Below are 60,914 nucleotides of genomic sequence, written 5' to 3'. Positions count from 1 at the left end.
CCTCGGACAGCGCCGCGGCCCCCCCGGGCGGGCGGGCGCCGGGGGGCTGCTGAGCCCGGCCCGGCCCCGCGGCCCCTCCCGGCCCCTGCGCGGCACTCCGCGGGCTGCGGCCGTCATGGGCGAGCCGGCGTCGCCACCATGACCGCGGACCCGTCGGCGCAGCTCCCCGACAGCCTCCCCACGGACCATGTTCCATGGTAAGGAGCGCGCCCCGCACCGCCCCGCAGAGCGCCCCGCTTCACCTGCCCCGGGCCGGCCGGGCTGGGCTGGGCTCCGCACCCCCGGCCGCGCCGGCTCCTCACCTGCTCCGCTGGCTCCGAGCCGTCGGCCCCGCCGTCTCGCCTGCTCTGCCGGCGCGGTGCTTCCCGGTGCCTTTTAAACCCTTGGTGACGGCGGGGGGAAATTCCCAGTTTTGCTTTTTTTTTCTCCTTTCCCGTAGAATGAAAGTAAAAGAGTCCGGTTCCCATCACGCCTGCTGCCGGGAAGGGCAGCTCGGGGATGGCAGAGGCAGCGGGACAGCGCGGGGCGGGGGAGCTGTGGGGGGCATTGCTGTGCGAGGCATTGCTGTGCCTCGCTGCTCCCACCGCCCGTGGTGCTGCCGTCCCGTGGGCATCTCCCTCCCGTCCCGTGGGCATCTCGCTCCGCTGGGCTCCGGTGCCCCGCGGGTGCGGCCGGAGCAGGTGCGGCGCAGCGCCGGGGGTGCCTCGCCCCCGGGCGGGAGCGCTCGCCCGCCCGCCCCTCCGCACAGGTCCAGCAGGGACGGAGGGAAAAAGAGCCGGCAGTGACCCATTGCCCGCGGGGATTGCGGGCTGCCGAGCGGGGAAGGGGACAGAGGGAGCGTTCCGCCGAGATTGGGGTGGGTTGTGGGGCACCGGGGCTGCTGCAAGGATCTCGCTGGGTGCCGCCGAGGACGTGCTGTCTGCACAGGAGGGGGTTTTAGCGTTAAAAAGCCTAAAGGTTTTGGTTTGGTTTGGTGTTAATATGTGGAAATACTGGAATACTAGCTCTTCCTGACTTTTCTAGCAGAATTTTGGGGCTTTCCAGATACCACGTAGGAGTTTCTGGGAGTTTAATGGAAAGATGGATTATTACCAGTAATACATACTCTCTCTTTTGAATTGCTGGCCATATGGAGTGCCATAAACTCCCATTCTTTCGAGATTGCTTAACTTTAAGAAAATCCCTTTTAATTTTCAGTCAACATCTCCAAGAATTTTTTATGACACTTGTCTAATATCTTTTCCAGAGGACTCATTTAGGAATGTCTGAAAAGATTTGATCACCATCCTGCAGTGGCTCAAGGGACTTCATGAGTGTGCCAACACATGACCTGCTTTTATTCTGTAATTTCCTCATTTAAAAAAGATTGGCAATCTGTACAATACAGAGAAAGTAAAAATGACAAATAAAAGTGACTTTGCGTGTTTCACCTCTTATCTCCACTTGTTGTCAGACAGACCAAGTTTAAAGTGATGGAGTCAGATTGTTTTAATTTAGAGGATTGCTATTTGCATCCCTTGAAGAATGTTTGTGAAGCAGCATATCCAAGTTGCTTGTATTACCCTATTTACAAACAAGCTTTGCTGTTAATTTTTTGCTCTGGAATCAAGAGATGCAATGGGAGGTTGGAAAAATGTTGCCCGATAATTGGGTTGTTGAACGTTTTTTGTCAGTGTTTTTTAAAATACTAAACCTTAGTCCTTCAAACTAATAGATCATTCAACAGAGATATAGTTAGCATAGAGATTTACAAATATAAAGCTCTGTGGAAGTCAGGTGTGTCCACTTGGAGCTTGAAGATCATAGTGGAGTGATTTTATGGACTTTTAAAATTTACTACATGTAGGATCCATTTAAGATTCACTTAGCCCATCAGGCTAGATTTTTTGAGACATTAATGACCTTGGTTGATCAGGATATGAAAAGGTCAGAAAATCAGGTCTTCAACCCATCAAATTTCCCATTAAAATTTGTCAGGCAGCTTGCCACACAAATTCTGTGATTTAGCTTGTACATGTAAAATTTTTCCAGTCCTGTTTGTAGGACAGAGGTGTACATCACAATATGTTCACATGCAATCTATCAGAAAGAGAAGGCTTCACTAGTCAGGAAAAGCATGTATTCTTCGAGGATTCAGTCTGCTCTGTGTGGTGGGAGCTGGCTGGAATGGGCTGTAAGGGACTGTGTTTCTTTGAAAGGCAGTGAACATGTGGTGTGACTGTGGCTCTTGCATCGCAGAAGTTAGGTGGTCAATAAAAATTATGGCCAAGTTTTATTGCTGTTTTCTTACTTGTTCACAATTCCTCTCTGAGGCTGTGATTTACTAGAAATGCCCATCTCTTGAGTGCTGGGCTGGCTGTACCCAACAGCCCGTCTTTGCCAGAGAGGAAGGACAGTAGCAGCTGGGGCCAGGGCATCCCCTCTTCCTTTCCCGGCCACTATCCCTCAGCTACTCCATATGCAGTTGTTCTTACTCAGTAGCTGAGATGGGCAGAAACACTGCATACTCCTCCAGGAACTTGCTGTGATCTTTGCTAGTCCTCCAACATAAATTTCTACTTTTGTTTTCTTTTCCAAGCCTTCCATTTATCCTAGTCAGACTAGCAATAGGCCAGAATCCAATTATTCCTCATCACGTATTATCATGTACTCAAGTCTACTTCATTCCCAGTACCAGGTATGTCACCTGCAGCCTCCTGTCAGTCTCTTCAGGCTTTTGGTATTTGGTGTTTTCTCTCTGGCCATCCTCACAGAACTCATACTTTCTTGCATGTTATGCAAGGACTGAAGACCGGGGGTCAGAACAAAGGAAGGCGGTCCATTAAAAGGAGAAACAAAGTGAGGGGCAGTGAAGTTTGCACAAAAGATTATAAAAATCTTGCAGAGAAGGTTGTCTTGCTGCTTTATCTCATGTTATGGCCAGTAGCATGGATTTGTACATATGGTCAGCCTGCAAATCTGTTTAAATACACCTTTGTTACAGAGGGATGTGATGGGGATTTGTAGAAGTTATCAAAGGAAAAATGGACAGTCAAGACAAGTTTCAGCTGCAGGTTAAAACAGTTGAATGTCTAAACATATATGATTAAAATACTCCTCTACATATGTCCTGTATGGTTATGGTCCCATAAAATTCAATGCTTGCAGTGAACCCTGAAGATGAATTCAGCCCAAGCAGTCACCAAGCAGCTGGTCAGCTCAATATTTGTAGGCTCTTATCTACTCTGGCTGAATCATCTTTGGGTATGTGGGAATTTAGACACCCAAGGAGTGTCTTAATCTGATGCTGAATCCTTCCCTCTAGCAAGGCACAAGTCATTTGGTTGTACAAAGATCCTTTTTAAACCATTTTAACAAATGACAGAATGTATTTGTTAATGCAGCACACAAACGGTGACATTAATATGTACCTAACCATTCTTCTTGTAATCCAGGCCTTTTTTAGATCTACCTTACCAGTTCTGCCACTGCTCCTTGTTCTGTCTCCAGTGAATGCATCTAGCTGTGCAATGGGAAATAGAACAACTGAAATCCGTGTGAAGTATGAGAATATACTGAGTCACGACATCAATGAGCTGGTAGGTAGTAGCTCTTGGGCTTCCAAAAGACATTGATTGTTTTTAGATGCTAACAATTAATAATAAAACTCTAATGTTAAAGCATGATAAAAGACCAGTTTAAAGTCAGAGGTTATGCTGGAATGGTGGTTTTTATTTGAGCGGGTGCAACAATTCAAGTCTCTTTAAAATCTCTGAAATCTCTGGATAGTTCCTATTTGCATGTACAAATACCGTGATACAGGTTTTTTTGCCCGTGCATGATGTAGTATATACACATGTACCATTTGGCCATACATCATATAGTTCATTAAAAGGTACTCTTTTCTAATGTAATTTCATTACTATTTCTGTTTGTGTCTTTCTATCAGAGAAGAAAGCAATACACCTGTAATTTGTTCTACTAATTAGAGTTCTTGACTGAAGTTTTATGTTGTCCATTGAATACAAATGCACAAAATTCATACGACAGTAAAAGCTTTGTGTCTTCATAGGTTTCTTTGTACCTATTAATATATCTTGTTTAGCCAACAAAAATTATCATTTCTAGATGGCAGCAGAGAAGAACTTAACACATTCTCATGTGTAATCTCCTCTATTATGACTTTATCAGCCACATTATTACAGTTTTGCAAAATAGTTTCTTAACAGATTACCAATCCATGCCAAAATTTATCTTTCAGTTCTTCTTCATAAATTATTAGCCATTAAATTAATCTGTCAAGAACACTTCCATGAGGGAACACTTAACACAGTTGTATTAGTAGAGGCATTCTCACAAAAAATGCGATTTTTCTGACAGATTGTCACTAATGCCTTATCTAGGTCAGGATTTCCCTTAGGTTGGTTTAGACACAGCCAATAAACTGCCTTCAGATGTGGTTACTGAATATTATATTAAAGGTGAACTGAGAAACTAGAGAGGATGGGAAAATCTCTGAGTGGTTAGCAAATGAAGTGACAGATACATCATTTTAGTGTATTTTATATATTTTTATATATAAATATTATATTATATAGGTTAATATATATACAATTATATATTATATATAATTAAAAATTCTGTGCTGCATCTGGAGCAATATCTGTTGTGGTACAAGAAAAGATGTGCATTAGCTTCCTGATATTGGTGGTTTGGGGTTTTTTAATTTGGTTTTGTTGTTTTTGTGGGTTTTTTTTTCTTTGTTAGTGAATTTTTGACTCCCTAAACTCTTGGTTTGAAAACACTTTCTGGATAAAGCTCTGTTTATCTTGGGTGAGCTTCTGAAATACAGGCAATTTTAACAGAAAAACTTTAAGAATTAATGTCTAATGTGCTCAAACACATGGCTAAGTGAAGAGATCTAAAACAATACAGTGGTGAGCTCCTTTTTTTTAAGCCCTTTGGCTTAATTGGAATGTCTGGATACAGGCTGAAGAAGAAAAAGCTTCTGTTGAGCTGGCTTCCATTGTCATCTTGATGACAAGTGTGAAAGTGGAAGAAAAAACTACAAGAGAGGATAAATTATTGATAAAATATGATCAGGCAAAAGACATGAGATGTTGCTTAGGCCATCTTTTGTTATTACGTATGCAAAGTGAGTGCTACCATCTGTTTAGAGCTGAGATGTATTCATTGAGACAAACATTGATAAGCACTGTATTCAATGTATTCAGTGTTACAATTCATATGTAAGATTTAAACATTGCTCCATGTTTCAAAATTTCCAAAGAGGAAAGCAATTTGGTAGTAGAACTGAACATTTAAATGGGACAGATTTGCGTCCATTTCTGGGTTCCCCAGTATGAGAGAAATACGGAGCTACAGGAGAGAGTCCAGCAAAGGGCCATGAGGCTGCTGAAGGGACTGGAGCATCTCTCTGATGAGGAGAGGCTGAGAGAGCTGGGGCTGTTCAGCCTGGAGAAGAGAAGGCTCAGATGGATTTCATCAAGTGTAGGAATACCTCAAGTGAGAGGGCAAGGAGTACAGAGCCAGGCTCTTATCAACAGTGCCCAGTGATGGGACCAGGGGCAGTGGGCACACACCAGCACACAGGAGGTTCCTTCTGAGCATCAGGAAAGAGCTTTTTACTGTGAGGGTGACTGAGCACTGACACAGTACTTCCATGTCTAAACATATGTGATATTTTACAGGTAAATATGTCTGCAGAGAATCGTGACAGGTGCTGCAGGAATAAAAAAAATCGAACTATCAAAGTGTTTTTCTGCAATGATACTGAGGTAAAATTTAACTTTTTAGACTTTAGAGAATACAAACCCAAATGAGTTCTTAGTACAGTCCAGGATAAAATAGTGTGATAGGGTAGTATTTAGTTTTAAAAGCTGAATCACAATTCATGATGGTTTGTTTTTTAAATCTGAAATTATATGATGTCTTAAGTAAATTGATATTTTAAACATTTAAATATTAAGTAATTACATATCCAAAAAATGTGGATGTTTTTTCCTGCTATGAAGATTCTTCTATGTTTTTAATCCAAAACAGACACAACACTACTTTTTGACAAGGGAAGTAAACATTCAGCTTTTCCAATCTCTGTTTTTATTTTTTTCTACAGAAAATTCTATTAGCTAAGCTTTTCACTTCAGACCTAAAAGCTTTAAAAGAGTACTTTTGGCAAATCTCAAGTGCCAGAAAGCACAATTGTCAGCTTTTGCTGCTGATTTTATCATGACTTGATAAAAGGACTGGCTGCAAAAAGAATTTGTTTTTCTAAGTGCATCAATTGATTTGATTACAGCTGTGATTTCTCTCTAATATCATTATGCTATTATTATTACTACTAAAAAATTTCTGCTTTAAATATCTAAAAAAGATGGCAGGTAAATCAGATTAATTATGTGTTTTGTTGAAAAAGATTTGCACTATGAAAGCAAAAGGAACCAATAGTAATTGATTGAGGGTTTGGGGTTTTTTAAAACATAAACCAACATTGCAAATAAATAATGGTGCACCAACTTTTCAGGACATATCTTCCTTGCTCTCTTGACAGGAAATAGAATCACTACGGAGCATGGCATGCAACATGCTCAGATTCTATGAGAAGCAGAGACTCAGCAAACCTTTTAGAGTGAAAGCAGCATTCGTCTCATGTGAGGACATTACAAGTTCTACAGTGTAAATGTAGAAATAAAAAAGAAAAGGTGAGTTGATATTCATCTTTATTGAAGTAATAGCTTAACCATTTTTATTTTCTAGAGCTCTTCAACCACCTCCAGAAGATACAACTACCTTGCACGTTCTATGCCAGAGGAAGTTTGCTCTTCCATTATAGCATTTGTCTTGTAATAGACATTAGGCTCAGTGCAAAGACTAAGACAATTATCTGGAGTCTATGGTGAAGGTATCTGCTCTTGTTCAGAAGTGAAATAACTGAGTTAATTCTCCAGTGAGAGACAATGACCAGGACATGTGCAAAGAAGGCGTTCAAACTTCTCTAGAGTCAGAGTTGTAACTTCTCACCAACCCTAAGAGTAATGTTTAATTTTTCTTTGTTTCAACAAACAGTTAGGGTGTGATCCTCTTTTTTTCTGTACTCTCTTTGGCCTTTGTTTTAACCACAATGTCTCATATTCAACAAGAACAATTAGATATGATAATATTTATTTTAGTCTTTGGCAGAAATCTTTTTTTTGAGGTGCCACTTAAATGTAGCACAATGAACTACATACTACTGTAGCAAAGGAAGAGTGTTCTTAAAGTGTGGCTCAGTGTTACCTATTGAACACAAAAATATTAACATCAAAAAGTCTCCACATAAGCACCAAAGGGTATAATGCTTAAACAGATGGATTGAAGGCTTCATTTAACTCTTTATTGTTTTCCTGGAAGTGGAAAGACTTACAATCTGGGACAAGATCTTCAAAGTAATGTTGGTGACCATATTTTGCTTTGTCACCCCTGGTGAATCCAACATTTGCCTTACTTTAAAGGTATCCCAGTCAAGTCGTAGAAGTCAGTGTCACCATTGCCACTCCTGCCTAACCATATGGACACCTGTTTTTATTAAAGACCAATTAAATAATTTAGCAAAAAATGATGAGCAGTCATTGAATATGAACATGAACCACATTAGTTTTGCCTGGCTGAGATCCTGAATGCCAGTGCACAGCACCAGGCCATGGAACTGCTCTGTCTTGTTCCATTAGCCTCAACACATATAGCCAAAGTTTGGCTCACAATTTAATTGACTTTATTTTTCTCAGTCCTCCAGACAATGGAGTATAAATTTTAATCTGTAATAGAGGATGTACAAGTTCTCAATTGGACACACTGGTTTCAGGTGTGCTTGTTGCACTGAGTTAAAGCCACATTCTCACTCCCATGGGCAGGGTCTCTCCAGTATTCAGATGCAGTTCACAGATAACAATACAATCTGTTCTGTTTCAGGTTTGCCTAGATGTATTTAATATAGAAGATACAGAGACAGGTGAACAGCCCAAAAAGAAATGTTACCAAGAAGTTTGTGAACTGAAAGAAAATATATCTAGCCTTCGATCCTGCTGGAATAAATTGAAAAAATAATTTCCAGGTGATTCCAGGTGATTCCTGCTCTTTATCTTTTGAAGTGGCATTACTTGGTATTTTTGCATTTTATATGCATTCTTCAAGTAACCTTTGCTCGCTTATATGAACACTTTATGCCAGAATTCTGATGGAAGGCTACTGTACTTTGTTCCTGAATATAACAGAAACAGAAATGGCTGAACCAAGCTGCTGAAGTCCAAGAAGTGGAAATAGAAGACCAGCAGAAGTCTGTGTACAACCTTTGTGCTATGGAAACTAGTTTGAGTTTTCTGATTTTTCAAGTAACTTTATAATACTGTCATATGAAAGCAGCCACTTGCATGTCTGCTGGAATTTATAAAAACATCTTGGAATCTACAGGTAAAGAGTACGAAAATGTAGCTGGTTTCTTTATATCTATGCACAATGCATCAAGGACCAAAAGTAACAATTTACCAAAGCAGCAGCTTATCTTGGATATGTTCTCCTGACACAGAAATGTTTTCAGTATGCATCTGATGGGTGTGCTAACTGATTTGGATTTGGAAAAAACAAGGAAGAAGTTAGCTTTTTGAAAAACTTAGGAAGGGTACTGATTTGAGAGATGCAGCATGCTTCTGCTGGCACAGAAGACTGAATCCTGTGGAAGAAGAAAAAGGAGATGCCTGAATGTAAATTGTTTAGTTGACTGGAAGCAGCACTACACTCGTGCATTTGATCAACCCAGAGTTAGCTGCAGGAGGAGCTAGAATTCCTTAGCTTCAGATTGTGATTTCTCATATGCAATTATTTTATATAACATGTTTTAAGATGTTAGGCAAACATGACTTAAAATATGTGAATATTGTCAGAGAATAATATATTGGCATTTAACTAATAAAGTGTTCATATTTAATTTTGAATAAATATAAGTATTTTTATAGTTGTTTATTACTCTTTTGCAGTTTACTTTGATATAACGCCTTTGGTAATAAAATATTTGTCTTCTATGAAGTTGGGCTGTTGAATTTTGACTGCCATGACTCCTTTTTTAGGTTTTTTCCAGAGATAGTCAGTTATTCTAAGCACTTCCTGTTTTAAAATATCCATTTCTTAGTTGCTTGTAACCTGCTCAGTTTAGGTAAACATTTCCATACCAGCCATCTATCTTGGACTAAATACTTCAGGAAAGCTTTAGTTAAGCCAGCCTGTTGTTTCCTGGTTTGAAGTAAACTAATAAACTGTTTTATCTGTGCTAAAAGAATTTTTCCATAAAACTATTCTGAAAAAATTTTGGTCCTCAGAACAAACACCTGAAAAAAGCATAGGATGTGCTTCAAAGAACTGTTGGCTCAGTTGACTGTAAACATCACCAGCTTTATGTATTGGACTGGAATAAGATCACTGTATTGAATCTGAGAGGGAAGAGATTAAGAGCAAAGCAAGCATGCCATGCTTTCTCCAATCCCCCATGTATTTATGGTGATGATGAGGCAGGAGTGGTAACTTTGTAAACTGTGGCTGAGATTTTCATACATTCTCTTTAGCTCTTCATGTAAGAGATTGCAACTTTAACTCCAAACACTTTAAAAAACTGAAACCAACCCCAACCCATAAATCTTTTATGGAACAGGGAAAGGAAACATCTCCCCGTATCATACTGCGGATAAAGAGAAAATAACTACAATTGTAAGGACAGGAAATCCCTTCTTCTGAAAGATGACCTAGAAGACTGTGGATTCAGTTGGTCTCTGAGACTGAAAAACAGTTGTTCAGATATATTTTGGAAATTCAGGAACAGTTGAAAAGCCAGCACTTATTTCCTAATAACCACTTGGCAAGGAAAGGGCAGTGTGAATTACAGTAAAAATACACAGATGCAGCATTAGCTACTACAAAACTGAAAGGTCAGTCCATTTAAGCTGCTAAGGCAGCAGTCCACAACTTAAGTCTTGAGAGAAATAAAGCAATTCCAGAACGACCCTGGGGAAAGACCAAGGGTAGATCCAGAGCAGAAATTTAAATAGTGTGATTATGAAATTGTGGATTTCTTCTGATTATTTCTCTTAATAAATATTCTGCCTGAATCTTGTTGTCAAATTTCCTGAATCACCACTTACATGCAGACACTAATGGCTAAATGCAGTGACTTGTGCTCTTTGGTTTGTTCCTCTGGTCTCCTGAATTTACAAATATGGCACTAAAGTGCTTTTCAGGAATTGACAAAGGGATGAAAATCGTGCAGGATATTAGGACCACCATGCCTACCTCCCTGCCACTTTCACTTACACATTTATTTATTTATTCATTTATTTATTTGGCCATAGAAAAGAAATAATATGAGTAGGTCAAAACCATGATCTAGAAGTACATGGAATTTATGGGAAGGTGTCAAGGATAAAAAATTAGGTATTTAAATCAAAAGGATTTCCACAATGTTGTTGCAAGAGCGTTTGGGTTTGAGACCATTTAAGGAACCTGCAGGTGGACAAGTCCATGGGACCAGATGTGATACATCTGTGGGTTCTGAGAGAACCAGCAGAGATAGTGTCTAAGTCACTATCCGTGATATTTGAGAAGTTATGGCAGTCCAGTCTCTTTGGATGGCATCCTATCCTTCTGGTGTGTAAGCTGCACTGCTCAGCTTTGTGTCATCTGCAAACTTGCTCAGGGTGCACTCAATCTCACTGTGTCATTGACAAAGATACTAAAAGACCACCAAAACAAATGTCCCAAAACAAGAGTCCCGAGGGAAAGCACTTGTTACCAGCCTCCAAATGGACACAGAGACACTGACCACAACTTTCCAGCTGAATCCATCCAGTCAATTCCTTTCCCATAGGAAATAGTCCTATATAGTCTAGCCTTCAAATCTGTATCTCTCCAAGTACACTAAAGAGCTCAATAGAAGGAAGTTTCCCCTAAAAAAAAAAAGGAATGAAAAGAGGAATTGACGTCATTTCATCCATATTTAGTAAAAAAAAAAATAAATCAGCACTTCAAATCCTCATTGTAATTTCTGCTCACATAAATGAACTTCTGAAGAAAAATATAAACATCTGCTTCTTTTTTCTTAATAATTTCATCAACAAAACAGTGCTCTAATGTCATGAAGGAGAACAAACCCAGATCAAGCTTAAGTTTAATATCCCTTTCAGTTTTATAATTAAGAGAAAAAAAATGAAATATTACAGATGTCACAGTGATGGGCTCGACATAAACTAAATTCTCAGTGTAGTTGGGGAAATAGAGGAGATACAAAGTTAACTTTATACAAACAGATCACACTGATTTAAACATCTGTATATTTTTCAAGGTGACCTAGGAATCCAAATCACTCCATTAAAAAACCCTATTCTTTGTGTACCTGAGATCAGTTATCACAATATTCATAAGGATGTATGCTATGTTATATAAGATAATTTTACATTTGACTACAAAAACTTGCACATCACAAGAAGTTTTATTGGCATATTTGCTTTATTGTTAACATATGGCAAGTTAGCATTAGGTGGTGATTTACATTTATCAATTAAAACAGAACTGACACTTAAAACATAATATATTAAATAAGAGGCAAACAAACTGAGGAATTCTGTCCAAAAAAAAAACCTCACTGGATGGTCACAAACAAGTATTTCATGAATACTGAGGGGCAAGGCAAACATAAAATGCAATGCTGAAAAATTATTTACCTCCAACACATGAATGAACACGCCATTTAGAAACACAGAACATTAATAAATAAAAAAGAGAAACATAATAAATGTCATATGAAGGATGAACACCAAGAACTAGAGCAATCATATAAAGTAGGTTTTGTAACAGTTGAAGTGTACTCAGCACTTTACTGATCCCACCCAAATTCATTCATGGTTCTGCCAGAAAACCAAATTGAAATATAGAACTATGGTAAGCCATGCACTTCTGTTTAGAATGTGGGTTCAATATTCAGCTATATTAAACTGAGTATTTGATTTGCTGACTCAAATGTTCAAACTGGGGAAATATGATTTCCCTACTAATCATTTTTGTAAAGAATGAACACTTATTAAGAGACAATATGAAAAAGTTGTTTCCTGGCAAGATGAAGTGGAATGGGAGCAAATAAGATTGTCCAGAAACATGTATATTTCTGGACTGACATAACACCAAAAAAACCAAACCCAAAACAAAACAAGAAATGAACTAGTATGCAAGAGTAATCTCTTATAGTGTGAATACTGGAACAAAAATATTAACCAAGTAACTACTGAATTCAGCTAATGGAGTCTTTTACCTAACACTTCTTCCAACAACACAATTAGGTCACTCAAACCTTACTTTAGCAAGTTGGAAAAAAACCAACCAAACCAACCAGCAACAAAACAATCACAAGTTGGAATAAGCTGTACTTGAAAGGCAATAAAACTATTTTCACCAGAGTCACTAAAACAAATTTTACGAAGATGAAAATTCTACCTTCTCATACAACCAATGTAACTATTCATAGCTTAGTGAAACCGGACAGAACTGAAATTGAAAAAAGTGCTCTTACTAAACACATTTTTTTCAGCCAAGGTTAAAAACACTTATAACAGGTTTGTTCTTTGCAGATATACAAAGTCTATGTGATGGAAACTAGCACTCCTTGTGACCTTTGTAATACATAGACAATACCATCTAATTTTATATGCAGACTATTTACATAGCCTGCATCAGTGTGCACATATCTTGTTTATTTAAAGTACTGCAGTCATACCTCCTTCCACTGTCTCGGTAAGCAGGCAACACGGAAATGCTCTCCCTGCATTTCAGGCACCAGCTCTCAGCTGTGATGGTGAATTAGGAGCTAGTCCCTTGCAGATGACAGAGAACCATGCATGATGCATAAAGACTGGGTCAGGTGTTACAACAGAATCCAGAGTTCCCATCCTGAGAAAGCACAGGATGTGTGGCTGCACTGGAGCAGCACTGCTCCGGCATTGCAGGAGAGGCTCAGCGGTGGAGCACCATGGAGAGCTCCCCCTGCCTGACGCCTTCCCAGCCACAGAACCCTCAGGTGGAGCTTTCCCACTCCCTCCAGGGAGTTCAAGCACTCTTCAAGTCTCTTTGGCAAATCTGAAAAATTCTGCCTATATGTTCCTTCCATAGTTACAACCTGAAATGGGGGTGAAGCACCTCCCTGCGCCCACCTCCTTGCAGTGGTGTGTAAGACTAATTCTCGATACAAACACATATTTTAATTGCTGTATATTTAGAGATTCCAGTTCGGAAACTACCTAGGGTGGGCATCATGCATAAATATAAACCTGTGTAAGGTACATAATATAGAGATTAAGCTTTATGCTATGCTTTTTTTACTACTGAAGCTACCATTTTTCATAACTCCATTGCACTTCTATCAGCATAGTTCTGATGATCCTGCACTACTTTCCTGGCACAGAGAGGTCCTTGTATAAGAGATCATAAAAATAGAACGTGAATGCAAACATCAAAACCAGTCTCTTCCTTGTTTCTTTAAAAGGAATATTACCTTTGACCTTCCCCCTCTCCCCCCTTCTTGAATGAATGGAAGAACCTTAGTAAGGACATTAGGAAGATAAAACGTCAGACAGTAAATCTGTCATAGGGTTATACATTGGTATAGGAATCACAACAATTGCATCATTAAATGACACTATAAACAGACAGTGCATAGTTCATGTTTTTTCCTCCCATGAAAACTAAGGAATAAGTGTGTGGAGAAGACTAGGGCAAGAGGTTTTGGATGTAGGCCCCCAGTACATTAAATTTGGGAATTTCTTGACACATATAATATATTGAAGATTGAAAATTCAGTCCAACTCTCTGAAATTTTTTTTCTTTAAAATAACACACTTGTTTCCCACATTCAGTTCTTCAGGGACATTATGAAAATCAATCTACTGTTTTGTACAAACATCCACTGAGATGGATAGTTGTAATTCCATTGAGATGATCTGTGCTTGTAATAGCTTGAGTAATACAGGCTAGGATTTGTAACATCAGACTCCAGAAACCTGTGTCATTCAGTAACAAAATCAGTTGATAAGCACAAAACATATTGGGCCTCTCAGAAGTCTTACCATACAGCACTGAACTACAGAGTCAAAAAGAATTTCACTGTCTGCTTATATTTACTGTTATTACAACACACACGTATTATTGAGTGTTACTATCAATAGCCAATTGTGTTTCATATATCTTCTTTGTAGGGCCAAATAAAAAGATGAGTTTTAAAAACTTCTCTTTCCTTTCAGGTTAATTCCCTATCTAATCCTCATGATAAATCATATAAGCGTAAATGAGGCAAGTGATGTGGTACTCAAGTAATTTACTAAATGCTGCATTGAAAGCAAAGAATCTCACTAACAGCTCACAAAGCAGAAAATACAGTAACTGTATGAGTATTGATTTGAAATTAGGAAATCTGCCACCTACAATTCAAAGGACAGTCAGTATGTTTTTTCCTACAGTTGTAATAATCCTGGAAAATCTGAAAGGTATAGTGCCGTAGTAAACACTCCCTTTGTAGAAAGCTTTTTTAATAAATGGAAAAATGCATTTTCCAGCAGAAACAACTGCAAATTCATCAGGTAATAGTAGATTCACAATCTGAGCAAACCTATTCGGGACCGGAATCTTTGCTGATGGACTGTCAGCTCACAACACTTCAGTCTGCAGACCTCCATGGCCCAAGACCAGGGCAAGTTTTCCAAAACAGGCTTATGTATGGAAAGAATTCGGAACTCCAGTTTTTCCAAATACCGACATGAATGTGCCATAATATGGATCCTAGAATCCAAACAGCAAGAAAATAAACTGGCTAGGATTTATCAGCTCTAACTATCATTACCAGTCATCCATCATATCATGCTCAGTAGCCAGTTTACACCAATTATGAAAAGACTACACTGAAGGATAATTTCTAAAAAAAAATTTGTATAAAAAGTGCAAGACATTCCCTGAACTAATTCTAAAGCATCAATAGCTTGTGGCCTGCAACATAACCACATCAAGTCTCTTAAATCACTCATTCTCTTAGACTGGTGTCTGCTTTGAAAATGCTTTTCTTCAATCATGCTTTCTCCCAGATAGGTCACATTGAAAATCACAATTTTTAAGAATGCAAGCAACGACTATAATGCCATCATGGAACATTACATTATATTTTGTGTAAGTTGTAACAAAATTAAATAAATTGAAACTAATGGTGTTTGTGAGCTGAAAGTACCAGTTTCTGACAAAAAAAAAAATTACTGTGTGAAAGGCACAGTTAAGTTTTTCCAGATTGTTCTGCAACGCATCATGAAAATGGTGCAAGTACTTCAAAGCAAAACTTCACAAAATAATCCAAATTCAGTGATTTGGCTTGCGAATGGTTTTATTAGTAAATCTGTGATTTACTAATTTGCTGAGTAATTGGTAAAAAACCCAACAACTTTAAGTCCCTTCCTTCCCAATGGATGAATGTGAAGTCTATTACTAACTTGAAAAGACTGCTGAGATCGGGAATACACAAAATTGGAAAAAAGTCAAGTATTAACACATATGCCAATGAAGCACAGTTACTCCCTTACGCTTTAATATGTGTAAGCTGTGCTATTTTCATAGGAATAAGAATTAAAAAAACCTGACTACTTACATCAAGATCTACTGCTCTAACAGCGTTCATTTTTACAGAATTGGTTTTTTTTGGTATTGAACACATCAAGAAGGCTGTTTTCAAAATAAGAGTTCAACATTTAGGTAGGATAAGCATAGACTTCGACTTTCCTTGGAAAAGTCCGAGGAAATAAGGGAAAAGAAAAAAATGAGCAGGACCTTTGGAAAGAGGACAAAGACAAAGCACAACACCTTTAGATATGCTAGTCATGGTGGAGCACAGGAGGAGGAAGACAAGTATTTCCAAACAAAAGGAACTTAATAAAATGAATATTAATAAAACTAATACCATATTTGTCCTTATAAATACATAAAAATATTAACAGGTTTTTACTGAAAAACAGAACATGGAAAGCCACAAAAAGAAAATCTTGCCTTTCTTCTTAGATACAAAGAGAATTCTCAGGTAGTCTTTCCACTTGAATTATTTAAAAAAATCCTAGGAAGCAACTGGAAAGTCCAATTAGCATATTACTGTTGAAAAGTTTAAACACCCAAACCTTTTACACTTTTATCTGGGAATTTATAAGGAGTACATAAGGAGTTCATGTTGTTCTCACTTAGAACACAGTATCTAAGTTACCATCACAGATGAAGGAAATGCCATCACAGAGAAACTTTTGAGGCCCATGTTGTTCATAGCTAGTTCCCCAGAGGTAAGTATTACCCTACATAAGAGATTTTAAAAATTCTTTGCCTGGTAGGATTTGCAAAAAAAATAACATTGAACCTCTTCTGCTACCTAGGTTACTTAACGCATTTTTACCTTAATTTTAAATATTTTCAACAAAGAGTAAAGAGTATTTCCTCGAATGGCACAGTTTAGGTAGCTGCTATTTTTATATACAGTATATATCATTGTTTATAAATAATTGTGTAACCAGAAGATTGCACTCAGAAAATTACAAAATGATGTTTCAACGTTTGCAGCATAAAGTCTAACTGGATGGAGTGCTCAAGCTTTCCATGCAACAGTACAAGCAGATGCTCCAATTTCTTGTTTTCTTTCTGCTTTAAGGAATGTGTTCACACAATCATTCTTCGAATTCCACACTCGCAGCAGAACTTTGCCCATTCCACTGGATACTTTGTTCCACATTCATGGCAGAACTTGGATAACTGCACAGGTGAAATTCCTTCGGTGCTTTTTGCACTTCCTCCATTGACTGGGGATGGATAATCTACACTGTCACACCCAGTTTTCCCGTCAGACCTGAAAATTCCCAGATAAAGAATATTCTCTGTAAGTCAGTTCAGTATAACAAAGTGAAATTAGTCTAATCCTGACAATTAATGTAGTTGTTGTTACTGTCATTTTTATGCCTGCACTTCCTATTTACAGTGGTATATCTTACATACAATGCTACCCAGGCTCCCATATATATCTCCAGATACCCACCTTCCCTACAAGAAAAAACACCAGAGTTCGAGGAGCAGGATCAAATATTTCATTGACTACTTAGTTTAACTAGAGTGCTCGAAAACTTAAAACTTAACTTGTCAAAAAAAGGAAGGTAAACAAGTAATACAATTTTCATCCTACCCTTTAAAAGGGCAAGACAATTTGTGTGCTTAGCATGCAGATTTCATTCAGTTTCTACTGAAATATTTGGTTATTTTTTTCAACAGCTCCCAAACAGTATTTGACATTTCCAACAGAGTTTTCTGTGCACATCTCAGACAGCTGATGATAAAGCTGTGCTGTCAGATGATAAATATGTAAAAAAATAAAAAAGAGCATAAATAATATTGATCATTTGTAAACTTTCTTTTTGGTCCCTGGTAGTAGTTTTACCAGGACCTGAGAGTGCCAATATGGATCAGCCATCTCTCAGAAGCTCTCATTTAGCCAGCAGAGAAAGACCGGAGGCCTTACTTGATGAGTTCCACAAGAATCTTTATTTCATGTGAAGGGTGGTCAAGCAGGATTCTCTCAGAACAAAGGGCAGACAGCCATATTTATAAGTTCAGGGGGGATTCAAACTACAGCCAATAAAAGTTTATACAAAGAAGAGCATCCAATATAAGTGAGAAGTTCTAAAGGTAAACTGACCAATTACACAAACTAATTTCTAACCAATTATCTTCCAAAGTGTTAGAGTGTGACCAAATTCTTAAGGAATTTGGCTCAACCTTCGTATCTAGGATACTTTATCTATTATAGCAAGTTCCAGGGGTCAGGGGAAGATGGCTTTGGAGGAATTGTACAATCCACAATCATCTATTAACTGCAGAGAATAATACATTCCCCAACTTCTTCTGCAGTAAGCAATTCCCTTTAATGAAGGCTCTATTAATGACAAAATCCACGAAGTTAAAAGCTACCTTAAGTTAATGTCTGAATTGCTAGTTTTTCTTCTGTTTGTCAAAGCACCCGTGCTCATGGCTCTTGCCACACTAGGAGGGGTTGATGTTCGGGTTTTTGCTGCACCTCTGAAATAGAAGAAATATCTGATGATTTACACCCATATATACAAGAATATGCATTTTCAAATTACATATATATATATATACACACACACACACACATATATAAAAGTGCATCAATCTACACATTAGTTAACTGTACGAAAAATAACTAATTTCCTACCGGCAGCAGACAGAGGAGCTTTGGCATAACTTGCATGGTTTGAACTGTTATGACTTGAACCTTACAATGACAAGTTAAATGAAACAGCAAGTCCCTTCCTGTACTTGTGTCTCACTTCCTAACAGGTAGATCCTGCATTTTTGGTTGCTCAGTACATTCTAATGTCTACCTTGACAATTAATAACTCACTTTTTAGGACTGGTAGGTCTTTTAGGATAAAAGATAACTGCAGATAACTGCAGGTTTCAATAATTTAAGATCTGTAGATATTTTCAATACTTTGTGACCGATATGAAGTGAGTGAACAAGACTTTTTTTCTTCTTAGATAATGCTGTAAATCCTTTTTCTTCAAAGCACAATTATACTCATAAATATAAATAGAAGGAAAAAAAAGAAAGTGCATCCAGGTGGTTTTTAGGGCCTCAATTTTTTCTAAACTGTCAGTGTTACTAAAGTTGGGGTCAACAGTATGACCACACAGATATGGAAACTGTTCCTTCAGGACTCATGAGTATTATAAGAAGCCAGTATGCAATGATCAGCACATCCCAAACATTGAGAACATCTTGCTGCTGGCTTTGATGAGTAGAGAAACATCAGAATCTCCTGAAAAATCTGAGTAACACTAAACAAAAAAAATTGGAAGGGACATCGCTCTATCATTATTTATCAAGGACAGAAGTTTTCATCATTGCTCAAAAGAATTACCATTCACTGGGATTTCTTCTTCTTTGGCAAACCTTCACACTATGACATCATGTGCATAACCAAGTTTTTCTGCTCTCATTCTTGAGCACCAACGGATAAATGAAATTTAAGTTCAGACTCTCTCAAGAACATTAAAAAAATTAAAACAAGACTCCATTAAAAAAATTAGTCACCAAGAGACCATTAATTCCCTTCAAATAAACCTAAATGCTCCTTTAAGAATTATAAACTATCTCGTCTTGGTTTGATTTTCAAACCACATATAAGGAAATGCATTCAACTCCAGTAACTTCAAACGCAACACCGACACAACTGAGGAACAGGTAGCAACTCCCAAATTACAGACATGCTGCATAAAACTTTTCACCCTTCATGTCATACACATGGAATAAAGATGGCTTTTCAGCTCCTTCTCTCACTTCAACCAGTGGAAATGTGATCAAGTAATTAAGCACAATGGTAGAATTCAGCAACTAAATTTAAGATTAAATAAATTGAAATTATATCTAACTAAAGTATTTAAATTTAACAAGAATGGTTTCTACTTGCAACAGGTAGAGGGAATGATCAAAGATTATGGTTCACTGGGCAGAACACTAACCTTCTCCATTAGTTTTCCTGTCTGTCCCCTCATTTTGCAAGGAGATTCTAAAGATGGACTTAATTTTAAAAAATACTGTGCAGACTGAAAAGCACTGCATCGGTTGTACCAGAATTAAAACTTACTGGAAGTTATGTCAGTATTTCAGAAGTTACAGAGTTCTAGAATAAAAGTTCTAAATGTAACCTAAATTACACTGTTATGATGTACAGATGCTAAATACTCATCTTGTGCTATTTTCCCCATCTCATTATACAATGAAGAGTGACCTTTGCTTATAATTGAGTAAACTCACTATAGCACCATGTAGAAAGAACATATGGACTGTTACTTCACCTGTTATGGAAGACAGAAAAGCATATAAAGAAAAATTAATCTGCACACACAGATCATCATGGATCAGGGATGATCAGGCAATAAAGCTAAGAATAGAATTATGAAGCTGTTTAGACAGCTTCAAGTAATTTTAAAAAAATTCAAAATTATTACTAACTCATTTTTCTCTGGTTTTTCACCTTGGGACCAACATACCACTTTTCAAAACTAACAGCAATAGTTTCTTAAATTCATGTCTCTTCAGAGTGTACTTTGAATCAATTTTGAACATCACATTAGGAGTCCTCGATATTTGAAATAAATTTACGTGAAAACCAGTTGACTATTCTTCCCTGTATTTCAACAATATCATACACTCTCATCTCACTAAGTACTCCAAAAATTCATGTGAAGCTTTTTCAGAAAAAAAAATTTAAGAAATTTCAGAGAAATCAGTATTTTAATACAGCATTCAGCCCACTGACTGAGCTGGGGAGGGGAGGAAATCAAAATACTGAAAAGTCACATTCAAAGTGCACAGTCCACCCTGTATATCACAGGAGGCAAAGTCTCATGAACAGATAAAATACTGCACATTAAAGATTTAACAAGACACTTTAATTCCAAGATGTGTAAACATACTTTTCTGCAACACTTCTGCATTCTCTTTCCACATCTAGTTTTTTTAAAAATATATAAGAAATGTCAAATATATTTTCAGACCAGAAACTTCCAGCCTTACCCATTCTGTGATTTTTGACATTTTTGATGAGTAAATCAACACAAGGAGTATGCTGCCACTGTCTCTACAACTTTATTCAGCCCAAATCTAGACACACAATTAGCACCAGGTTTGGTGACAAATCTTGAAATTGCACCCTGAAGCAGCAATCTGATCTCTAGAGACAGATGCCTTCAGACAAAGTCAGATATTTTTGGATATTACAACTTGTGTAACCACAGCTTGGTTTCTTCTGATCTGCCCCAACTCTGCCTTCTCTATATACTTGTCCACTTCTTGTTTTTTTCCTGTTTGGTTGGATTTTGTGTTTTGTTTTTGAAAAGCTGCATAAACCCCTGCTCTACATTGTAACACATGAAGTATGAATAGAGCTTGACAGCAGATGAGTCTGTGCACCAATAACAGCTGGAACACTTAAAATCTAGACATACTCTAAAGAAATTTTTATCCACTTTCTATTAAAAAAAAAAAGATTGAAAGTGACTTCCCTTCCTAAAGTAGTTCATGTTGTACATCTAGTTGAATTACCACTGCTTGCAAAATAAAAAGCTGAAAGTAATGTATAAAAGCTTATTTTTTTCTATGCATGCATTCATAATTTGGTTAAATTCTGTCTTGAAATACTGATACATATATCTTGCTTCTTAGACAGAGTGTTTACAGATGTTCTTGACAGTTGTCACTGTTACCCACAACAGCTCATAGTTCTGTGCAAAGTCATAAATAACTTTGTGCTGACTAATGGTATACATCCCAAAGTCCAGAAATCTTTGCCATAAGCCACCCACATTGCTATGCTGAATTTAAGAAAGGTTAGGAACTATTCACACTTGCTCAACGCTGTTGGCATACAACATACTGAACAACCCACTGCAAGTAAGGCAGATTTAATTCTTTAACTGAGTAGATACTACAGTAAGAACAGATGTGCCTATACTCTAAAAGAATTTTTCTAGAAAACAAAAATCAAATCACTGCTGTATGCATAGGGCCTATTTTAAGCAATTGTAGTAAGTAAGCTAAATTTTCAACATCTTAATAATCTATTACAATATGAAAAACTGAGCTAATTTTTGACAGTTCACAGGATTTATAACTCTAACCAAATATGCAGAGGAGCAAATAAAAACAAAGAAATTCTGTTTGTCTAAAAAGAGCTCCCATTCCTTTCATTGCTTTTGCTTCTTCTAAGCCAAAGTCAAATATTCTGCCCCTGTCTTAAAGATATTACAGCTTTGGTTACAGCACTAAGAGATTCAGACACATTTCTACTATGTAAAGCAATACATTCCATGTATGTGCCACATAATTCATTACTTATTTATTTTTATAATATGAAAAAGAAGTGTATTTTAATTTAGTATCTTCCAAAATATAACAAAGGCTTAACTACAATTTGGTATTTATTTCCTTTTTAAAAGATTAGAATAATTGGAATAAGCTTCCTTCCAAACTTAGATCTTGTAAAGACTTCTGAATATCCAGAAATCTTTATATGAGGTAAGTTGGACTTAACCAAAGACTCTACCTATCATTACAAAGTCTGCCTTCCTCATGTTTTTGGACCATAAACAGCTACCTTATATATGTAGGAGTCAGAGAAATATTTGACCTTAAGAGAATAAAATTACTTTATCAAAATCCAGAACAGTTATCAGGCTTAAATGCTTACTTCAGATTTGCATCATGCAAATCAGTTTCATCTTGCATATAGAAAGGCACAAGTTCATTACTTTTAATCTGTAATCAGGATGTAAATTCATTATTTTTTATCTGCAATCAAGCAGCGACACAAGAAATCAAATCTGAGGGAAAGTTCATCTTCCCTGTCCTGTGAAGCTGTTTACCTCACTCTGATACTAATTACATCATCCACTCTTCTCCCACAGCACTTGTATGGAAGATAATACTGGGCAGCTGACGTTCATCAAGGGCACACTTTAATGCTTAGGAGAAATGCTGTTGCAAAATAGATAAGCCACACTGATTTGTAATACTTACTTCTTTACAGGCTCATTGGGCCTTTTGATGGTACTGGCTGTTTTTGTATGAGTGTCATAAAACCTTTGCAGTGGTGGCCCTAACTCGTCCATCTTACTATTAAAATATATAAAGGGGTGCTCATAAGGACAGTGCTAAATTGCTATTCAAGTTATGCAAAAAAAAATGAAATATACTCACAATTCAGTACTTATATTACCAAAAAATTACCAAAAAGGACAAACCAGACTTTAATTATCCAGCAAACAAAAGGGTGTCTTCTTGCTTTGATGAGGAATGGATTTCATAGACATTGGATCAGGTTTCCAATACATTTTTTAAAATTCTTTTTCAAACAAAACACTAATGTCAGTTATCTTCTCAACTGCACAATGTATTCACATTTGGTCTCTTTCAAGAGCAGTTTTCATGATGTCATACACCATGTCTAGAAAAGGGGGCTCATAATTACAAGTTATAGCAAGTTTAAACAGTAGAAAATAATAGATATATAGGTACAAGTCTAGAATTGTGAAGAAAAATTTTCCTTTTTCTTTTTTTATTTATTTGTAAAGGCAAAATAGAGGACAGCCTGAAAGAAATCCAGCTTTGTTTTAACAACACAAACCCCATTTACAATAGACAGTACTATATACACAGCCCATACTTTAATACTTTTTGGTTTTAGTATTATGGATAAAATTTCCAAACTAAAAAGAATAAATCAGAAATCAAAATTTTAAAAACATTTTGAAAAAAGGCAACCAACAAAATAATAACAATAAAAAATCCCTCTCTCACATCCTCATAAGGAAAACTGTAGCTTTTCAGAAATCACAACTTCGATTAGAAAATCAGATCTTCAAATCAAGTTCTGCATTTCTATCATCTTATCATCATAAAGTAAAACCTACAAATAGCCTCCCAAACAGATGTTCTAGTTCAAACTAATTAACTCCTGTTTGACCCAATATGATACAATACAAATACCCGACACAAAAGACTCTTTATATACTCCCAAGAAACTGAGAAGCAAGACTGAGGTCTTTGACTCTGTAAGACACATACTCCAACCTAACATGATTTTCTTAGTTGTTTTTAAACTTCAACAAATTATCAACGCAATCTGTGAACTCCAGGCAAATACCAAGTAGAATACCAAAGAAATATCCTAGAAGCCATCATAACACTGTCAAAATAAAGCACTACAGTATTCTTTCACACCTTCACAAAACCAAAAACCCAAAGGTGACAGCCCTTACACGTTCTAATGAAAAAAACCCCATGATCATGACAATCTTTTGAAATGCAAAGATCTCCAAGCTACTTGCTATCTTGACTTCACTGAACAAAGCCCTCTAAGTTACATCTTCAGAAAAGGAACAAACTGTTTAAAAAAGATAATGTTTTTAAAGGTTGCAAATGCTTTATGGCAAATATCTAAGTGGAACTAAAATTACTGTTATTGATTTGGTGTGCTGTTCACATTGTATTTCAGCTGTAAGACAGCAGTGGATGTGTCACTAGTGGACATGATTCCCAGGAGGGAAACATTAACATTAAAGCCTGTGTTTTATCCCCAGAATAAAATGTAAATTATAAATTAATTTCTAAGGTTCATTTTCCATATTAAAAATTATCATATAATTTCCAAGTATGATTAAAAAAAGAAACAAAACTGTTCACAAATAAAACATGGACAGAATTAATCTGTACACGCAAAATCCTGTCTGGCCATAAACAGTGGTGTCATGTTCTGCTGGGCAAAACTGTTTGCACGTGGGTGTGGAGTTCACCTGTTTGCTTACCCTTAGGTTAAGAAGAGCCTACCCAATTTTTTCTCCTGAATATCTGACTACTTCTGACTACAATTGCCATACACCTCAAGAAATGTAAGACACCACTAACCTGTATACTGTTATAAAATACATAACAAACTTTGGTTCATAACATATCAGATTATAAGCCTAGTGACATAACTTATCCAGAATTAATTTTCCTTTTCTCAGTTCTTCAGTATCAAAAAGAAAACAAACCTATTTTCACCCAAATGAATGAAGATTTTCCTACTGACTACAACAGTCACATGCTACTCCTGACTTGCTCTGTCTGACCCAGAAATGATGCCCTTATGCAACACTCATTCATACTGGAGAGACTGTCAGTGTCTTTACCCTCTACGGGCAGAAAAACAAAAGTCACAGCAGAACTCAGGTGGCACATCCTGATCTACATGTACAAAGTAAGCCTCGCTGGCACTAACACAGCTTATGTTGATGATACAGTGCTCTCTCAATAGTGATTTACTTGGGGAGCAGAACAGGAGAATTCAAATTAAAAAAAAAGGAAAAGGTGATTCCGAGCTCCCCCCCGGCCCGCGCTGCGCCAGCGCCACCTGCCGGCCGCGGGCGGCACTGCGCGCTCAGCCGCTCCCGTCCCTCCGCGCATCCCGGCACCGAGCACGGCTCCACAGGAGGCTGCGGCGCCACTTCCTACACAGAATTCATCCTTGATACTGCACTACACAATTGTAATTCTACTATTAAGCCTCCCTGCTCTTTTGTCTCTGGAAAATCCAGAATTACAATAAGATGGAAGGTTACACATTGAATTAACACCTAAAAAAACCCACCAAGTTTCCCTTAGTGCAAACTGCAGGAACTTGTTTCTTACAGCAAAACCTGGAATTTAACCTGGTCAAAATAATGTGTGTAGGCTCTTTCATATTTGTCAAGGACAAAAGAAAAACATTCCATTGAAAAGACTGCCCTTAAAACTATGCCCCACACAACACTGCTTAGCAACTTGTTTCACTAACAACTCAGAAGAGCGTAACATCTGCCAGCATAAGTTATGTCTGACTTCGGTCCCCAATCTCACACGGAGGCTTCTCATTCTACTGTTTAAATCGTAAGTGTAGTAAAAGAAATAAATCTTGTTTAATCCTACTGAAGGGTAATGTTCAAAAGTTCTTTTATTTTAGAAAGTAATTCCAGCTGCATTTATCCGTAGCCTACATGACAAGATGGTTTAATGTTTAAAATCTGTCACTGCAGTATTATTTTCACTCTCATGTAGGACATTGACAGTGTCTCAGTCCCTGCTCTGGTATCATTTTGTAAGTATTTCAATAGAACCCAACATATTTCCTTCTCATCCCCCAATACTAAGGCAGATGATTAAGGCCAAAATTGTCACCAGTGATCAATCTAAGGAACCTAACTTTTCCATGATGTAACTGGCTCCTATACCTCAATATAACTTCTGACAAATTAGTCCCCAGAAGTGAATGCAATGAAGCTAAGAACAGAAATGCCAGGTCACAGATACAACCCTTAGGAAGGAAACACATTTAACAGCCACCTGTGGAAGACTGGTTATTATCAGCAGCAAATACCATAAGGACTAGTTGGAAAACAGAAGAGAACACGCTTTTTAGAGCAAAAAATGAGAAGGACTGCAGGCAGAAACACATTCATCACACCCATACTCTTAAAATCTGGAAACTATGCAAGCAATTGAGGTTATAAGCCAAGCTAACATTTACTGCCTTTCAGCAGAGATCATTATCTGAGAGTTGTGCCAACCAGAAGCCATCTATTTGTGCTTAGCAGAATGCATAAACAGAGAGAACCTGGGCAAACATCTCCCCAACTGCTATTTGGCTTCATCATGTCACAGTTCTTTCAACAAACAACAGAGGAGAAAATGGCAGACTACTGAAAACAAGTCCAGCAAGCAACTGTGGAAAATAGCCACTTAATATGTCCAGAAACAGAGATGCTGTGAGTTTGTGGAGAATTCATGAAGCTGTTTCAGTAAAAATGTAGCTAACCCACTTGCTTATCCTGCACTAGGCTGGAGCAAGGCTTAACACTGAATGATGCCTGGGGTCAGGCAGAGGTGTCTCAGGCCAATGGTGTCTCAGTGAAGCACAGGAGTGCACCCTCAGCACCAGCCTCACTCCCCCTTATCCATGCACAACCAGCCTCTGCCACAAATCTGTTCCTCTGGGAAGATAATGATGTGAGGTTGTAAAGTGCTGACAGGTCAGGTGGCCTTCACTGCTCCCTCACCTGTGTGGAGGATGATACTGAATTATTAGGGATCTGTGTGCCTTTGTTGCAACCAATTCAGCCAAAGGTATCCAAAGATAATTAATATATTCAAAAATGCACCCACCAAAATGAAAATGAGAAAAAAGCTGCTTCTCCTCCAACTAGGACCACAGCAACTGGTAACCAATTATATCTGACTACAGTCATACCTCCACTTTTCCAAAAAGTCTAAAATTGATATTGAAATCCTCTGTTTTTTGAGTATGAGAACACAACCTTACTTAATAGAAAATGGGCTTGCTCCTCTCTTCCCTCCCCACAGCAGGGAAGACTCTTTGTTAAGATTTGCACCTCTGGCTGCATCAACAGTATAGCTGGGAACAGTTACGCATAGCGCTGTACACTCACATTTTGAGGACCTACTCCATTTATCACCAGCAATCTAACAAGAGTCAATGAGCTGCTGCTTCAATAAACTGCATTATTTGTGAATCTGGAATTGTAGAAGTTCTTATTGAACATAACCAGTCATAGTGCCTAACTGGTTAAAATCAGAAATTAAGCCAAGCTGCATCCAGGCCCTCTGATCTCCAAGGAATAGCTGGAACACAAGGAGGTTTATTTTCTACCAAATTTCATATGCTTATTGTAACAGCAAGTGACTGGTAAAATTAAATAGAACTTCCTTGTTAACAAGTGAAGACCAAAATTGCTGCATCCTCACAGACAGAGTTCAATTAGGAACTTTCAAGAGGAAAAAACCTTTCCCTTGACAGGTGGGTTACACTACTGGACTTCAAATTATCTCAGCTGACTTTTTTACTGTGGTTTGCAGACCTGCTTGTTTGCCACTCATCAACAGGTGTTAATTCAACTTCTAAAAATGGAGAAATAAAGAAAATCAGTGAATAAGGGGCCTGGAATTTTCTGACAGTCACAGCACAGATGGCTATAAATGGTAGTGAAGTTTACCAAAGACCAGTGAGACCCCAGGAGAGGGGGAAATAAAAAAAAAAAAAATCTGTCAACCTCATGGACTCTGCATGTGACCTGACCTGTGTCTGAAACAGTTATCATGAACAGATAGAGCAAGGAGGGACAGAACTGAATCCTGATGCTACATGGCATTTGGAAGGAAGCATGACAAAGCTATAATTCATATTCATGCATAACCTGTAAAATTTAAGAGTGATAAACTAAAAATCCCCAGTTTTATGTAATTGCTGTCCAACCCCATGAGTTTTCAAAATGTCCTTTTCGTCTTCATGAACTTAAGACATTGAGCTTTTTTCACATTATACAGTAACAATCAGAAACTCATTTTTATAGGAATAAATCTTTTTCAATCACTAATGTTATAATTGCAATTACTTCCTTTCATGCTTTGTGTTCTCATGCTCCTTTGTGCTCCTCAAACTGCTGTAGATTTGCACCACTTTTCTTCAAACCCTTCCACAGATTCTCTATGAGATTCTGTGAAATGTCTCCACAAAGCCCTCCAGCAAAGCATGAGTCACAGATCTGATCACACCAGCACTTCCACTGAACTCTAATAACCTTCATGTAGCACTCCTAGCTTTTGTAAATGCACTGGTTCTGTCTTATTTGTGCTCATTCATTTGTTGCCTCTTAAGACAGGAAATGGAAGAGAGAAAACCTCCCTCCTTTTGTGCCAAGAGAGATCCTGTCACAATTGCCTTGTAATCTATGGCAGAAGCCTCTTTCTTCTATTTCTATGAAGTGTAGGAATTTATGCCTAATGTTTTCTGCTTTTTTAAGATCCTTCACTTTTACCAAGAAAGAATTCATTACTCCAACCACTTCTGCCTAGTCTGCAATTTTTTAATATACTTTATCTCTTGACCTCCTTTGTTGTTACATCAACTTGATAAAACCTTTGCCTTCTCCAGTGTTGCTTAAACATTCGCTACATTAACAAATAAAGGATAAATGTACAGATAAAGGATAAAGGCAAAACACTGTACTTCTGAAGCTCATAGGAAAAAAATATAAAGCAAATGAAACAAACCACAGAGACTTCCAGAACTAGAACAATATAAATATTAAATAAAGTACAAATGACAACATTAGCTGGAACTCACCCTGCTTGTGGATTCACCATTCCTGGCGAGTTTTTATGAGCTGGTGACAATGTCTGAATTTTGCTCCCACTGGATCCAGAAGATAGTGCTTTACTTGAAGAGGCACCTTGCAGTTGAAAAGCAAGCATGAAAATATATGGAAATGTAAGATTTTGTTGCTGAAATGATACAATTTATTAGAAAAATTATTTGTAAAATTCAAAACAAGAGTTTTTTAAATCCAGAGATATGAGCCAGTATCAAGATAATAAAAAAAAAATGTTTTAAAAAATGTATAAAAAATATGTAATTGAGACACGGTATTTTATTCTATGAAAACATAGTGTATCTCAATTACTTTGCTCAGAAAAAAAGGGAAAGTCAAAGTATGCATGAACAGAACATGTTTGATATCTGATATATCTGAAATCCAAATAGACCACTGTTTGCATAATTACAGTATACACGCCTTGACTATGTATTTTCACCAGACAAATTTTCAGCAGACAATTAGTTACAGAATTAAGAATCAGATAAATTTCAGGTGAGAGATCAGTATTCAATACAATCATGCATTACTACACTGAATGATTTTTTACATTCAATTCAGAAAAAAAAACTGACCTGATAAATAAACCAGAATCCTAAGTGCTCGAGTCTTTTTAGATAGATGGCAATCAATGCCTCTTCCAAATTTACTTTCAGTGAGATTTTACAAACCACTATATCAAATAAACAATCAATTTTTACTGCATAGTTTGAGAACTACTATTTAGAAAGGACATGGAACAATTCATAACATTCATTTCATACCTACAACAGTTTTGCTAACACCACTTGGCTGTGGTAAGCGTGATGATGGCGATGGTGTTGATCCTGCAGAAGGCATCTTCTTAACTGGAGTAGGTTTGTACTGTAACAAAATACAACCTAGAAATTTAAGCAATTAAATCAAGCTATCTATATAACAAAACAGGTAGCTCTTTCAGGTACTGTGGGAGAACAGATGATAATAATACCATTTTCTGGTATGGGAACATGCAAATGGTTTCTGATAGCCCATTTTCTAATACTTACAGATTATACTAGTAGGAAACATTCTCTAACTTAGTGGTTTTGTTGTTCAACTGTATGCCTTTCTGCATTTTTTCTTTTCTACAGCTTTTATCAACTTTTTCCATAGCTGGAATAAAACTAAAATTAAGATTAAAAGTATCATCTCATGACCAATTTATTTAAAAGAGACTACTCAAAGGTAGAATTATTTTTGTCTTTCAAATCCAAATCTTATTTTCACCTTTGTGGTCTGGACCAGTCCCAGCACTGATTCAAAATGCTGTGTAATGCATCTGAATTCCTCTAAAGCCTATAATTAGCCACAATACTGCTGTCAGTTGTCCTGTAGTCAGGTATATTTGTTTGCCCCTTAAGCAAGTCTTGAATTGGATTTAGAAACTAGCATAACAGAAATTCAATTTCCTTTACAAAAACTGCATCTCTATTTCCACCTGTCTTTACCTGTCATTTGCACATTTCTCAATTACATTTATGACTAGTTTTGGCTTTGCAACTGCTGCCATATGTCATATGGATCTCTGCAGTTTAAGAAGGTAAAAGCCTTGTCCATGCTTAGTGTCAATATTTCAGTCAGTGTAAATAATAAAACTACAGAATAAGAGTTAATTGTTTTTAAAAGCAACACACTATTTAACAAGCTTGATTTGACACTGAATGCAAGTTACAAGTTCAGAAAAGCGTTATAGCTCACCTGTGTTCGAGTAGGAAGCTTCCCTTTGGTATCAGCTGCCAATTTCCCCTTATTAGTAATACGTGCAGCTTGCTCCTTGCAGAAATTGATGTGTCTGTCAGCTGCATTTTCATTAAATCTCCTCTGACAGTATGGACACTGAATATAATCTTAAAAACATAAAAATCTAACATTAATAATCGGTTTTAAAAATGCATGTTTGTAAAGTCTTTTAAAGACCAGCCTCTTCTCCAGGGGAAATTACGGGTTCTTGAATCTGAAAACAAAATACAAATTGCTAGGTAAAAGCATATTCTCATTTGATGAATAAGAGCATCTGAGGATTAGAAATAACCTAATCAAGATCAGAAACACTTTAAGAGATGCTATTCTGCAGAGAAGGTAGCCAAAGAAGTACAAGGATGTGGCAGAGAGATCAGATAGAAGTAAGTGGAGAAGAAGCTAAACAAACAATCAAAAATTTCTAAAATCACAAACAGTTCAGTTTGTCAAGATATAGGAATACACTAAAACCTTTCCCACACAAGCAGCAAAAGACAACAAATCTGTTTCCTCTGGCAATATTGAAAGAACTGAGAAATACTAACTGCAATATTGGAAGCGATCATCATAAAAAAAAATCAGAAATTCAACAAATAAAAAATAATGAGAAGAAAATCAGCCAAAATTAGAAGCTTTCTCTAGAGACATGCAAAAGAAAACAACTGGTGGCTGTGTTACTTTTACAAGAGTAATTTAGTCACATGGCAAACAGTATTACATACAGGAAATATTATTCTCACTGGGTTAAAAAAACAGAAAATATTAAAAGAGACATCATTTGTATGCTGGAAATACACACTTTAAAATACAGTGCCCTTGGAAAATGATATGTTTGGACTGCAGTTTCAGACAACTGGGTATTTCAGTGTCCAGAGATATTAATGCTGTATGCCCCAGATTAGAGCATTCAAAACCATGTAAGCATCAACTTAAAAAAAGCTTGACATCAGCACAGCTGGTTAAATTAGTGTGTTTCTAGGTCATTTTAGATACGTATTTAAGAAAATGAGATTAAATTCAACAGTCACTGCCTCCAAAATTACAATTAGATATTATAAAATCTAAAAGAAGTTTTGGATTACATGTCACTAGTCCAAATGCAGTCTGGCTTAAATACTTAAAATATTTATAAACATTTAAATATTTATAAACAATTTTGAGTAACTTAAATGGTGCAATAGCCCCCAAAACATGAACTGTGACCCAAGAAGAATGAGTTAAGCACAGACGAAGAACAGAGAAGTGACAGCATGGGAATCTCATGGGGTAACGACAACAATTTTTTATTTATTTATTTTACATATGCTCTGCTACTCAAACATGACTCAAACGGAACACTGAAAGATCAACTACTCCCTAAGAGACAGAAAGTCAGAAACAGAATTGTAATAGCTATGTAGTCAAACCAAAATTATACCAAAGAAAGTAAAAAAAAAAAAAAAAAAAAAAGTAGTTGTGAAAACGTGAAAACTCTTAGATAATATGCCATTTCTGGCTGGTGCAGACCTCAGTTCCCACAGAAAACTTTCAAAGCCACAAATTTATCAGACTAGAGAGGATGAATTTAAAGTAATTTCACAATTATAAGGTGCACCCTTTTGACTAAAATTTTGGTCCAAACTCAGAAGTGCGCCTTATAGTCCGGTGCGCCATATATACGGACAAAGTTTGGAAATTTGCCAACCCGGAAGGGAGAGCTGCGAGCCGCGGGGGGAGCCGGCAGGGCCACGGTCGGTGGGTGCAGACGGGGCCTCGGCCAGCAACCGCATGGGGGGAGTCGGCACCCAGAAGTGTACCTTATAGTCGTGAAATTACTGTATACTCTTAAGAATCAGGAATTGTATCTTCATCCTTTTGTAAAACACATAGTACCAGTCAGATACTTGGCTATCTGAAAGAACTGATCATACTGTCCAGAAGAACTTCTAGGATTTAATATAAGCTTTACAAAACAAAAACAAAAATAAGAGGGCAGTACACATATGCAGTCATGTCATGTTCGCAATCTTCCCACTCTCCTACATAAAAAGTGAAAAGGAGCATGAGTAGCTGCTCCTGTTCTATTTGTAAGAAGAATATCCACTGATCATTTTGTGCATGGTCTCTTCATTCCTGGCTTCCTCTTCCTAAGTCTTACCTGTTGCAGAAGGATGAAGTCAGGAGACTAAAACTACGCCAACTAGATATAGATATGCTATATAGATTATTAATGATTCTTTCCATGATCAAGCCTTACGATTCTTATCCACAGTATCTGCTATTGGCTTAAAGATGGCTTTTCAAGATTGTGAGCACAGAATGCTGTATAATACAGCCTCTTAGAGTAAATGCACAATTACAATCCTAACACTGGACTAATACATCTCCTGTAAAGAAACAGGGTAGGGAACACTTCACATCTTCACTAGACCACAGACAGGCAGAAGCAAACAGGTTTTTTCCCTATCTTTCTGAAAATAGCCATCCAGCTAATCAAATGGTTTAGCTCTTAGGACAAGAGGAAGAAATATATTCTTCAAACTACTATCATATCCCAGAAAATAAATGAAAAGTGCATTTCTTTCTCATTCACATCAGACTGCTTGAACACTTTACCCAGTCTCAGTTCGAAGGTATCCAAGGACTGCCATGCCCTTGCTAACATGTCACATACCCAAAACACAAGCATCCTCACAGCATGAGGCATAAAGGCATACACTGCATACCTGAAACAAAACGTGAATTCAGCAAGAAATGGGAGAGATTACATTTGAAGAACACAATGTAAATATGTTGTGGGTGTCAGCTAATCAAAAAGGAAGTCTGCTGTTTCTGAGCAGTTCCACTGTTGTGAGCACAAACAAGGTCCTGAAACAATTTGTTCAGCCTATGGTTTACAAGACAGTAGCAAGCTACAGATAAGGCCCCAGCTATCTTTCCACACATTAAAAACAAAGTTATTGAAAGCTCCACAGGATGTGAGCCAGTCAGACCCTAAGTCACAGCCCAGTATCTGCACAGGGATAATAAGACATCTTCAAGAACTTGTGAATGCTGTATTCCAACAAATTCCTTTTCAATTCAAATTTCTACACATTAATTTAAAGAAAAGTTCTCTAAGGAACTTGTCTGTTTCACATACCAGGGTCATATGATGGTGGAGGTGGTGGAGGGAGTTTTCCATCTTTCAGATTAAGTCCTTTGGCTGCTCGTATAGTTGCTATAAATTCCTCATGCTTTCGTCTCCAGTTAGAAGGTTTTTTGGGTGGTTCTGGCTAACAGGCAAAAAAGAAAGCTTTGTATATTTGAAGTTTTTACTTGAAGCTAAGTATGCACCCTATTTTAGTACATAACATCATAGTTAGATCTCTCCCATATCTTAGTTGATCTAACTGGCACAAACTGCCAACAGAAATAAGTTTTACTAAAATGCATATACAGTATGCCTAAAATGTTCATATTCTGAGGAAATTATAACACACCCGTGGCTTAAGAGGTTTAACTGTGGGAATGTCAGTTCCTTCTGCTCTCTGTCGGCTGGAATCAAATGTCTTCCTTTTCTTGGAAGAAGTTTTTTGGCAAATGGGTCCATGCTTTTTCTAGGAAGCAAAATAAAAGGAGAATAGAGAACTTAGTTTTGTAAACAGAACTTATTAACACATTATTTCCCTCTTTTTTGATATAAAAATAGCAAAAAAAAGCTCTTGATGAATAAGCTCAGACTGTTTTCACTCACACATTTATGCCAGCCACTACTTTTAAAACAGAACTACAGGAATTTACAGATGTGTATACAGAGTCACAAAAACACAGGTAATAATGAAGAAGTAGAAGGCATTTATTTTTGCTCCCTGCACATAAAAAATTGATAATACATAGGCAGCCTTTTCATTAAGTGACAAAACAAATCAAAGGTGTCTGAAATTCATATTCACATTTAAGGACAGACTGATTTCTATAAACACTGGAGAAGAGAGTTTTGGAGATGGCTAACAAAACACTTCATTTACTAGCTGAAACCTAGAACTGCAGAAGATAAGGATTGACTCTGTAACCTTAGAAAAGATGCTTTTAGAGGCAAGTATTCCAGAAAATGATGGGATATTAAAATAAAATTAAACCCCTTCTAAGGAGCTTCAAACCTGAGACAACTGGAATCAGTAATTACTTGGGAGGGAAAAAAAACCAACACCAAAACCCCTACCAAAACAAAGCACTTCATTCTATTTTATTTAGCCATACCGAGCACTGCTTAAATTTCATATCAGCTTATCAAATCTAAAAGCCAGCAGTGCTCACATCACTTACCAGAGCTGCTGGAAAGAAAGTTCTTCCACAAATCTTACATGGCAACAGATCTCCAGTTTGCACTGTAACCTCACCTTAAAAAGAATTTAAGAAAATTCGATTAAATTAATGACAAAACATTATTTCAAAAATGCTAACCTCATATATACTTAGCCATAATAACAGTTGTTACTGTAAAAGTATACATCCTTTGACTTGTGCAGAGACTATGCAGATGAGAAAGGCAAAAAATACACCAAAGTCCTTAGGTACTTTTGGAAGCTGTCAGGCCCAGCAACATGTCACCAGCAACTCTGTTTATTTATAATACATAACTCCACTCCCTTAAAAGGATGCATATCAATATGCAAATAAAAAATCCCCTGTAAGTCCCAATGACAACTCAAATACATAGCAAGAATAAAGCTATTTAGTGGCTATTTCTGCATCTTTGGAAGAGATCAAATTTAGTAACAAATATAGAAAAGACACATTCCATCATTCATTTTGCTCTACTGAGTTAAACTATTCCACTTTCTCTTGTAAAGAAAGTAGTCTTGAATGCTATTTTCGCTATTTTCACTATTTAATTCAGATTATTACTGATAGTTTACAGAAGTATTTCTGATGATGCCACTCAAGCATTGGTAACAAAAATGTGAATAGCACATCTGACATAGAGCAGATCCACAGAACCAGACAAAAGACTAACAAGTCAAAGTATCAAGGCCTATGCAAGCAAATATATTTATACAGCAGGCATTATGCAACAGAGTCACAGCAGAGACTAAAAGCTCCAAGGTTTCCCAATAAAAGGTATCTATTATATCTAGAACCATACCGGAGAATACAGGAATATTTTTATATCACATATACATCAAGAAAGAGGCAGAAAATTTGGATTATGTTTGAGACTTACTAGTAGCTTTCTCAACTTGACTGTTGCAGACAACACAACTACCTTTATTTATACCACATTAAAATAAAAACACTTGGAACTGACTTGTATTTTAAGCAAAGCAGCATCTTAAACTAACAAAGTTATCAACATAGTAATGGCCAATGATTTGATCAGTTTTTGTTCCCACTTTCCCAAGTGGAAAATTGTTTTCCATCTAAACATACACACTTGCTAACTAAGTGTATGACCAGTCTTAAACAAATTACTAATTTAATTAAATACTTCAAACAAATACAAGCAAACAAACACAGATTCAGGCAGCCATGGTTCCCACCGAAAACATTTTTTACCCAAAGGCAAAGATTAAAACTGAGTGACATCTCTATTACCAATTACCAATAAGCAGTTATTGCCTATTTCTGATTTTTTCAATTACTTGAAGCATTATATAACTGCATACAATGTCTGAGTTGTACGAACATACTATGGAGCACAGTGCATTTTAAGACTCATAAATCACACATAAAGTGCAGTTGAAAACATTTAGTTCACACCTTTAATTTATATACTGTTTCTATGTACGGTAATTTCATGGCTATAAGGCGCACCCTTTTGACTAAAATTTTCCCCCGAACCTGGAAATGCGCCTTATAGTCCGGTGCGCCTTATATGATGTACAAAGCTGTGACATTTGCCACCCCGGAAGTGTGAGCTGCAATGGGGGGGCGGTGCCGTGGGAGCGCTGAGTCGCGAGGGGGGGCAGGAGCGGGCGGCCGCAGCTGGCAGGAGCCGCACGGGGAGGGAGGGAGCTGCTGCCAGCTCTGGCCCGGGCATGGGGGGAGCGAAGAGCCGCCGGGTGCCGCCCGCTCCGTACCACGGCTGCTCCGAGCGGCGCCCGCTCCGCACCGCGGCAAGCACCGTCCGCTCCATAGCGCAGCCGCTCCGAGTGGCGCCCGCTCTGAGCCTCGCCAGCTGGCACCTGGGGCGGGCGGGAGTGCCGGGGCCCGCACACGGGGAGGGCGCTTGGGACTGCATTTAAAGGTTACCCCAATCTGTGAAAAATGTTTCCAATTTGAGCACATGTCAGTAAACTCCGCGATCGCGGGATTCCGTTACTAATTCGTTACTTTGTTGAGCACGGCACGGATCTTCGTGGCAAAAAAAAGGTGCGCCTTATAGTCCGGTGTGCCTTATATGATCTACAAAGTTGCGAATTTTGTCGACTCCCGGGGGGTGCGCCTTATAGTCTGGTGCGCCTTATGGTCATGAAATTACAGTAGATATGAATAAGCCTGTCCTTGCCACAGCACAGCAGGTCTGCACTAACAGCAACCAAGCCTTACAAATGAAAGTCATATTCAAACTTCCTTTTGTGCCACATAAATATCTGTACATATAGGTGAACACAAATAGGAGAAGTAGGAAAAATGCAAAACATGAAGATGAATCTTGGTTTTCTTCTATTCTTATATTTGAATTATACTTGTATGCTCTGAAGAAATTGTTTACTAGGAATTTGTTTTTCAACTGTTTTTAACTCGTTTTTATCAAACTCTTCTTTCAAAAAATCATGTCCGAAAATTTTTCCATGTGTCTGCTTTCTTAAATCCATGTCTGAGCACATGAACACTGGTGCAAAGATTAGATAGCTGGGAAACTGTCCTCACCACTGATCTGAAGGGTAAGCAGCAATGGTTGTAACCTTTTCTCAATTACTCCACTCAAAGATATGCACAGATTTTTTTTTGTTTATCTCATGACTTCATTCTTCAGAGTCCCTAGCATTCTTCATAATGATAACCTACATCTCTCCAAACTCACTTCTGCTAAAGAGTGAGAGTTCAACTTCTTTTTAAGATATCATTCTAATATAACCCTCAGCTTTGCAGAAACAAGTGAGAGAGGCACTTCCCAAAAATATGAAACAATACTGTTGTCTTCAATAAATTAACAGAAATAAATCAGAATTAGTGATCTTGACATAAGGTATAAAATATATGATCAAGAATTTGGATGAGAATTCTTTCAAATACCTGCCATAGTAAAAGAAGCTAGTTTTCTTCTGTGTTCACTGAAGTCTAGAATTTGAGCTGGTGTTAAAATTCCACATTAAAAGAAGCAGACTTGATAGCTGCTCACCTGAATGAGCAGTATTTACATAGGACATACCAAGGCATAAGGAATGCCAATTACCACTTAGTGCAGCTACAGTTACAGAGCTGCATTTCCTTACAGAATTCCCACCCTCCCCTGGTGCTGGCAGGTAATCACATCTGCCTAGAGCTATTTCTACTGCCAATACGTCCTGTGTAACAGAAATCACTGACCCAAAGCACATAAGGAAGTTATTTTTAAAAATGAAAGTTCCTGAAGTTTTGTTGAAAATGGGAAGCCAAGTGACCTTTATATTTGCACACCTACCCTTTCAGCTTAATTCCTTTGTGATGTTCCTCACTTTTAAAGTCAAAAAACAAACAAAAAAAAAACAAAACCAAAAAAACAAACCCAAAATTAAACAAACCAAAACCACAAAGCTGCAACATTTCTTTCTAGGAGTTCAATAATCTCCCCTTACAGAAGGGTTACCAATGTTATACACGTGAAATCTGATAATATAAAAGTAAGACATGGGAATAAAATTGTGAAAGTTGCAATTGAGTTAGTTTTGACTTTGTTTTGTTTATTTTTTAAAAAGACACTTGTGTGATATCTATTGCAATACTTTTCCAGCAAAAAGTTAACCAAAATGTTTTTTAATTTGGGATGCACTGCGGGGAGGAGGTTAAAAAAAAAAAGGAACACTCAAATCAGGAAGATAGGAGGATATACTTGACAAATTTGTCTGAGAATAGAAATTGGTAGTAAGATAGTGTCACGGCAATTTTCTTCAGTCTGTAAATTTAGCAACAATGCATGACTTCTTTTAAAAATCATTTTGGTTATACAGCCACAGAAAACCCAAGATCCAGCAGCTACACTTCTTTCCCTTTTTACCAACTTTAATACCACCAATTTTTTTGATCAACATACCAGCAGTTTAGATGCTTGTATTAAACATGAATGAATGCAGTTAACTTAGAGAAGGACTGAAATAATTATTACTGCTTGTCCAATCAAAACACATCTAGAGAAAAGATAAATATGACCAAAATTGTTATGTGAATACCACAGAAGTGGTATTTCAGTGCAAGTGATGCCAGAATTATGATACAGAGCTTTATATCCTTTATTCTACTGTCTCCCTGAGACCAGGTCTCAGATAAAAAACACAGTGCACAACCTAGTATGATGCTGGGTTAACGAGATTGGAAGTTTATTAGCAGGACTACAATAATCTTATCATTCATGTTTGTAAACTGCCCACTTCAGGGCTCTTCCTCCTCCAGCTACTTCCAAATCACTGAGTCTGTATCTACACAAGTTATTACACACATTCCTTCTGAGTATGGTAACAGTCTAGTTGCCTATACCTCCTGATCTTGAAGTTAAGCATTTAGTTGTAAAGTCTGAGTGGACCACTAAGTCTGACAGTACAGCTGTACAGTCTCCAGATGTATCATGGTGCTTTCACTATTATAGGTAAGTTTAGACTTCCTAGAAACCTAGATTTCAAGGGAACAACTTCTTTCTTTCTCTCCTCTCATATTTAGATACTACAATTGATTTACAGCAGAAAGGACAAGCTGCCAGTTCTCTGTTTATCCTTCTCAGTACAATGTGTGAACCCATCAATACATATAAGTTTGATCTGACACAGTCACAGCCATAGCACTTGTTCTTGCTGTCATGTTTACAGATAAAGCAGTTGTGTAAATAAACTTTACACCTAGAGGGAGTAGAAGCCTCCAGTATTGCTGAATAACCGAAGTTTTGTTACACTTTTCTCTTTTGGAGAGCTCTATAAACCCAATTAGGTGGGTGCATTTAGATACAAATTGCAGAAACAAGACTACACTTTGTAACAGAATTTCATCATGTTGTAAAATCTGATTGCCTTCAAAATCTTTTATTTATCTACAGCAAAGACAGTACTGTGATAATCAGAATCATCGAGCCTCTCTGAATTCAAACGTGCAGAAACACCCTGGTACGATTCCTTGCCTTGGGGTTAGGTACCTATTTGAAGCCAGCAAGTAATCTGCAAGTGTTGAAGTTTACACTAGAAGAGCACTTTCCACATTCTACTGCAAAACTGTATTTATCAATTTTAGCATAACTCCATTCTCATATCCAAAAGCAAGGTATTTGTCACTTAAAAGTTCCACATATTTATGGTAAAATTAAAAAAATGCTGTTTATTCCCCACATTAGTTAGAATCTGTATCATTAAGTCACAGCACATGGTTCTTTGAGGACTGCCCAGTCTCTAATATGTCAAATAATCAATAATGACTGGGTTATATTTTTTTGACACTACACACTAATTAACTAACTACACAACACACTAACTAACCATAGCCTAGCCAACAGCAAATACTACAAGAAAGAGCCACCTAAAAATTATACCAATGCAGTGACACAAGTACGGAACACTTCACAGAATCATAGAATGGTTTGGGTTGGAAGGGGACCTTGAAGATCGTCTAGTTCCAACCTCGCCTCCTGTGGGTAGGAACACCTTCAACTAGACCAGGTTGCACAGCCTTTGAACATTTCTTTAGAGCATTAAATTTTTTTTAAATTAGACCATTAATTTTTTAAAAGCAGTTTTGAAGATAATTAAATAACACTGTGAAAATATGAATGTACCAAAGTAGGAAAAAAGTATTCCAATAATGACTGAAGTTATGCAAATTTGCATTTTTTGTCAAAAGGAAATGAAAATGCAAGTAAGGTGAATACATTGACTGTAATTCTTAACAAGCAGTACTTGCCATACTCCACTCAAGTCTGCTTGATAAATGATGATGTGCATGTTTTACCCCACCAAACACACCCCTTCTCACCTGTGCTATTCTGCAGCTCGCAGGAAAGGAAGAGGGAATAATAGAAAGCTCTGTCTCTTAGTATTCAACCATTCATATACTTTGATATTTTTAATCAGTTAAGTTTTCACAATTGTCTAACAAATAGCAGATTAATCTACTTTTATCTATCTACTCCCAATTTTATAGGAAAACCTCATGGATTCTCCTGTACTCTTGTGTTGACAATCTTGTATAAACCTGTCACTTCTGCTTCCAAAAGATAACACAAAGCATTGTAGCAACCATTCCTTCAAGCTGAAAAGACTTTCATAGTACCTCTGCACATTTTTATATCAGTTTTTCAGTCTGACAATGAAAATGCATTATATTCGTCAAAAACCCTGTTATTGCACTGAACATGAATGAGTCTGATGACGGAGAATTTCGTTTGCATTCCTTGAAAATAACACATCAAGGCGACACCCAATGCCTCCAAGTGACAGCCTGGAGGAGGATTCTATATAGGTTTTTTGGTGACAGAAATGAATTCCATGCAGTCAAGAATGACTGTAAAAGAAGCACATACAATTCACATCATGGTGTACTCCCCTTTACTACAACTGTCTGTCCTTCTTTGCTTCCTTCCTCATATGAGGCGTAACTTTTAATGTGAAAATGTGCCAGTCACATTACACATCCTTAAAAATAACCAGCTTTCTATGGCCATACGTCATGGGACTTTTGCAAGCAGATCCCTAAAGTCACAGCCTGCTCTCCTGAACTCTGGAGATGAGGTTCTGCTATTTACCCAGGTCCCTCCTCTCAAGATCCTGAATTCAAGCATTCCACAGTCACTGGAGGAAAGGCTGCCCCTGTCCTTTACATCTCACATGTCTGTCCTTATGAAGTACTGCGGGACTGCCTCCCCTTGTCATCTGCTTGATCACCTGGGTCAGGAATTTGCCATCAGTGCATAGCAGAAGCCTCCTAGCTGCTCGGACCTTGCTGATTTGTCCCTCCAGCAAATTAAAGAATCTTCAGAGGTTAAAGTCTCTCATGAGGACCAAGGCGTGTGAATACATACGACCTTCCCATTATGAAGGAAACCTCATATTTTTCCTGATCAAGTGGCTTTTAGCAGACAGTCATAACAGCTTTTCCCACACTGGTCTGCCTGCTAACCCTGATTCATACCCCCCCAGGTGGTTCTACAGCAAAGTTCCATTGCATTCTCACTGCTCTCCCACATAAAGGGCAACTTCCCCCCCTTGCCATCCAGCTGGTTCTTCCTGAAGAGCCTGTACTCATCCACCAGAGCACTGCAGTCCTGTGAGCTGTCCTACCACCTACACATGATCCCAACTAGATTCTAGCCCTGCAAGAGAGTGCAGACCTCTAACTCATCCCATTTGTTCCCATACTGAGTACAGGCATTTTAGCGAGTTAGTCATGACAGTCATCCAGAAAAATCTGTTAAACCTTCCCCTGCAAAGCCTATGGAAATGCAACTAAACCAAAGGCGAACAAGCAGCACGATTTGATCAATCTGAATTCCAGATCCATCATCTGGCCTTCTGTTAACAAGCTTTTAAGATCAACTATAAGCAAAACTATGCAAATGTTACACAGTTCTGCTTTGGCATCATACGCACACTGTTCTCCTGTATTAGGCTGCAGGCACTGTGATGACTCTGAGGGCAGTCAGGCAAAGACTTCCCTTCTCAAACCAGCCTCAAACCAAGACTGGTTTGCAATAGCAATCCCCAAAGCAAATCTGGGCTCATGCACTCTACAAGTGTAATTGGACAGAGCAATCCTTACCTAAGTCGGTTTGCTTATAAGAATTTTAACTAGCACAAAATAATGTGTTTAAAAAACTGATAATAAACTTAATTTATAATATATTGATTCCTAGTTTGCCCCTCCCTCAGGATTTCTTTACAAAGTAAGCCCAATCCTCAGCTGTTCCAGTCAAGTGCTTACCATGCTCCTGAAACCAGGTTTCACTGAAATACAGCACCTGCTTTTGATGACAACCACACCATGTTGTGTAAAACATGTTCATCTTTCCAACTATATTCAACCAAGTGAAATCAATTAGTAGATCAATCTAGCTTTTGCAATTTAAGTTAAAAATGCAAGAAATCTAAAAAAAACTAGAGAAAAGGGTATAAAATCTATTAGGTCTAAGACACTAAATAAACGAATCTGAAACATTCAAATTCCTGTCTATATACATTCCTGTCTAGTTCCTCTCCTTTAAAGGAGAAAGATATTCTGGTAGTGCACTTCCCCATAGCATATCAACCTAAACTCAGCTTTTGGCAATTTCCCATAAATAAAATAACCATTAATTTAAAAAAAGATTAAAAATTGATGGCTTAAAAAAGAGTAAATACACTGACCAATTATAGAGTGTTAAATGTCAAACTGAGATCACTTAACAGAGGTGCAAGTAAGCCCAGTGAAGCATCAGCTCAGTGCAAAGACACATTTACCATTGTGTTTTAAGGGCTACCAGAGACAAATAACTTATTAAAAATTATATACATTAATATTAGCTTTGCATTTCAATCTTTATTAGTTTCCAAATTGCTGATTTAAGAACAGTGTACAATAAAATGAATTCTTTCTTCTGTTGGACAAAAGATACACCTATTAAAAAAATAAAAGCTGAAGTCAAATTAAGCTGAAGAAAATGGCTGCCAAAGTAAGGAAGCTGCTGAATGGATCCAGTGAGGCAATACAAAGATCAACTCTAAAAGAATAAGAACACTCACATTAATATTAGTTTTGTTTTATAACCCAAAAATTTTCTACACAATTAGGGAAAAAAACTAAGATTGGGCATTCAGAAATTCTGTCAAAGCAAGAATAAGCACTTGTTCCCAAGAGTCACATTACTAACATAAAACCCAAAGGAGAGATCTTGGGCTATTAAGGGTGGAGCAGAGCATCTCAGACATTCCCCACGCCAGGGAAGGGTCCAGGCACAAATGCTGCGACAGCACAGAGCTCAGCTCTCAGCAGAAGATGCTGTACAGAGACCTCGAGGACACACCCAGACTGCTCAGAGCCTAGTCCCTACGCAGATCTGCATGGGAAAGCTCTGGGTTTGACACTGCAGGCTCTTTCCTGAGCCAGAAGCCACCAGCCCTTCCAACCACAACCAGCCTTCCCTGGCTGCTCCAGCGTGGGGCTGGGCAAGTGCTGACATTACCTACCACAGAGAGCTGGACTTTTGCCCTCGGACACAGCTGCCCCTCTGCCCCTTATTCCTTAGGCTGGGATGGGCTGTGAACAAGTGTGGGAAGCGGAATTTAGTTGGCTCAAGCAGCTGTTGTCGGCACCCTCCCAGAAAAAACAACAGACTGGAGAGAAGCCGATCAAACAACACCATTGAACTGCTCTGGCTTAAATGAAGTCAGGAATTCAGTGCTTGGCTCCATCTCGCTCAAGCAAAACAGAGAGCGACAAACATGCCAGTGTGACAGTTTTTTCCTTGACATCCAGCAGTGAAAGCAACAAGAATATGTCAATCCATCAAAAACGGTCCTGAGATTCAATGGAGAACTACTCATGAATGGATTTTTAAGCTCGCCTTAGGGATCACCACATTGTCAGACAGAGCCAGTCTATTGCTCTGTTTTCATGAGTAAATTAAATGAAAATTGAAAAACAGCTAAACGGCACACAAGCTGCAAAGTAACAAATGCTGAGCTAGCAACTTCAGACTTAATATCAGATTTGTCACCTCTAAGTGCACAAGTGTGCACTCATTACTTTTACAAAACTTTCAAGGTACAAATTTGACTCAATCTAGTAATATAACAATACTGATAAAAAAACAACCTAATAGAGAAGTAGCCTTAAGGAACCAACCAAAGTACATTTTAGAAGGAACTTTTAAGTGACATAGAAACTTACTTTGCCATTTCACAGAACATTTAAATTTGCATATAGTGAGAAAATGCAATTGCAACACTGAAAATATTATTTAGGTTTTTAAATGTCATTAATGCAGTTCCACATGCCAAGTATTACACATTCACCTCTTCACTTTTTGGAAAAGATCATTATAAACTGGGTAGAGTTCTTCCTTATTAATAGCATGCTTACATAAACCAAAGTAAAACAAACATCTTTCATCTATAATGCTGATCTTCAGCAAAGCAAAAGCACCAGCCTCTGAGGCTGGAAAGTCCAGGACAAGCATTTTGAGCCTGAGGGGGACTTCCACTGTCACAGACATGCCAAGAGTCTGCTGTCAACAGATAAAGTCCTGCCCTTGCCCATAACCACGACCCTCGCACACACAGCTGCCAAGCACCTACTGCACCAGCCAACTCTGGGAAATGATTTTACTAAGCACTAATATAATGAGGCAGCAGGCTGAGCCAGACTTCAGATGCGGCCTTACTTCTATGTCAGATGGGTATGACTGTGCAATTGCACATCTAAACATAAACTTAATCAAATTATGGCAACCAGCAATGCTCTTCTGAGTTGCCAATGGAGCAATGACTGAATAAAAGCATAATACCCAATTAAATAATTTAGTTTTATTAATATAATTGGCTTTGCCTACATTTTTTTCTGTCCAAGGACAACCATTCTACAAAAACTTAATCTGAGCCTAAGCTAATATGCACAGAGACAGCCTAAACTGAAAAATTGTAAATAAAAGCAAACCCACTTGCTTCAAATGTTTTGAAGCAGAAAGCGAAGTATTTTATTTTGTGGTGGTTTTTAAAAAATAAAAACATGGCACAAAATGACCCATAAAAATGCAGAGAACTGATCTTCAGTTTTAAAAACTTCTGCATTCAAGGGCACCAGATAACAGTGTGAGATATGAGTGCTCACAAGGCAAGGGCAACTGGAGTTTTAGACATTACTTATTCCCTGTGCTATTCTGAAATTAATCTCAAGCATTCAGAAGAATCATTTCACATGATTGAAAAAATGCTTTGACAAGCTCTAGCTTTTGAAAGTACTCTCAAGAAAAGATTCAGTAGAACATGAGATTTCACCTATGATTTAGCAGTCCACTCCCAGTACCTTCTGAAACACAAACAAAATATAAACATTTCCAACGAAGTCAGAAAGCGGACAAATCTTATGAAGAAAATCACAAGATTTTTTCAGGACTCTGCTGTTATCTGTAGACATACTTTTCTCCTACCCCCATAATTAAGGTTCTAGAGCTTATACAACACAGCAAGCACAGCTGGCCTTGGTAAACAAGCGAACAGCGAAATCAATTGATAGATGCATTGCCGATGATGCACAGTCTCAAATGCAGTCAAATGAATAGCTTACTCAAAATGAAGGCAAGCTCTCCCCCTCTGGAGAGGTAACATACCATTGTCCTGAGAGCTGGAATGCCTGATAAGGCATTATTTGATAAACACTGGAAAACAGCCTTCAAATTTCAAAGGCATTAACAATCAGCAAAGAATCCTGAGTGCATCAAAGAAATCTCTTGCGGTTTTAATGCCAAGTTGTGTCCAAATTTAGTCTTGATAAAGTCACTAAGCTCAAGAACAGAGTGTGATTACTGTAAAATCTACTAGAAACAGAATACAGGTATACTGTGAAAATTACTGCAGTTCTCCAACTGTTGCAGAAGGGATAAAGAACAAAGGCTAGTTTGTGCTTACTCCTGTTTAAGCACTCAGTTACCTCTAGAGAAGTAGAGCATGGAAGATTTAATGACTGTGTTGTATAGTTTCTCAAACAGGTCTATATTTTTTCAAGTAGTATGGTCAAAGCAGCTTGCAAAACACAGTAATGACAGGCCTACAGAACCACTCCGATTGCGAGCTGTAACTTCATGAATTCCATGCCGATATCTATGTTATGATGGATAACACCATCGATGCAAACGATGCTCTCATTTCGGAAAGCATGAACGTTTTCATTAATTCAACCGGCACAGCATTAAGTTGAAAATACCCTGTCAGCAAATTCATACCTAGTTTTCTTCACCGCACTGAACATTTCCCTAGCACGATAAGCGGATCTCAACACCCACTTTAGCCATCTGTTAGCAAAAAGAAAAGAAGGGCTCCTGGCAAGGAGGGCCCGCGCGCTGCGCCGCACCCCGCCCGCAGGGGCCCGGCGAGCGGGCTCGGAGCGCGGCCGCCGCAGGGAGGGGCCGGCGGGCCGGAGCGGAGCCGAGCAGCGCCCGAGACAAAGCGCGGGGAGCCCGGTCCGGCCGGCACCGCGGGCTCCGCTGCCTCCCGCCTCTGCCCCGCCGCCCCCCAGCACTCCCAGCCGCGGGGGCTCCGCGAACGGGGAAGGCGGTGCCCGGGCCCCGCTCCCACCGCCCGAGCACGCCCCAGCCGCGATACAAAGGACCCGACTCAGTCCGGGCGCCCGCCGGCTGCCCCGGCCCCGCCGCTGCCGCTCACCTTCCAGCCCCTCCATGGCGTGCCCCGACCGCCGGCTCGGGCTGGGCTGGGTTTCCGACCGCCGCTGCCGTGGCAACGCCGCCACCTCCCGGCCCGCCAACAACCGGCGCTCCCATTGGCCGGGCGGGCGGCGGCCACAGCCCCGGGGGGGCGGGAGAGCGGCCTCTGCCCCGGCCCCCGCCCGGCACCGCTCACCCCGCCCCGCTCCGCCCTGCCCGGCACCGGCACCGCACACCCCGCCCCGCTCCGCCCGGCACGGCACGGGCACCACACACCCCGCTCCGCCCCACCCGGCACTGCACACCCCGCTCCGCCCGGCACGGCACGGGCATCGCACACCCGGCACCGCACACCCCGCTCCGCCCCGCCCGGCACTGCACACCCCGCTCCGCCCGGCACTGGCACCGCACACCCCGCTCCGCCCGGCACGGGCACCACACACCCCGCTTCGCCCCGCCCGGCACCGCACACTCCGCTCCGCTCCGCCCCGCCCGGCACCGCACACTCCGCTCCGCTCCGCAGGACCCGGGCGGTGTCACCCTCCCCTGAGGCTGGGTCCTCCCAAAGGAGCAGACACCTGGGCTGGGCATCTCCCTGCAAAATCAGGCCTGTTCTGACTCAGGTGCGATCAGATGCTTCAGGTCCTGAAGCCCATACGTTGAGGTTATGCTTTGGTCAGGGTCTCCCTCCAAGAGCAGCGCTTGTACGTGAAACACAGGATCACAGAATCGTTAGGGTTGGAAGGGACCTCTGGGGACCGTGCAGCCCAAACCCCCTTCAAGGCAGGATCGCCTAGAGCAGGTAACACAGGAACGAGTCCAGGTGGATTCTGAATATCTCCAGAGAGGGAGATTCCACGACCCTCCCTGAACATGAAGGCCAAAGCGAAGCACATGAGGAGAAATGACCGTGCAGGGCATCCAGCATCTCTGGATGAGTACCGGCAGCACTGGGACGGTGCCAGGGACCCTCCACCCTCAGCACCCAGTAGCTGAACAGATGGGTGCTGATGTGTGGCCTTATTGGGAGTCCCCTTGCTTGTGGGAAAACTAGGACGACTACAGGAAAACGCAGGAAAAAAAATGTTTTCAGGTTCATGTCCTGAAAATAATTGCAGACAATGGATTCACCCACCCTTTCCCCCACCTCCTGTTGTTCTCCTAATTGAAAGAGATGCTAATATAAGATTAGCATCTTGATGGAATCTGCTGCTACAGAGTAACTTTTAAGTATGGATGTTTTTGGAAAATAGTGCTACCAAATTGCCGTTGGCTAATGCATATAAATAATGCTTGATATATATGGAAATTCTTCTGTTCCTTTTTACAAAAGGTCTCCACATTTTTAGCAACCAAAGCATTTCAATATTTCTTTCTTCAAGCCATTATTTTAGAATTACTTCTTAAGATCTTTTATTTGTCTTTCTTGTGGCAATATGCCATGAGCAACAAATGAGGTTTTTCTAAAGTACAATAAATCTTATAGAAATTTGCATTCTTTGCAAATCTTTACCTTAAAAATTTACATACAATCTTCCAAGCATCCTTTGCTGTCTTCACAGGCACATGCAAATAATTTCTCTTCTTATGCTAGACAAGTTGGTTGATACAGATTCACTTGTCCATAGAATCACAGTTACTGTCCTTATCACAGCACATCTGTGAATGCAACACAAAGAAACATACGTAAAAACCACATTAAATTGGAGATTATGGTCATGTTGTCATTTCTGTATTTCCTTACCACAGAACAAATAGATCCAGCTGCTGCATGTCAAACAGCCAGCATAAAAATCATGACTAATATATGATATAAAGCATTTGATACCAAAAGCTTGGGTATATATAGTAATTCCAGCTACATTTTTTCTAGTTGATTTAGAAAAAGTACATTTTAGAATTGCCTTTGGTCTCTAGAGTTTATGCTTGTAAAATTATAGGCCATGCCAGAAGTAACTAGTTTGCCACCAAATTGCAAAGTTCCAAACTTTGCAAATGATCCCTAAATCTTTGACAGAGAACTTAAATAAGCCTATAGCTAGCAAGTATTTTCAGATAAACTAACCATTAGGATAGTGTACCAGAAGAGCACTTCCTTTCATGATACTTCTGTATGTGGATTACAAATTCGAAACCAGAGGAGAAGATGTTGTCAGTCTAGTGAAGGGTTTCATATTAGAGGTGCATTCTGTTTGGTTTCATTTATTGTTTCTCTTTGAAATTTTAGGTTATTTTTTGTTAAAAAAAAAAGGACATGCAATAACCTCAGGTCACCCACCTTTCAGTGTCTACAGTGTGGTGTTCACATCTGAGGTAACTGCCAACTTCCCCAGCACAGCCTATAGAGATTTGTGTCTGTAGTTGATTTGGTCTTCGGGATCTGTTTGGCCAAATGTATCATCTGTTCCAAGGTAAGAGACAAGTGAATAGTCAATACCTGCCTCAGAGTAGGGTTCTACTGCAAAACTGACAGGTTCTTTTGCCTCTTGTGGCTGGTGTCTGAAATGTGCATTGTGCAATTATAACCGTGGACAGCATACTCTAAAGGACCCCTGATGCTGAAAAGCAGCTGTCTTTTAACTGTGATGTCTGTGTGGGGAACAGGGGACTAGTCCTCTGTGATCATAGCCACTGTGCTACCTGAATGCCTTCACAAATTTACCTTCATACTGAAAAAAAACCCAAGCCTATGTTTTCCTTCTGTAGACCTACTGTGCCAAACTCAAGTCTTTGATGCAACGACATTCCTATAACATTTAGGATTTTTTTTTCCAAAGCATATGCTAAATTTATTAATTGCTAGTTAGCATTGTATACACTTGTGCCAACATTTATTTCTGGCTTATGCATTTTATTGTTTGATTCCTTGATATATTTATAGGGACTTAGCATCTGTTTCAGTATTTGGCTTGTTAGCCTAAACAAAGCAGAGCTCTTCAGAACTGTCTTCAGAAGCTGTGCTTTCCATTTCCATAGCCACCATGGTCGCCCTTTATTGGGCCTATTCCATGTTAGTTCATATTTCATGTGTGATCAGAATCTTAAACTGTCCTGGAGAGGTGATCTTACCACATCACTGAGACTTCTTTGCCTCTGCTGGGAATGTTTAACTAATACATCTTAGGTTACATAAAGCCTTTGGCCGATCCTAGCCTGGCTGTTAGGGTTGGTGGCTTCACTGAACTCGGCAATTTTATGCAGAAAGAAAATCTGACCTGATTGTTTGGGAACAAAAAAGCTTTAATAATAGAAAACAACAAAGATCAAGCTGAACAGTTTGTACTGAACAAACTGGGAAAGATGAGAGGCTAACCCCATGCACAAGGACAATGGCAAAAGGCAAGTGTGGGGGCATGGCAGGGGTATTTTTAGACTTGGAGGAGGGGAAGAATTAGGGTGGATTTTAGGGAGGGGATCCAATGGGGAAGAGCGATTAGGAATATTAAAGTTATTGCAGGAAAAAAGAACCAATGGCAATAAGGGAAACAGAGAACTTTCTAGCAATGATCAACATACTGGAACTGGAGGATTCTGGGGGTGATTCTTTACTCACCTCTACTGGAAAGGGCTTTCCCACAGCCTTAAGTCATGATCCTCTGCACTTTCCTTTGAGCTAACCCCAACAGTTATATTTGCTATGCTGTGGTAAGCCTGTAGGCACCAGTGTATATTTAGCTCCTCTTCTGTATCAGTTGCTTTGCAGAGTCAGCAATGGTGATATAAATTTTTGCCTCTAAAAAGTAATGCAGTCTGAACACCTACTGTCCTGAGTTCTGAGTATCTTTGAGAAGAATCAGGAAAACACAGCCCTAAAATATAAAAGCTATGTCTTCGTTACTCAAACTTGTTTCTAAGAATTTAAGTACAAACACAGCCATGCCTACCCATGCCCAAACTTCAGAACGAATTCCAAAGAAGAGAGGTAAAAGGCAATCTGAGGTATGCTCAGACATTAAGCAGGTGTGTAGAAAGACCACCTAACATTGACACAGTTTCCAAAAAGACTCAGATCTCCTTCTGCTGGCCAGTAAAGGGACAGTTTTTCATTTTTTGGTAAAAAAAAGAGTTTGCCCACAGGGATAAGTTGAAAGACATAAATGATGAGTTTGTGATAAATTATAAAAACCCATTTTCCCTATGGTTTGTGGGCATAGATAAATGTTACAGGTTAGTTCTACATTTTTGGTTGCATAAGTCAGCCTTTTCAAAAGTGCTTAGAGACATGGACTCATGGTCTAAGATTTGAAAGTGTCCTGAATTTCAAAACTTAGGGAAACAGTAGCACCAAATCTTTCTGCCAGCATCTGTCAAGACCTCTTGCAAAAGAGCTGGAAGACTGTCCTCACAGCTCCCAGGTTTATTACTGAGACATAAAGTTGTCTTTTTGCTTGCTTTTGACCGGCAAATGTTTATGGCTGGCACAGCCTGACTGGCAACAGCTCATTTCCTGTGTGTGAGAGATACCTGGAAAGGTAAAAGATGTATTTGGTATAATGCAATGCAAAAAAGCTCTGACATTTAGAAATAACCATACATCCAACCATGACTTCAGATAAAGAGGGGTTGCTGGGGGAAATGGGCTATGAATCTTATAAGCAGTTTAGATAGGCCAAGAGGAGCTGTGGAATAAATGTGGCTTTCTGTATATATAAATAAAGAAAAATCCCTACACTGTACTATTCCAAATCTTTAGTCACTTTAGAAAAAAAACTCCAGGATCCAAAGTTTTGACAATACCTTGCCCTTGGTTTTTGTGAAGCAGTGCAAATCATTTGTTTGGGGCAGAAATGTCAAAAAACTACTAAGTCCTGTAAAATGATCAGAATTTCATTAACATTTCAAATGCTCTTTTGCACCATTTGAATCCCTGTCACAATGACTAAAATTTTTATAAAAAATCAAAACCTTTCTGCTATCTTTCATGTTAATAATGAACACTGGATAAAGAAGGATCTCCCAAAGCGGTATTTTAATTAATACACTTTGCACTATAACTAGCTTCTGGGAATTCAGATATGCTCGCACAGGGGGACTTTAAAATTTAAATATTCCTAATAAGCTTTTTCTTACAGTTAACTTTAATTGAGGACTACAGACAAGAATGATTACTCTCTTACTAAAATAATTCCTCAGCTGAATTCCTGCAAGAATGCCTTTTGTTCTTTTGTGGGTTATAGTCACAATTTATATTCAGGAATGGAGTATTGTGATTTTGCTATCAATCTTTTTAGCAACCCTTTTTTTTCCCCCGTACAGTTTTATGGCTTTGTTTGCTGTGGTTGTCCCAGACTAGACAGAACAAGACCAGAGACCCCAATAAAACTTGGTAAGCAGTACTGGAGTAAACAATTTTTGTTCTCTTAGAACATGAATTGCTTAATTTATAAAGCTGAGTCTAATTAAAAAAAAAAAAAAGAGTAAATGGGACGTTTTATTTGTACATATATTTGTACACATATTTATATATTCTTTTTTTAAGAACTAGCTTGCTAGTACATACTTTATATGTACTAGCAGGCTAGTTCTTAAAAAGAGAGGGCAATTCAGAGTGCAGAATATGTAAGCCAAATAAATTGACTTTTGGTTACTCCCCTGCACTGTTTGTGCTTAATTTCCAATACACTTCCACGCTTCAGCTTGCTGGTTTAGGACACAAGCTGCTTTATAAGGCACAGCACAAGCCAAAAGCGAGAGATTACTGAGAAACAAAGCAATGCTACAAAGTTGATTTTGCAAAGCCAGAGAGTTCCACAAAGCACTTTATGTGTTTGTCTTTCCTAAATGCTCACTTAAAAGATGGACTTTGCTAGGTAGACTTGTGCATCTATGTACTGTATGAACAAATTGACCACTCAGCTGTTGAAATATTCTGCTCTTCTGGAACCCTCCAAATGCCTTACATGGTAAATAAAATTAAATTTATACATATGTATCATGATTCTGTCAAAGATATGAGGTGATTTCATCCTTTAAGGCAAAATTTTTAAATTAAGAAATTGAAATGACACTATAAATTAATCTTTATTTATATTGTAATTTGATAGTGTATTTCTTTGCTATACAGAGAAATAGGTTATATTAGACCATGGTAAGACTAGAAATTCTGGCTGAACTTAGGTTTTGTTTCAGAATAAAATCTTCTGAAGGGATAGATGGAAATTTTCCTTTTTTGTTTGTCACCTAAGGTACACAGCTTCTTTCCCAGAATGTGATCTTGTGTTCCATCTATTCTTCAACAAAAATCTGGACAGATTATGCAGTGCACATCATCCCTTATCACATTGTGAGATGTGCACATTTGCAATTCTTTGAGCATACATAACCATGAATATGCCAGTAGAAGTCTTTCTTAAATCATTTTTACCTAGTGGTTTTGCAAAAAAAGAAATCACTAAAGCTTCATCTAGTTTTAGAAGAACATTTAGTTTTGTCTAGTACAAGTATCATTAAATTGAATGTAATTTTTCCTTAAGTTAAACAAAGAGTCCAGTCCATGAATTTTCCAGGCCTGTTCTGGTTGCAGCTCTTCTCCCAGCGATTGTCTCTCTTTATTTTTCCTTTAAAAGCCACAGCCTCACTCTGTTTCTTTGGCCTTTCTCTTACCAACAACATTTGTGCATGGCCAAGGTGAGAATTCCCTCTGTCTCATAATGACTAGTGATTTTTTTTCCCCAAATGCTAGATATCTGCATGTGTCATGTTGTTTTCTAGTATTAAGATGTGTCGGTGATTACATCTACTGAGAGTGTGGGATGAAAACTGATGCTTCAGCGTCTCTAACACCCAACTCAACAGAGTATTGCAATCAATTTCTTTTCAGTTACAGATCACTACACTGGAAATTTTCAGCAAATTGAAAGTAGCAAATGTGGTGGCCCTCAGTCTGAGCTACTCTGAGATGGCTTTTTTGTGTAAGTTTGCTTTGCTATGTAGTTAGATACTTGGATAAAAAAATTAATTTCACCATGTGAATACAATTCCACTGATCTTTCCAGTTTCATGTGAGTACTTATGGAAGAATCTTGACACATTTGGAACATACTAGATGGTAAAACATTATTTGTGGTGATGAATGGTTACTCATGAATGACTTTAATAATTACTGTAGATTTTAATATAAAGAAAAAAAATGTTGCATTTTATTTTCTAATTTGCCATCTGGCAGGAAGTTCTCTTTTCCATAGCTTTATAAAAACTCACCAAATATGCACAGGCTTGAGCAAGAAACACAGAAATATTAGTCCATACTTTCACTTTGGGGAATGGGCTCATGAAAATTCCATATATTGGAATATATCAGGAACTGGGCAGTTGCATAGTTCTATTTTTAATCATAGAAATGAGAAATAGAGAGGACACATGCTAGGTCAGAATAATTTTCACAATATATTCTTAAATATTTCATGCCATTTGATCAAACTGTAGAATTTAGAGATGCAAAAAAAAAAAATCTTTGATTTGATTCACTGGTTAGTATTTGATTAGACATAGCTTTTCCCTGATTCTCGTCTTTGGTTTACTGTGAAATTTCATATTGATTAAAAGATTTACATACATTGATCTCAGAAATGGAGTCAAGGTTTCTGGTTTTATTCAGCAGCATGAGAGACACTTTGAATTCAGAGCCTGATGAAGCTGATATTTGCTCTAAGATACTGAATGTAAAAAAAAACCCTATTTGAATATAGAAGCTGTTACTTATGAAAATAATATCCAGTAACTATGGAAGTTTTTTCATCTCAAGCCATTACTGACATTGACAGAGGTGAACACAGAAAGAGGAAATTAAAGCACAAAAAGCCACAAGCAGAATGAAGAGATGAAATTGTCCCCTTTGTCTCTTACTCACAATCATCTTCCTTTTGCTTGAAGAGAGGTAAATACTTGCAAAATAAAAACTTAAGTATGTGATTTTGGCTTTTATTTAATAATGGGCACAAAGAAGATTTTGAGAATCAATGTACTCCACATTGATTATAACACTCTGTGATGGGATTTTTATTTGTTTGTTTCCTTTTCCTGATGCCACTTCCTAGATATTTGTGAGGATTTTGTTGATTTTAAGCGGAATTAAATTTTATTTTCTCAATAGATTATATGTAAAATAAGAATAAACGGACTGGGCAAAATTCCTTCAATATTTTTTTTTTAATTTTATATCTCTGTACATCAACATTTCTTATGGGTCTCTTCTTAGTCTTTAACACATGAACATGTTTTAAGTGTTCAGTAGATTTTTGTGTCCATTTGGGAAGGCCATTTAGATCATAAATGTATCAGGTGGTGCCTTGTCAATTAAAATGCAAAGGCATTAGTCAGAGATCAAACATAGGCAGTAATTGAGAGAAAAAAAAACAGTGTTTAGCTGGCAGGCACTGCTGGTTGTCTCTTTTCTTATTGATTCCTCCCTTTGATTTTTCTTTAAATACTTTTGGAAAACTTATCCTATAAAAAGTCTAATTAAAACTGAAGGGAGAAACAAGGAACTGAAACTGAGCTTCAAGTCCAATTTTGTAATTTTGAATATGCTTTTTGTGTGAATATAACTGCAACTAAACCAGCAAAAATCTTTTACAGCTCTAGGATACTGCTTACACTTCCTGAAAATGTTGCAGTATAGAGTCCTCTTGCCTGTCTACCTCCCTCTGATTCTAGGGACCATTTAATTCGATTTCTACCAGTGTGAAATTCTTGCTTTTTGTGGACCTAATTCATAAGCAATAGAATGGAAAGATCTGGCTTAGCAATGCTGTGCAACTGGGAGAAACCCCACTGAATTCTATTACTCCTCTGAATACAGTAGTTTCACGAATACAAGCCGCACGGATTATAAGCCGCACTTCCGGTGCCTCAACAATGTTGCTGTCTTTGTCAATAGATAAGCCGCACCCCGAATATTAGCCGCACTTTCGTTCGTCGCGAGAATCCGTGCGCAGCTTTCACAAATTGGCCAATTAGTAACAGGATCGCGGCATAGCGGGGTTTACTGGCTCGGGGCGGGGCCAGGCAGGCTCGGCCCGCTCATGGTTGCCGACGGGGCCGCGTGGCCCAGCTCAGCGCCACAGCTCGGCGGGGCTGGCCGGGTGGTGCTGCCGCCGCCGCCGGGCTCGCTGGCCCCCCTCTCCCGTCAGCACCGCCCCGCTGCCGCGTTCGCTAGCCCTGCTGGCGGGCTGCCGCCGCCGCCGCCGGGCTCGCCGGCCGCCCCCTCCCGTCTGCACCGCCGCCGCGTTTCCTCGCCCTGGCCGGCACTGCAGGCCCCCGCACCGCCGGGCTCCCCCACCCTGCTGGCCCCGATTCTGCTGGGCTTCCCCCGCTGCCAGGCAGCCCCACCCGCCGGCCTTCCTGCTTCTGCCATGCTCCCCTGCACTGCTAGCCCCAGTTCTCCCAGGCTCCCCCGCCCTACTGACCCGGCTCTGCCGCCCCCCTGCCCCGCCCTGCTGGCTCAGGCTCTGCCGCCCCCCCTGCCCCGCCCTGCTGGCTCAGGCTCTGCTGCCCGCCCCCCACACTGCTGGCCTCGCCTCTGCCAGGCTTTCCCACCTCAGCCGGGGCCGGCCGGGCTCCAGCTTGGCTTGGGGCTGCCGCGGGCTCTCACTTCCGTGTTGGCAGCTTTTAGAATTTTGTTAATGTATTAGCCGCCCCAGAATATTGGCCGCACTTCCGGGTTTCCACCAAAATTTTGGTCAAATTGGTGCGGCTTGTATTCGTGAAATTACTGTACTTTAAAATCAGTCTCTCATGTTAGTTTCTTGGCTTGATTTTCTCTCAATATTTCAGATAAGCCTATTTCCTAAGTACTCTCTCCAGGTATTCAAACATCTGTTTCCAGAACTTTGCTCTTGAGAATTGCTCTTGCAAATTCAGGTTCTTCATTTCCTTCTCATTATTTCTTTCACTGATTTCTGTGTTGTAAGCAGAATCAAAGGAGGGCAGCTCCTCATTTGTGCTTCTGATCTGGCTTGGATGACTATGTGTATATTATCCCTTGTATAAACATAAACATAAGCATAAACAAAATTTGGGACAGCAGAGTCAGTAGAGACTACTTATACCTACCTTTTCCTGAAACCAAACCTAAGCATACAAATGTGATTTGACCTTGTGAAAGGAGATTCTTGGGCATCTCAAAGTGCTCCAAGTTCTCTCACCTGTCCAGTGTCCTACATAAAATCACCACATGCAGTTGGGATAGATGGGGGTTGTTCAGCCATGTCTTGAGGGGCTGGGGCTGTTTGCACTTCACATAAATGTGTGACTCAGTGGGTTTCAAAGTGCCTGCATGTAAGCAGACAAATGTGGAGATTTGCTTAGAGCACGGTGGCTGAGTCACTAAAGCAAGCCCCATTTATTTCTTACAAGTCAGCACTTTGCATACCTGCTGAATGTAGCCTTTAGCCCATATTTACAGATAGCCATGCGCTCCCTGCTGAGCAGTCCTGCAGGATGAGTTACCTCAAGCCTTGAGGTCTTTGCCCTTATGGAAAAGAGAGGGAATGATGTTCTGGACTGCACTGACAAAGCATTGCCAGCAGGTGAAAGGAGGAGGCTGCTGCTCTGCTAAGCACTGTACCCGTGAGGGTGAGTGCTACACTGCATCTGGAGTGCTGCATCCTGTTCTGGATACCCCAGTGCTACAGAAATATGGACCTACTGGGCCTTCCAGTGGAGGGCCATCAGGATGCTGAAGGGACTGGAGCATCTCTCTGGTGAGGAGAGGCTGAGAGAGCTGGGGCTGTTCAGCCTGGAGAAGAGAAGGCTCAGATGGATTTCATCAAGTGTAGGAATATCTCAAGTGAGAGGGCAAGGAGTACAGAGCCAGGCTCTTATCAACAGTGCCCAGTGATGGGACCAGGGGCAGTGGGCACACATCAACACACAGGAGGTTCCTACTGAGCATGAGGAAAGAGCTTTTTACTGTGAGGGTGACTGAGCACTGACACAGGTTATCCAGGGAGGTTGAGGAGTCTCTGTTCTTGGAGATATTCAAAATTCACCTGAACATGGTTGTGGGCATGCTGTATGTGGCCCTGCTTGAGCAAGGGGGCTGGAGAAAATGACCACCATAGGTCCCTTCCCTCCTCAACCATCCTGCTATTCTATAATGAATTTCAAACATGAAAGTCCAGCACTGTTCCTTGCAGAACCTGAACATCCCCATGTATTATTTCTATTATTATTTCTATTATTTCGCCTTCTATTATTTCTATGTCAGAACAACAGTGTTATATGAATGAGTAGATATCTCTTATGTCATTCAGTTTCTTTCCCTGTGTTCAGACCTCAAAATTTTTGGATCTTGGACCTTGTGTTTGAATTGCCATTTTAGCTCTTTCCAGTTCTGTACTTCCCTCAAAGTCCTCTACAGAAATCTCAAATGCAATTTCCATCAGCTGATGTGTTTAATCATCCATTATCTTAATCAGTCATCTTTTGTGTATGTTATCCTATAGTTGTGTGCATGCCAGCTCAGTTAATATGCTTGATGCATAAACATCTGGTTTGCTAACAAAATGATTATTATTTTTGCCATAAACAGAAACAAAAATTAGAAGCAAATGCTGCCACTGACATTCTTTGAGGTAATTGGGTTTTTCTTTGCCAATGGCTTACAATTACCGTGTAGCTATTTTTGTATATAACAGATTTCATAGTTCCAGTAGGAGGGATGAGGTCACTGTTTCATATCTATGGAGATATGGATTAGCATGCAGTATTCTACTTGATACAGTAATTTACTGGAGCTCTGCATTGTTCCTGTTTGCACTGTGAATTCAGAAATCTGTACTTGCTATCAAAATAACATATGCACACCCTTTCAGGCAAATTCTCCCCTTTTTTGTTAGCTGAGAAAGTTTCGTTTGCAGAGAAATTCTTTCTTTCCTGGTACCATTTCAAGGCTTTTATTTGCAGCTTTAAAACTCCTGCCATTCCTCGTTTGAGAAAATACCATTTTAACAAAAAGCATTGCTTATTTATAAAATATTCCTATTACTGCTATGGATCATTAAACCACCATGAAAACAGCAGAGAAGCTGAATTTGGATACTGCTGTGGTACAGATGATTTATGTCTTTATGCTTCCTTTGATAATGCTTTGTGAAGTGATATTGACAGACACAAGGTTTTCTACATGCATTATGATTGCAGGCCTTGGCAAGGAAACTATTTTAGTTTCATTTTCAGATAGACAAGGTATTATTTAGAAACAAAAATTCTTCCTTTCCCAGTAGCTACAGTTGTTTTAAATGACCAGTAGAAAGCCTTTGCATGAGTGGAAGGGGATCCTTAAAAGTATGAAAAAATTTCTTGGTCCAGTTAGCTGCATGCTAAATAATCAAGACTGAAGAGCACTATCCAACCAGAACTAGGTGAAAACCAGGTGACCCGAGGGTATGCATTCTTGTTGACTATCAGAATAACAAAAGAAGCTTATTGTGCCTTTTTCTCACAGCAACTCCATAATTCCAGAAATATTAATAATATAAAGGTATACATTCTTTTCTATTCTTGAGAATAGATGTGAAACATCATTTTTATATGTTTTAATCATGCTGTCTATGACTATTAATCTGTCTGCTATGGGGTAGAAAAACAGACTGTAGAATTTTTTTTTTCAGGCTCTGCCTTTCATTTTGCAAGATGTGAACTGTTTTTGCCTTAATAATAGCTAGAAAAATTGTTCTTAAAAGGCTTGACCTGGGTGCTTGACCTTCTGTCTAGACAAAGCTACACCCACATAATTGGTGTAGAAAAAAATGTGACCCCTTATTACCACCAGATACTAAACTTCTGTTTTATCCTTTCATGGGTTCAGTATGTGCTTCCAAAGCCATCAGCCTGAGATCTGACCTCACATTCTTACAGTTTCTTATGTTATTCTGAGATTCTTATAGTTACTATGCAAACCTTTCCTTCATTTCAAAGAGGATTTTGCTTGAAGGAGTTTTGCAGAAATGCTCTTGCTCTTTATTGGAGGTGAAAGTTGTAGAGGTTCAGTGCAGTCAGGGAACTTGGCAGTAAGAGTAGAGAGTGAAACAATGATGTGGTCAAATACCATTACAAAAACTCTATTGGTATTTCCCTAACAACCCTCCTGAAATCCAGGCAGGCCCTTAAAGAGTACTCCTCTTCCTTCTTACAGCAAAGGCATTCAATCCCAGAGCTTGTTAGTAAGGCATGAAGGGATGCCTCCATGGTCTTCTTTGTTACACTGCTTAGTTAACCAGTAAGACTTAGTAAGGGTTATCATTCTCTATCCAAATCTTACTCACAGGTTAAAAAAACCCATGTGTCATCAATTACAGCTATCATAACTGAAACAATCCATTTCAGCTTTTTCATTAGTGATTTCTTCCATATTTGTTAGCCTGTGACTTGGTCAAGAACTGTGAGGACAGAGCTCTTTCTGCAGTAGCCTCTTCCAAACAAGACTTTATTAAAAGTGTTAGCAGTAAAGCTTTGCAGCCAAAGTGACTGTGTAGTCCTTTGGCATCTGAGCCTCTGCCCAGAGAGGATGTTCTGCCTGACTGGCTGTGCTACCTTTCTTCTCAGTGCAAGTCATTGTTTTGGTACAGAGCACTGGCTTACAGAACAAGCTTTGTAAGTGTTCTTTCCTTAGTGAACCACAGTCAAGCAAAATGCTTGAGAAAGTTGACAATAAACGTTCTTTTGTAAAATAGAGGAAGAAGAAGAGACTGTCATGATCTTAATAAGCACCCATCTGCTATGTGACTTCATAGCTTGCAAATGCTATGCTGCATCCATCTGCTATGTGACTACAAATGGCTTGCTGAAACTCTTAAAGAAAAGGATCTCACTCCATAACTCAGGCTTG

The 60,914-nt window shown here is 38.9% G+C and overlaps 1 protein-coding gene across 1 annotated transcript; it reads right to left on the bottom strand.

The window, feature by feature from the left end:
- Positions 1-11,487: 11,487 nt before the first annotated feature.
- ZC2HC1A (zinc finger C2HC-type containing 1A) lies at positions 11,488-47,186 on the bottom strand. The gene is made up of 9 exons (XM_033066965.1): positions 47,085-47,186; positions 34,882-34,955; positions 34,056-34,172; positions 33,716-33,848; positions 30,553-30,701; positions 29,598-29,697; positions 28,806-28,911; positions 18,034-18,141; positions 11,488-16,921 (listed from the first exon to the last, which is right to left on the bottom strand). The coding sequence occupies exons 1-9, from the start codon at positions 47,098-47,100 to the stop codon at positions 16,735-16,737; spliced, it is 990 nt and encodes a 329-aa protein (XP_032922856.1). The 5' UTR covers positions 47,101-47,186; the 3' UTR covers positions 11,488-16,734.
- Positions 47,187-60,914: the final 13,728 nt, after the last annotated feature.

The sequence above is a fragment of the Catharus ustulatus genome, chromosome 1, assembly GCF_009819885.2.
Source record: "Catharus ustulatus isolate bCatUst1 chromosome 1, bCatUst1.pri.v2, whole genome shotgun sequence".
NCBI lineage: Eukaryota > Metazoa > Chordata > Aves > Passeriformes > Turdidae > Catharus > Catharus ustulatus.
The sequence above is the reverse complement of the archived record's forward strand: the minus strand, read 5'-3'. Positions and strand labels throughout refer to the sequence as shown.

What these genes read in the sequence shown, in the direction of transcription:
- ZC2HC1A (XM_033066965.1), bottom strand. An exon ending in ATGGTGAATCCACAAGCAGG is followed by an intron (nt 18,142 to 28,805) that starts GTGAGTTCCAGC and finishes CTTCTATTTCAG; the next exon opens with AGGTGCAGCAAAAACCCGAA. An exon ending in AATTCAGACATTAACTTAAG is followed by an intron (nt 16,922 to 18,033) that starts GTAGCTTTTAAC and finishes GGGAATTTTCAG; the next exon opens with GTCTGACGGGAAAACTGGGT.